At 39.4% G+C, this 72,089-nt stretch overlaps 2 protein-coding genes across 4 annotated transcripts; one reads left to right on the top strand and one right to left on the bottom strand.

The window, feature by feature from the left end:
• LOC109222869 lies at positions 19,663-22,049 on the top strand. The gene is made up of 6 exons (XM_019387166.1): positions 19,663-19,870; positions 19,961-20,145; positions 20,634-20,706; positions 20,982-21,055; positions 21,176-21,220; positions 21,537-22,049. The coding sequence occupies exons 1-6, from the start codon at positions 19,789-19,791 to the stop codon at positions 21,804-21,806; spliced, it is 729 nt and encodes a 242-aa protein (XP_019242711.1). The 5' UTR covers positions 19,663-19,788; the 3' UTR covers positions 21,807-22,049.
• LOC109205334 (putative serine/threonine-protein kinase) lies at positions 41,805-47,523 on the bottom strand. 3 transcript variants are annotated; one of them, XM_019368052.1, is made up of 7 exons: positions 47,225-47,523; positions 46,602-46,764; positions 45,709-45,821; positions 45,316-45,526; positions 44,998-45,232; positions 43,498-43,648; positions 41,805-42,470 (listed from the first exon to the last, which is right to left on the bottom strand). In XM_019368052.1, exons 2-7 carry the CDS (start codon positions 46,672-46,674, stop codon positions 42,153-42,155), a joined length of 1,101 nt encoding a protein of 366 aa, XP_019223597.1. In that variant the 5' UTR covers positions 46,675-46,764; positions 47,225-47,523; the 3' UTR covers positions 41,805-42,152. The 3 variants fall into 3 exon arrangements, with proteins under 3 accessions (XP_019223597.1, XP_019223588.1, XP_019223604.1); XM_019368043.1 differs by having other exon boundaries at positions 46,602-46,641; XM_019368059.1 differs by having other exon boundaries at positions 46,602-46,723; positions 47,225-47,312.

The following is a 72,089-nucleotide window of genomic DNA, read 5'->3' as shown; positions in this document are numbered from 1 at the left end:
AGCTCGAGGTATTCCATTCATCCGGGTGCCGCGAAGATGTATCAGGATTTGAGGCAACACTACTGGTGGAGGAGAATGAAGAAAGATATTGTGAGTTATGTAGCTCGGTGTCTCAACTGTCAGCAGGTCAAATATGAGCATCAAAGGCCTGGTGGTGTACTTCAACGGATGGATATTTCGGAGTGGAAATGGGAGAGGATTACAATGGATTTTGTGAGTGGTATCCCTCGTACCTCGAGGAAGTTTGATTCGATTTGGGTGATTGTGGATCGGCTGACCAAGTCCGCGCACTTCATTCCGGTGTGTACTACCTATTCTTCGGAGCGGTTGGCAGAGATTTTCATCCGGGAGATTGTTAGGTTGCATGGGGTCCCAGTTTCTATCATCTCAGATAGGGGTACTCAGTTTACTTCCCAGTTTTGGAGGACTTTTCAGCGAGAGTTGGGTACACAGGTAGAGTTGAGCACCGCATTTCATCCTCAGACGGACGGGCAGTCCGAGCGTACCATTCAAATATTGGAGGACATGTTGCGTGCATGTGTTATTGATTTTGGAGGTTCTTGGGCTGAGTTCTTGCCACTTGCAGAGTTTGCCTACAACAACAGCTATCAGTCCAGCATTCAAATGGCACCGTATGAGGCTTTATATGGGAGACGGTGTAGATCTCCGGTTGGTTGGTTTGAGCCCGGCGAGGCTAGACTATTGGGGACAGAGTTGGTTCAGGATGCCTTAGAGAAGGTGAAAGTGATCCAGGAGAGACTTCATACAGCTCAGTCGCGTCAGAAGAGTTATGCGGACCGGAAGGTTCGAGACGTATCCTCCATGGTGGGCGAGAAGGTCTTGTTGAAGGTTTCGCCTATGAAGGGCGTTATGAGATTTGGAAAGAAAGGAAAGTTGAGTCCACGGTTCATTGGTCCTTTTGAGATACTTAGGAGAGTTGGGGAGGTGGCCTACATGCTTGCTTTGCCACCCAACTTGTCGGGAGTTCACCCGGTGTTTCACGTTTCTATGCTCCGGAAGTATGTTGGGGACCCGTCCCATGTGTTAGATTTCAGCACGGCTCAGTTGGATGATGACTTGACTTACGATGTGGAGCCAGTGGCTATTTTGGGTTGTCAGGTTCGGAAATTGAGATCAGAGGATATAGCTTCGGTAAAGGTGCAGTGGAGAGGTCGGACCGTTGAGGAAGCTACTTGGGAGACTGAGCAGGAGATGCGGAGAAGATATCCTCACCTATTTGAGACCTCAGGTATATTTCTCGACCCGCTCGAGGACGAGCGTTTGTATAAGTTGGGGAGGATGTGACGACCCAACCCGTCGTCTCATATATTACAGCCCCGTTTCCCCCATTTATTGCTCTTTCATGTTTTATTATCAGCAACGGGTGAGTTAGAGTTGAATTGAACTGGTTAGGATAGAAATGAGACACTTAGTCTCTTTAAGGAAGGTTTGGTTTGAAAAAGTCAACCGAACGTTGATTTATTAGTTAGAAGGCTCGGATGTGAATTCTGGTGATTCGGTTAGCTTTGGGAGGTGATTTGTGGCTTAGCAGTGCGATCGGAAGTAATTTTGGAGGTCCGGAGTAGAATTAGGCTTGAATTGGCAAGTTGGCATTTTGGCGAATTCCGGTGGATAGGTGAGATTTTGATCCGAGGGTCGGAATGGAATTCCGAGAGTTGCAGTAGCTCCATTAAGTGATTTTGGATATGTGTGCAAAATTTCAGGTCATTCGGACGTCGTTTGGTTGGGTTTGTGATCGAATGCGTAAATCGGAAGTTTTTAAGAAACTTAGACTTGAATCCGATGTGAAATGATGATTTTAGTGTTGTTTGATGTGTTTTGATGGTTGGAACAAGTTCGTATGATATTTTGGGGTAGGTTGGTGTTTTTGGTTGAGGTCCCGGGGGCCTCGGGGTGATTCCGGGTGATCAACGGAAGGATTTTTGGACTTTGAGTGTTGTAGAAAATGCACAGCTGTTGAAGGCCACTTTTGGCCTTCGCGTTCGCGGAGGTGCCCATCGCGTTCGCGTAGTTGTGATTTCTGGTTCATCGCGTTCGCGATCGTGGCCTCGCGTTCGCGTAGAAGGGCCTGGGGACCCTGCCTAGTTTGTTCATCGCGTTCGCGATGAGGGAGTCGCGTTCGCGTAAGAGGACGTTCCTGTGCATCGCGTTCGCGTTTGGAGCATCGCGTTTGCGTAGGAGGTTAAGCTGGACCATCGCGTGAGGGTCGACGCGTTCGCATAGGGTATCGTTTGGTCAAAGGAAAATTTTGCCTTCGCGAACGCGGGGTGTTGACCGCGTTCGCGTAGAGGAAAAGCTGAGCGACAGAAGGGTTTAATTATGATATTTCATCCGCGACTCATTCATTGTTTCCTCCATTTTTTAACCACCTCAAGAGCTTTTTGGTGGAAATTGAAGAGAGTTTTGACGGGAATTGATTGGAGGCAAGTCTCGTGACCTAGAAACGCTATTTTATTGAAGAATCAACCTTTAATTCTTGGGAAATTGGGTAAAAAATTTGAAGAACTAGGGCTTGGGTTTTGAAATAAAAATTTGGGATTTGAAGGGGCATTTGAACTCCGATTTTGGTAAAATTGGTATGTGTAGACTCTTGGCGAGACGAGGAATCCAGTAATGTAAATTTTGTAATTTTTCGAGAAGTGGGCCTGGGGCTCGGGTTTTACCAACTTAGTGAATTTTGGTGTTTTTCGAGTCTTTTCGATTGGGTTATGTTTCTTTAGCCTATTGTAATGTATTCGTTCAGGTTTTAATCAGATTCGGCGTGCGAAGAGGTTGATTCGAAAGGCAAAGGCATAGCGAGCTAGACTTGTGGCCGGCTTGAGGTGAGTAATAGATGTAGATGATGACCTGAGGGTTTGAAACCCCGGTATATCACATTGTGACGCTATATTGAGGCGAGACACGTACTGTATGACGAGTACGGGGTCGATTGTGACTGGGGATTGTGACCTAGTCCATTCCGATTGATGTTCGTACTGTGTTCTCGACTAGAAATTGTTTGGTAATCGTCCTACTTGGATTTTATGAATATGTTTGGGGCTTTGTGCCTATCATTTGCATCCTTCAGGGATCCTTATCACTGCTTCCATGATGCTTAGCATATTTCATGATATCAGTCCTGAGCTTGACACTTCCTTGAAATATTTAGTAAATAAATAAAGGTTTACACACTTAGCTCTATAATTCCTAATAATTGAAACTAAAAGTGGACAATTTGACTGTACCCGAGTGGCTTGCATGCATATATATCTGGACTGAGTGTGGATAGGGCTGCACGCCGCAGCGAATGCTACGATGATATTGCGCTTGGGTTGTAGGAGCCCCTCCAGAGTCTGAACCCCCACAGTGAGCGCGGGTACCCAAATGGATCGGGCTGCGCGTCGTAGCGGTCATGTGCATTGCATTGCATTCATGCATTTATACCTATTTGTCTTACTTGCCCTGGTATTGTTGTTGTTCCACCGTTTTATGTGCTGAATCACTGATTATAGCTTTATATTGTAATATTTCGAAATTTCTCACTTTCGGCCATTATATATGTTTATTACTCACTGAGTTGGAAGTACCCACTTTACTCCCTGCACCATGTGTGCAGATTCAGGTGCTCCGGAGACTTAGTGGAGCTGTTTGCTGTTTTCGTGAAGTTTATTTTCAGGAGTTGTTGAGGTAGCTGCCTGACGTCCGCAGGACCCGACTCCTCCCCTTTATTTTATTTATCTTTCCTTATCCTAGACTTCTTTATTACTATGGATATATTACTCTGTTACACCTAGAGGCTCTAGACTCGTGACTCCAGATCTATTGGGGAAATGTTTGGATATTCGTTATTATTTTCCGTACTATTTTATTTAGATTCGGATTGGAACCTTGACATTTGATATTTTAATCGTATTATTTGTTAACGGATTGCGTATTTGGGTTGAGAGTATTTAACTGGTCGGGCTTGCCTAGCATTTGTGTTGGGCGCCATCACGACCGGGATTGGGGTCGTGACATTAGCACTCCATCAAGAGTCAGTAAATGTAAGAGTCCATCGCATGTCTTATTTGTTTAATTTTCTTAAAAATGATATAAGGTAACCGCTTGTAGTACCCATATAAAACATATATAGTTTTGATAGCTACCTCGAATTTAGCAAGCTTGGCGAATTTCATACTGAATCTTTTTCTTCTTCAGACCTATAGGATCTGAAATTTTGAACTGCCAGAACCTAACTTTACACCCGAAGGTCTGAAACTTTAATATCAAAATTCTGGACCGGAAGGTTTAGAAACAAAAATATTATAACAAATCCTCTCATGTTCAAAACATGAAAATGTGTATAACCCTTATATGTGTGTAGCTCAAACTAACGTGTTTGTTTTAAAAAACATTTAAGAAGTTTTTGTCGTTTTTTTAAAAAAAAAATGCTTCCATATTTTTCAGTGAAAGATGTTTTTTAAAAAATTTGCCAAATAATTTTAATTACACCATATTAAAAAAGAGTTTTGCTCGCTTAACACGCAATGTTTTAAGAAGTTGTTGTGTTCGGATGTCTCAAAGAAGACTATCAATAAAAGGTCTGAAATCTTAATATAAAAAACCAAAAAAAAATTAAAACCATTCGTCGAAACAAAATGCCAAGAGTAATTAGGAATTTTTTATTTTTTAAAATATAAAGCACCTCAAACTATTATGTGTTAATATTAAGAGTGAGAGAGGATAATAAATCGGCAAAAATAAAGTGTTATGACAACGAACACTTGCCCCAAGTTGTTTTTGTTATTGAAAAACGAGATGTAACATAAAAAATAAACATGACATGTTGTTATTAACAAATCCTGTTGCAAATTATTCTAAATACAACAAAGAAGAATATAATCATAGGGGTACAAATACTAGATATAAGTTTAAAAAGCTGCTAAAACACTGGTAAATAATTTTTTGCAATGATAATCTAGCTTCTTTGTCCTTTAGTATTTCGCCAATTTCTCTTTCAACAATCTTTAGTATAATTTTATTTTCCATTTTCTCTATCGCTTTATGATTTTACCCCATATATTCATATATTTGAAAAATCTAAAAAAATAAAAAAATTCACCCCATTAAAAGTTTAAAACTATTTGCTTATACCAACATAATCACCAATTAGTAGATAAATGACATATTGTAGCATGGAGGCGGAGACTAAAAATAGATAAATATATTTATAAGAAATTAGACCAATTAGAGAGACATACTGTTCCATAATTTTTCTTGCTATCTAAAATAGGTGCTGACCTATCATTTCACAGAAACACACATAAAGATAGAATTAGCAATTTAAAATTCTTATTGATAATCCAAATAAAGTTTCAATAAAAGATACAATAAGATATTCTATCTACCTAAACAACGAACATAACTCGATAACATGCAAGAAAAGCATCAAAAAAGGATATGAAATTGTCAAGAATTTTTTTTCTTCTATATACACGCTGGCTACAAATCGAGCCTTAGGGACATCAGTTTGGCATTCAAGTCTTATAGAAAATAATCATCTAGCTCCTCTGAATACCTATTTATCACGACCCAAAATCCACTAAGAGTCGTGATGGCGTCGGATACTGCTGTCAGGCAAGCCAACCAAATTACTTAATCAAATTCTCGTTTTTAACAATCTTGAAAACTAAGATTTTCCTTCAATTTTTCATAAATAAAAAGATAATTGCTTCAATTTAAATTAAATAATAAGCAATTAATACAAAATATTTCAAACCATCCCAGAACCCGGTGTCACAAGTGCATGAGCATCTACTGATAGGGAAATAAAATACAACATCCATCCGGAATACAATGGACAGGAAATAAATACAATGTACTGAAGAGGGCTATACTAGCTGAGGGCCGCCTCGAATAATGCAACCCACCTAGCCCCAAATCATCCGTGTTGCCACGCCCAGTGGGCTGCTAGAATAAATATACCTGTGCAACAAAAATGCACAGAAGTGCAGTATGAGTACGTAAACAACGTGTACTCAATGAGTATCCCGTCTAATCTCGAAGAAGTAGAGACGAGATGGTCAACTTCGACACTTACTAGAGGTCAACTGACAATATACTAAAAATGTGAGGAAATCATGGATTTATATAGCAGTTCTAATTCACAAAGCGAGAAGACAGGTAAACACTTTTAACAAATAATAATGGATTTTCAAGGTTTACTTTTCATTATCTTATCAATTTATATCGAGTCATGAAAGGCAATATCAACATTTAAAATTCTCGGGAAACAATATATATGTCATGCGCAAATCATGCCGAGGTCGACGGCCCGCTCCAACAGAAATGTAAATTGTGCACTGCCGAGGGTCTAACGGCACGAACCATAGATGCATCTATTTAATTTGCCGAGGCGTTCGGTCCGTTCCATAAATAAACACACACCCTGCTCGCGAATCATGCATGCGACGCAGGTACACATAGGGATACATGCTCAATCAGTCAATTAAGAACTTATCGGGAATATTTATCCAAATAAAATAATTTCTCTTTTTAACAATTCAGGAAAAATCATGTTTAACTTCCTTTTAAATTCATTTACTAATCCAAGGTGATTTAAGCAATTCAAGCTATCAATGGGTTTATAAATAATCCAGGTATAACATGCTTTTGGGCCCTAACTACCCGGACAATAGCATAATAGTAGCTACGCACAGACTCTCGTCACCTCGTGCGTACATAGCCCCCGCAAATAGGAGCACATAATCAATTATTTCACCTATGGGGACAATTTCCTCTTACAAGGTTAGAAAGGAGACTCGCCTCGCTCCGAAGATCCATAACTGGCAATCCACGCCCTTCCGGGGACTCCAATTGATGCACCATGCTCCAAAACTAGCCAACGGTTACGCAAATCCATTAATATACGCTCAAATATTCATTACAAACTAATTTATTGCAATTCCTAACTCCGATCGAAAAGTTGACCAAAACGCCCTCGGGCCCACGTGCCCGGAATCCGAAATTTTTCGAAGATAAAGATTACCCATAGCTTCGCTAGCTCAAATATATAATTTACTCCTAATTCCATGCTCAAATTCGTGGTAAAAATCTAATTTATCAAGTTTTTAGGTTTTCTTCCAAAAATCCCAAATTTCCCACAATTTTCATGTCTAATTCCATGATATAATCTTGTATTTAACTTGGAAATGAGTAGGAGTAACTTACCTTAACATAGATGACGAAATCCCTCCTTGAAGCTCTCCAAAAATCGCCCCAAGCCATGAAAATATTAGAGAAGATGGCAAAAATCCCGACTTTAAACAACCCTTCTGCCCCAGCACTTTTCGCACCTGCGGTCTATTGACCGCTTCTGCGGTTCCGCAGGTGCGGCCGCTCTACCGCATCTGCGGTCCTTCCAGGCCCCCCTTATTTCCGCTTCTGCGACCCCTCTACCGCAGATGCGGCTCCGTATCTGCGGCTCCTCGACCGCATCTGCGGCCCCCTTCACTTTGGTCCAAACCGCATTTGCGGCTCCCCTGGCCGCACCTGCGGCCCATTTTTCGCAGGTGCGGTTATGACAGCAACCAGCAACCTTAGCCCTTCAAAAATTCCATTTTTTGATCCGTTAACCACCCGGAATCCACCCGGGGCCCCCGGGACCCCAACCAAACATACCAACCAATCCCAAAACACATTACGGACTCGCTCGAGGCCTCAAATCACATCAAACAATGCTAAAATCATGAATCGACCTCCAATCCAAACTTAATGAACTTAAAAAATTCACACTTCTATTTTCGATGTTTAAACCTATCAAATCACGTCCGATTGACCTCAAATTTTGCGCACAAGTCATATTTGACATTACGGACCTACTGCAACTTCCGGAATCGGATTCCGACCCCGATATCAAAAAGTCCACTTCCGGTCAAACTTCTCAAAAACCTTCAAATTTCTATCTTTAGCCAAATGGCTCCAAAACGACCTACGGACCTCCGAATTCACTTCCGATCGCGCTCCCAACTCCAGAATCACCATACGGAGCTATTCACAGACTCGGAATCCCAAACGGACATCGATAACACTGAAATGCACTTCAAGCCAAACTTAAGAAATTTCTTCCAAAATGCTAACTTCCACAATAGGCGCCAAAATGCTCCCGGGTTATCCAAAACCCGAACCGGGCATACGCCCAAGTCCGAAATCATCATACGAACCTGCTGGAACCTTCAGATCCCGATTCCGAGGTCGTTTACTCAAAATTCCAATCCTAGTTCATTCTTTCAACTTTAAGCTTCCGAAATGAGAATTCTCTTTCCAAATCAACTCTGGACTTCCCGAAATTCAATTCCGACCACGCGCACAAGTCATAATACCTGAAATGAAGCTGCTCATGGCCTCAGGCTGCTGAACGGAGTGCTAGAGCTCAAAACGACCGGTCGGGTCGTTACATTCTCTCCCACTTAAACATACGTTCGTCCTCGAACGTGCTGAGAACTACACTGAAGTAGTCTGAAATCACTGTTTAACTTCTCATGCACCTTCCCGTGCTATCACAGCTCAGTTGAGCACATTAGCTCGATCATTTCTGAAGATATTCTCTTTTATTCAAGCAAATAAGCCTTAGAGCCCAATTCCAACATCCGGAATTCTATGCCCGACCTGTTTCCAACATACGATCACCATATCAATGACCACACGTTGTACCCAAACATGATTGCATAACTTAGCTGAATTCACAACTAGCACCCCTTTACTCACAGGACCACAATAACATTCTCTGATCAAATTAATCGAAATTCCACGAATCTGAGGTTCCCATTGCACTTCATGACTTGCATAGGTCTTGCTCTAACTCCTACAATACCGCCACGACGGAATAGATGTGTAGAAATTCGTAATCAACTGCCGAGTCGACCCATCATTGAGTCTATACTTCTGACAAGAAACATTACCATATTCTGAACCAAATCGTGATCTTTGCTCCTTAGCATATTCCATATAGTCAGATTGCACCGATCCTGAATCCAATGATTCCATCTCACCCGGTACGAACCGCTCAGGCAATAAGCCACCCCGGACATAATCAAAAGTCTCACATGATGCCACAACGTGCCAATAGGCTACCAATTAGAATGCGATACCGAAAAGGAAAATGAACTCTGAAAAGGGATTTCAAGTACCCCGCTCGCGAATCCTACATGCGACGCGGGCGCACAGCTAATATGAGATTCCCTCATAGAAATAGGAAACAAAACACATAAAAACAGATACGGGAAACTGTACTGAACATCACATTGTTGTGGCGCACAACCCGATCCGAGCAATCATAACCATGGCGGTGTGCCACCCGATCCACACAACATAACTATGGCGGCGTGCCACCCGATCCACACAACACAACCATGGAGGCGTGCCACCCGATCCACACATGGAACTCACATAAGGAGGTGTATATCGAGCTAAAATTGCTCGTTACAATAAAATACTGAATATCAGTCATAAACACGCTAAGTGTATAATACCATTCCCTAGGGAGACATATAACGCTATAATCCACCAACTCAAGCACAACTGGGGTGCGATATACAAATCTGAATCTCAAGAGCATTTTGGCTCATATAACATCATTTCTACTCGAATCCTCAATGCGTAAGCAATTTCTCAAGCCGCCCCACAACTCACACGGCGCAATGCATCACTACATGAAATATCTGACACGAAACAACACCCTGACTACTCCATAAGGAGCGCATTACTGAAATGAACACAACTGGCCTGACATAGAGCCCAAATTCACATTTAAATCCGTCCACCGACCTCAAGTCGATCCTGATCATATCAAACTAAGCCAATAACTTTTCAAAGGTCCATACTAACTTCCCTTTTCTCTTAACACATAAGACAACTATCACAACAGGAGAAATCCTCCGCAGTCCACAACTCCATAAACTGAGTGCCCTCCAGGCATAAATTCTCAATTTAACGAAATCACTACAACCTTCACACTTGGTTTAAATCTTTAATCGATCAAGTGACTACATGCCACATTTGTACAATCTTCCTGTGGGACACACTACCACCACCTACCATAACAAATAACTGGGTCTTACCTCCAAACCACCGGTCGCACTAACGCTGAAAAGCGATCAAGAATCGTTAACCAGGATGCAAAGCCTTTTTCACGAAACACCGATCTCAGGTGACGCTGAAGACAATACCAACTTACCTTAAACATCGAAACTCCTTTCCTGCTCGTCTGAGCTTGTGACATCCTTGCCCACACCGAACTGTTACCTTGATCTTCACTGCAAATTCCATACCGCTCACTGCACTTAACATGCCAGTATACGATAGAACTCGTTTTTCATCATAGCCTCGGAACCACTATAGGTTNTAGAATACGATACCAGAAAGGAAAATGAACTCTAAAAAGGGATTTCAATTACTCCGCTCGCGAATCCTACATGTGATACGGGCGCATAGGTAATATGAGTTTCCCTCATAGAAATAGGAAATAAAACACATAAAAACAGATACGGGAAACTGTACTGAACATCACACTGTTGCTGCGCGCAACCCGATCCGAGCAATCATAACCTTGGCGGCGTGCCACCCGATCCACACAACATAACTATGGCGGCGTGCCACCCGATCCACACATGGAACTCACATAAGGAGGTGCACATCGAGCTAAAATTGCTCATTACAGCAAGATATCGAATTTGGTCACAAGCACGCTAAGTGCATAATACCATCCCTGAGGGCACATATAGTGATATAAGCTACAAAACTCAAGCACAATTGAGGTGCGACATACAATCTGAATCTCAGGAGCCATTTTGCTCATAATACGTCATTTCCACGCGGATCCTCAACACATAAACAATTTCTCAAGCCGTCTCACAACTCCCACGGCGCGACGTATCACTACATGAAATATCTGACAACGAACTAACACCCTGACTACTCCATAAGGAGCGCATTACTGAAATGGACACAACTAGCCTGACATAAAGCCCATATTCACATTTAAATCTATCCACCGACCTCAAGTCGATCATGATCATATCAAACTAAGCCAATAGCCTTTCAAAGGTCCATACTAATTTCCCTCTTCTCATAACACACAAGAACAACCGCCACAACCGGAGTACTCATCCACAGTCCACAACCCAGTAACTGAGTGCCCTCCAGGCATCAATTCTCAATTTAACGAAATCACTACAACCTTCATACTTGGTTTAAATCTTTAATCGATCAAGTGACTACATGCCACATTTGTACAATCTTCCTGTGGGACACACTCCCACAACCTACCATAACAAATAACTGGGTCTTACCTCCAATCCGCCGGTCGCACTAACGCTGAAAAGCGATCAAGAATCGTTAACTAGGATGCAAAGCCTTTTTCACGAAACACCGATCTCAGGTGACGCTGAAGACAATACCAACTTACCTTAAACATCGAAACTCCTTTCCTGCTCGTCTGAGCTTGTGACATCCTTGCCCACACCGAACTGTTACCTTGATCTTCACTGCAAATTCCATACCACTCACTGCACTTAACATGCCAGTATACGATAGAACTCGTTTTTCATCATAGCTTCGGAACCACTAATAGGTTAACACTTCATCATATAAGAACTTTTCACTTAACTCACTTCAGGAGGAACATAGCAACACACAGGCGAATTCTCATAACCATAGCATATGCAAATCTCTAAGTAGTGGTCCAAGCCACCATAACCCTTCCGGGACCTGCTTACCCATAGCAAGCCATAACATAAGAATGCTTCTGAATTATATCAATTTCAGCAGCTGACAAGCCTCATACGCACCATCGCAACTCACTTGCATATCTCGATGACGCTGAGGAAACCGATTGCTAACACCAATATGCCAATTCAACTATGGCCAATCAATCTACCTTCTCCCAAAATTTATCCTTGATTGCCTTAGAGATAATACTGACTCCATCTGTCACATATCATACTCCATCCGCACTCATCCCGAGTGACCCTGAATCACGAGACCATGCTGTCTCAAATCCCACGAACCAATTCATACCTTCCTTGCGCGCATGTTCACACCCTCAACTGACATGACCATTCTGCTAATCCCTCTACGAACCCGAAGTCCTTTCTCATCTTTCTCTCAAGAGTTACACTGCGAGTCAAAACATCATAGAACATTCTGGGCCCCCACTCGTAAGCTGCTGCAAAAGCTTGATTCTTAACTGCACTTATAGGCTCGAAATCATTAGGCACCATACTTTACCTCTTTTGAATCCATTAGGACCGTTACTGAGAGCCACCCGCTCTGACTTGGTCCCGAATTTAATCAATTCATAAATCTTCTAGCACATGAATACCCCAGCATAGGTGGTGGGACTCTCCCACTTAGCTCGAAGCCACTATTACACAACTCTGGAATTTACCAGGATTCTTAATCTCCTATTGACATGACCTTGCGCAACCAACTGCCGACATGCTCGATACCTTACTATAGAAACCCCCGTTTTATACCCAGAATCATCAACAATGTTCGCACGACCGATCCCTTCGCTGTATAACCAATAGAATTCTTCGCAGAAGCTCGCCAACCACGCGATCGCTAACTTGCTCACAGGGACGAACTACCTGTAGAAATCACTCCTGACATCTTCCAGTGCTGCTATACGGGGTACAATCACTACGACATTAATAACCCATCCTGAGTCCGAGCTCCCTCTCCAGCTGCACAGGTCCATTTACCCCCCGTGGACATCATTTAAATGTGCGGCAACGTCCTTCCAATTTGAAGTTATGCTGCATCCTTCTTCATTTAAGCGGCTCCTTTCCGTTATAATATATCTCCTGTCGCACCGGAACCCCTACTTCAAATTAGATCTGTATACCCCAATAACCAAGCATTAATATTCCCAAATCGCTCCAAACTCTCCTTAAGGTGCGTAATCATCCTACCACCAAGCCCATATGTAACATCCGCCACTCTCCCACTTTGGCGGAACTCATCCCCTTAATCGACTACTCGACCTTCGCTTCATATACCTGGCCGTTTAGAATTTGAACACCGCCTGACACTTCCCACATGTCCTTCCTCGTCCTTTGACATTCAGTGGTTGTCTTAAATAAAAATCTATCTTCGTGGCACTTGAACCCACAATACATCTAACTTTAAACCTTTCCGAAGGTCATCTTTATCGAACCGTCAACATTAGAAATACTGATTCAATCCTGAACCTCCGCACCCTGCGATATCTGACAGTTGTATCTCCAATACTATTTCACAATATCTTGCCCCAAAGGCGAATTGTAGCAGATTATAACACCGACAAACTTAGTACGTTCAATTAGGACAACGACACCCCATCATAGAAGAAAGCTCCACCACGCTTGCAAATACCAAGTCTCATTACTTCCACCAGCCCAAATCTGACCATTCTTAGTCTGATTGCCCTTCCCCTGCCGGGAATAAAATACTGAATTCTCTAGATTATGCACCGAGTAACACTCCCTTCAAGTCATTCACTGCCCCGACACGTGGACAAACATCCTACCCTCATACCACTACTGCGGAACAGTCATTCATAGGCATCATGGCAACTTGTGCCTAGCCCCAAAGCCCTCAGAAGTACCGTTACTGAGCTGAAACCTTAAAATATCATTCCATAAAGCGACGATAATAATCAAATCAACTACACCGGGAGAATCATCTCGCACCACATCCGTAGTACTGTTATGATTCTTCAATTCTCGATTTATAACAAACGCTTTGCGTCGCGCAAGATTGAGTAGGAATGAATTAAAGGCATACGCCTCCAGGGATCAAATCGCACGATAAGGAATCAAGAAGGGAAGTACTCCTAACAGTCTTGCAGCCTCCCGAGGATAAGTACAGACGTCTCCGTACCGATCCGCGAGACTCTACTAGACTTGGTCATGACTCGTGAGACCCTAGGAACCTAGTGCTCTGATACTATGTTGTCACGACCCAAAATCCACTAAGAGTCGTGATGGCGCCGGACACTGCTGTCAGGCAAGCCAACCAAATTACTTAATCAAATTCTCGTTTTTAACAATCTTGAAAACTAAGATTTTCCTTCAATTTTTCATAAATAAAAAGATAATTGCTTCAATTTAAATTAAATAATAAGCAATTAATACAAAATATTCCAAACCATCCCAGAACCCGATGTCAAAAGTGCATGAGCATCTACTGATAAGGAAATAAAATACAACATCCGTCCGAAATACAATGGACAGGAAATAAATACAATATACTGGAGAGGGCTATACTAGCTGCGGGCCGCCTCGAATAATGCAACTCACCTAGCCCCAAATCATCCGCGCTGCCACGCCCAGTGGATTGCTAGAATAAATATACATGTGCAACAAAAATGCACAGAAGTGTAGTATGAGTACGTAAACAACGTGTACTCAATGAGTATCCCGCCTAATCTCGAAGAAGTAGAGACGAGATGGTCAACTTCGACACTTACTAGAGGTCAACTGACAATATACTAAAAATGTGAGGAAATCATGGATTTATATAGCAGTTCTAATTCACAAAGCGAGAAGCCAGGTAAACACCTTTAACAAATAATAATGGATTTTCAAGGTTTACTTTTCATTATCTTATCAATTTATATCGAGCCATGAAAGGCAATATCAACATTTAAAATTTTCGGGAAACAATATATATGTCATGCGCAAATCATGCCGAGGTCGACGGCCCGCTCCAACAGAAATGTAAATTGTGCACTGCCGAGGGTCTAACGGCACGAACCATAGATGCATCTATTTAATCTGCCGAGGCGTTCGGTCCGTTCCATAAATAAACACACACCCTGCTTGCGAATCATGCATGCGATGCAGGTACACATAGGGATACATGCTCAATCAGTCAATTAAGAACTTATCGGGAATATTTATCCAAATAAAATAATTTCTCTTTTTAACAATTCAGGAAAAATGATGTTTAACCTCCTTTTAAATTCATTTACTAATCCAAGGTGATTTAAGCAATTCAAGCTATCAATGGGTTCATAAATAATCCAGGTATAACATGCTTTTGGGCCCTAACTACCCGGACAATAGCATAATAGTAGCTATGCACGGACTCTCGTCACCTCGTGCGTGCGTACGTAGCCCCCGCAAATAGGAGCACATAATTAATTATTTCACCTATGGGGACAAATTCCCTCTTACAAGGTTAGAAAGGAGACTCACCTTGCTCCGAAGATCCATAACCGGCAATCCACGCCCTTCCGGGGACTCCAATTGATGCACCATGCGCCAAAACTAGCCAACGGTTACGCAAATCCATTAATATATGTCAAACATTCATTACAAACTAATTTATAGCAATTCCTAACTCCGATCGAAAAGTTGACCAAAACGCTCTCGGGCCCACGTGCCCGGAATCCGAAATTTTTTGAAGATAAAGATTACCCATAGCTTCGCTAGCTCAAATATATAATTTACTCCTAATTCCATGCTCAAATTCGTGGTAAAAATCTAATTTATCAAGTTTCTAGGTTTTCTTCCAAAAATCTCAATTTTCCCACAATTTTCATGTCTAATTCCATGATATAATCTTGTATTTAACTTGGAAATGAGTAGGAGTAACTTACCTTAATATAGATGACGAAATCCCTCCTTGAAGCTCTCCAAAAATCGCCCCAAGCCATGAAAATATGAGAGAAGATGGCAAAAATCCCGACTTTAAACAACCCTTCTGCCCCAGCACTTTTCGCACCTGCAGTCTATTGACCGCTTCTGCGGTTCCGCAGGTGCGGCCGCTCTACCGCATCTGCGGTCCTTCCAGGCCCCCCTTATTTCCGCTTCTGCGACCCCTCTACCGCAGATGCGGCTCCGCATCTGCAGCTCCTCGACCGCATCTACGGCCCCCTTCACTTTGGTCCAAACCGCATCTGCGGCTCCGCACCTGCGGCCCATTTTTCGCAGGTGCGGTTATGACAGCAACCAGCAACCTTAGCCCTTCAAAAATTCCATTTTTTGATCTGTTAACCACCCGGAATTCACCCGGGGCCCCTGGGACCCCAACCAAACATACCAACCAATCCCAAAATACATTACGGACTCGCTCGAGGCCTCAAATCACATCAAACAACGCTAAAATCATGAATCGACCTCCAATCCAAACTTAATGAACTTCAAAAATTCACACTTCTATTTTCGATGTTTAAACCTATCAAATCACGTCCGATTGACCTCAAATTTTGCACACAAGCCATATTTGACGTTACGGATCTACTCCAGCTTTCGGAATCGGATTCCGACCCCGATATCAAAAAGTCCACTTCCTGTCAAACCTCTCAAAAACCTTCATATTTCTATCTTTAGCCAAATGGCTCCAAAACGACCTACGGACTTCCGAATTCACTTCCGATCGCGCTCCCAACTCCAGAATCACCATACGGAGCTATTCCCAAACTCGAAATCCCAAACGGACAACGATAACACTGAAATGCACTTCAAGCCAAACTTAAGAAATTTCTTCCAAAATGCTAACTTTCACAATAGGCGCCAAAACGCTCCCGGGTTATCCAAAACCCGAACCGGGCATACGCCCAAGTCCAAAATCATCATACGAACCTGCTGGAACCTTCGGATCCTGATTCCGAGGTCGTTTACTCAAAATTCCATTCCTAGTTCATTCTTTCAACTTTAAGCTTCCACAATGAGAATTCTCTTTCCAAATCAACTCTGGACTTCCCGAAATTCAATTCCGACTGCGCGTACAAGTCATAATACCTGAAATGAAGCTGCTCATGAACTCAGACTGCTGAACGATGCGCTAGGGCTCAAAACGACCGGTCGGATCGTTACACTATTTTTCATAGCACAACTACCTTGTTACCCAATATATTACCACCTTTTTTGTAGTCATGAACAAATAATTTCAACACGTATCTGTTTGGACATTAAAGAACATAATTAGTTTGTTTTCAAGACACAATAAATTATTAACGACAAATCTAAAGTAAAACGCAAAAAGACAAAATAAAATCAAAACAAATTAGATATACTTTAAAAGTAGAAGATTTGAGGAACGATGAAGTACCTACACGTGAAGGCGAATTGGAATATGAACAGAGGGGGAAACCCTCAAGAAAGACTGAACGCAATCATGCAACTAACTCAGCAACTTAAAAAACAATTCCCCTAGACCTAAAAGGAGTTGAAAAGTTATGGAAATTTTGACCTAATATAATTAGGACGTTGTGTTTAATCAATAGATGTATAGCATTAATTGCTGCCCATACAATTAATTACCATATCAACTTATACCTAAATTTCGATCTTTTTTTTCCTCTGCATAAAGAGCCCTTAACTTAAGTATTGGAGTACTCAAAACTTTTACCTAAAATATCTAGAGATTTAATCGGTTAAAACTGATATTAAGATTTCTTTTACAAATCTGTTAAATTACATAGATCAAATAAGGAAAAAAGTAATACATAAAATTTAGTTTATTTCGAATTCTGAAATATTAGAAAAATAATTATTCCTAATAATAGGAAAATAATTAAATGTCTATTTATTCTAGTGTGAGATATATTTTTAAAGGGTAAAAAAGGCGAACGACATTTCGCTATAGGCTTTCACGCTTTTAATATAACTAGTCTCTACGTTCGTGCGATGCACGAATAATTTATGTCAAATATTATGAAAAGCATACAAAAAATAATAAACTTTCAATCGCATAATATTCTAAAACTAATTGCAACTGAATATGTACGAAATGCAATATGTACAAAGTTTAATAATCTGTTCCTAAGAACAAAAAAAAACATAATATATAATACAAACCAACAAATTAATAATATTTTGGCACAATAAAAGGACAAAAAAGAACTAATATTAATTTGTAAAATCACTTATAGAATGCAACAATACCTAATATTAATTTTCTGATTCCATAATTTTCTTTTATTTAATTAAGCCTTAATGGTTCGGATGTATAAAAATCATATTTACTCAAGATATATTAGTAACAAAAAAAAAATCAAAGATAGAAAGTCATTTAGTAATTCATACCTTCTTTCGCATTATTTTTCCTGTTGTGTTGCACGTTATCCTACATTAATTATTACGAAAGTTATATTTAATCAAAATATAAATTCTTAACTATATAAATATTCAAAAGAAAATTGTTACCGCTAGAAAATAATTTTACTTAACTCCAATACCGACCAGTGCAATCTTTAAATTCAACTCCAATTCTAATTAATCCAATCTCTAGTTAAAAAGCACGCGTATTTTCTGTGTTTCATCCACAATAATACTTGCTCGTGCAAATCTAAAACTCCACCATACTTGAAGTTTCATGAATACAAAAAAATAGCTTCAAGTTGATCTACCGTCAAATTGAATCATTAAAGATAAGGTAACAACAAAAAACTATAGAAGACAGGTTGATTGAAAGGAAGACGAGAAAATAAATTGGTTAAAAAAAATTATCACCTTAACCAGTCATTTCCTTTATGCTAAAGAACCTTTTCTACAAAATTCAAGAAGGCGGTTCACTTAATATATATGGTGGTGTTCACTGCAAATAAAATAACAACAGGAAGTTAAGTAAGTATATATTAAAGACTTAAAATGCATACGGTATAAAAGGAGAACATAATTCGACATAAAATCTGGATACATCATACAAGATATGCAGAATTAAGGAAAAAATAGAATCTAATAAAAATATTAGAGATAATTGATATCCACTAATAACAAAGGTCAGGCTTTTAAAATCTTGTGGCGTGGTCTATATATATTGAGCTTGTTAAGTAAAGCCGTCATTATGTAAAAACATATTTTAGATGGATGAAATGTGTTTGATTGTGTACCAAAAGGATTCAAAACTTGTAATGGAGAATTTCTTTTAATTCCGTGTAACTTCTCCTTTTGAGAGACTCTTCGAACAAGAGTCAGAATCAATATTCTCGTAATCAACGAACATATTCAATTTGATTTCAAACTCCTAGCAATAGGTAGAATAAAAAAAAATACTATAATACAATTTTGTCCAAATTGAATTTTTTCGTTGATTAGGACAGTATCCTTTAAAAGTGAAATTATTCTTTTCCAAACATAATAGATGACCAATAGGATCAACTTTGTAGGGTCGACATATGTGTAATTTATTTTGGAAAAGGATTCCATCATTAGGTTATTTACAATTAAATCCTTAAATTATACAAATACTTAAGGGCATAAAAATCGGTCAATATTTCAAGGATATTTTAGCCGTTAACATTTAGCAGATATTATTCATGCTTTTATAATAATATAGATATATATAGATAGATAGATAGATAGATAGATAGATAGATATAGATATAGATAGATAGATAGATAGATATAGAATATAGATAATATGATATAGATATAGATATAGATAAATGTAATTATAAGTTAAAGGAATTTTAGTAAACTTACATGTTATTTTACAGTATCATATATTCAACCAAACAATAAAAATATTATTAAACTATAACAACGACAGTCTATCCAAACATTATATAAAAGAAATAGTATAAATGTTAAAATTCTCAATACCAAAAAAAAAAAAAAAAAAAAAAGATGTGAAAATTCTCCAACACAGAGGATTATTTGTATCAAGATTATGGTCCCTCCGGCATAACTTGTAAACACATAATTTTTTATTCTTCTGCTCAGCATAACTTTGTGAAAGTTATGAACGGTCCAACATAATTTGTGAACATGTAATTTTTCATTTTTTCCGCCCATCATAACTTTGTGAAAGGTTGGAAAGATGTTACTGCAATACTCCAAATTGACATGCATTGTTCTTGTGAAGATTGCACCAAAAAAGTTCTCAAATGTGTTCCCGATTTGTATGGTATCCGATAATTTTAGAATTTAAGAATTTTGCTTCTTTCTTGATTTGATTATGGACTTTTCTTTTCCTAATTTCTGTTGAATAGGGCTTAATTCATGGTTGAAGATAGAGCAAATTGCAACTGTGTACAAGATTACAATTGCTGGAAAATTGGATCCGTCGGAACTCCGACAGAAAATAGGGAAGAAACTGAAGATGATTGTAAACATCTTATCACATAATATTGACAAAGAGGAAATTGATATCGAACAGAAGCATCATTGCAAGAAGGTACGCTACACACAACTGAACTGAAATCTTTTCTCTATTTTTGTGCGCATTTTAGTATTTATCTATTTCTCCCTGTTAACTGAATCGATTTGGAATTAGATTTTTCATAGCTTTATTAATACTATGTACTATCATGGTTGTTATTAATATTATCGATAGATTAGCAATTTGTTAAAGTTTACGCTACAGTAGAATTGAAATATCTAGTATGTTCTGTTCCAGCATTTTATCCAAATGCGGAAGGCATTTTATCTGTTTCTCTCTTTTTGAATTGAAACGATTATGATAATTGCATATAGTACATAGATAGTTTATTTCTACTATCTTAAATGTTATTATTGCCGATTGATTCTGATATTCTTTATATCTGCGCATTTTAATCAAATGCGGAATGCATTACATCTGTTTTCCCGTGAATTGAATGATTTTGTTATGTATAATATTGTCGATTGTTTCTCAATTTATTCATATACTGAATTTCCAAACAGCTTCCACTGAAGACTGCATTAACCCGAACCGGAGGTAACAAGAAGATTCACAAAAGTATTACCCGAACCGGAGGTAACATTGTTAACAAAATTCAACTTGCTAAACGTGTTTATCATGTATGTAATCTCGAAATTTTAGATTCAAATCATAGATTTAACCAATGAATCTAATATTTGTGTTGATAAGCTAACAAAATAATCCTACTCCAGGGACTAGCATTGCAACTTGTTCGAAGCTACATACACAGTATCCTCATTTTTATATGTAAAATTGATTTGATGAATTTCCCCTAAGGATTTAAAGTAGAATCATCCAAGTTTATTTAACATGGTGGGTTATTTATGCAGTGATCTCTCATGGAATCAATGCTGGGGACATGAAAAAATTCAAATGCAATGGCTTGATGATGCACACGAATAAGGTGATCTGAAAAAACAACAACTCGTGTTATTATCCATAAAGGGCTACTCTAAGTTTGATTGACATTCTTTTATTTCCAGAGTTTCTGATGTTGTATAATATTGTGTTTCTTCTTTTACAGCAAGATACAAAAGAGTACCAACAGACGGAGATGTTCCTAAGAAAGGTACTTCAAAACTAAAATATAGCTTCAACTTGCTACTGTATCCTGCTCTACTCGGGTTTTCAAGATCAAAGAAAACCAGCCCTTCAACACAATAGGGGCAAATCTGTATGCCTCTCGTTGTCTAATGGTGTCGTCTACTATTAGTAATGAAGTCCAAGCGGATGGCACCACAACAGGGGCATTCCCCACAATAGGAACTTTAACATAAGTAGGGACTTCAACACGAAAACATGTGCCATGTATTCGATTATGCACAGCTGCGGATTTGAAGTTGCAGGAGAATATGTTTGACCCTTTAGTCTTTCTCATGGTACAGCCCGTCCCTGGCATGTCGGAGGAGGAGTATACAATAGTGACCCGCAAAGTCGCACAACATGATAATATTGGGTTACTTCCTAGGATCCCCTTTGATCCTAGAGGGAGGGACTTCTGGACAACCATAGGATGTCCATTCACCGGTCTATTTCTATGCGGGTACACAGTCTATGACCTTACATCCATAGCAGATAAAGGGATAGTATCGGTCAATTTGATGTCATCAACCATCAAAGAGGCCGGCTCTCCTCTCAAGGACGTGGGGAAATGAATTAAACAGGGTTTTAGAATAAACCATCGCTTGTGATAGATTCATTCTATATGTTGCTAGTGTTTGGATTGTTGTAAAGGACTATCTTCTTACTAGAGCATATTTTCTTTCCCTAAATTAGGCAATGCTTTCTAAGGGGAACTATAAGTTTTAGATACAGTACATTAGACAAATTTTGAATTCTTCCTGCAGATTCTCTATTTTTCTTTCTTTCATTGTATTTTCCTTCTTTAATATTTCAAGTTTCACTTTCCGTTTAATCTCAGTAGATCTTAAATCCCATATGTCTTACTAAAATGCAGAATCAGTATGTAAAGATGGAAACAAAATTGTATTTATTTTGGTTAAAAATTTATTGTGAGATAGTCAAACTATCCTTAACTTGGGTGTCCTCAATATTTGAGTATCATGGTAATTATTCATTCTTCTATTCATTATTTGTATATTTTTTGTTGTTTCTTCAAGGTTAGTATTCAAGTTGTTACCAGTGTCTAGGTGAGAGATAACAGTACATGTATTGGCTACAGTTCTTGCTGAACTGAAAATAAAGTATGATAGCTTATGAAAATGAGGTGATGAAATTGTAGAATTGAAACTTAATTTAAGTTGAATATATGGAAGATAATTGAGGACTTCTACGAGGCAAAGTTTCTTTTTTTATTGAGATAGTCATATAGAATCAACATTCATCTATTTTAGGAGCTTAAACTTTTATTTTATAATTCAACCATATTTTTAACGTAAAATTTATATAATTTTTCTAAGAGTATATTCTTCAAGGTGGCGTGCACGTGTAACTCGTGAAAAACATCATTCGCCTTTTTATCTTTAAAAATATATTTTGAAATATTTTGAAATATTTACTAACGGGATAGTAACTTAACTGACCTCAATACATTATTAAAAGGGAAAAGGGTCAAAATTGCCCTTCTACTATGCTTTATTGGTTACTTGTGCCACCCGTTACACTTTTCGGCCATTCTCGTCCCTGCCGTTAGTGAAGTTTGAAAAACTATCCCTAACCCTAACGTTTTGACACTCTGGCAGCTGACCACATCAATTTTATCCAAGTTAGCTGCCATGGCAGCGGTCTTACCAAATTAAAATCCCTGAACACCCATTTCTTTCACGTCTCCCATCCGTGATCCGTGACCCGTTTGCCCACTAAATAAATAAGATAGAACCGTCCAAATTAAGAAAGCGGGTCATTTGGTCTACATCTGTTCGATAGAAACGAGAGGGAAGAGTGTGGAAGGTTCCAAAGAAAATTCTCATTTTTCAGTGTTGAATGCTGCCCAAGGTAAGATTTTTCCCCAAAAACTGAACTTTTCTACTAGCTTCATATGCTTGTTGTTTACAAATGAAGCTTTTTTGTATTAGGGTTCGCATTTCTTTTATGTTAAAGTTAGGGTTTTTAGACTATGCTTCATGGTTTAGGGTTTTTCTTGTCTCAGATATGTGATTTGTCGTTTAGGATTTTTCTTTGATTGTATTTTTGTCGTTTTTGTGTTTGAATGTGACTTTTACCTTTATACCCTAATTATTTGTCTGATTCTATTGGTCGGTTAGGGTATATTGGTAGAATTGATGATATTTGGTACTTATTTTAGAAGAACTTTCTCTTGTTTAGGATTTCAAGTATGTGTGGTCCCTTTTATTTTTTAAAGAAGGGTCGGTTAGGGTTCTTTAACTAAAAAAGGATTTGAGCTATTTGTTAATAGCTAACTTGTTGTTATTTAGTCCCCTGTTTCACCTGCATTTACTTTGAAGATGATGCTCATGTGGGTCTCTTACATATATGTTTTGTCCTTATTTTATTGAGATGGGACTCTAAGTTTGATACTTTATTATGTGGTCATGTCCCACGTATGCATGCTTGTGTCCGTTTCTTTATCATAGTACCTCATTCAATTTTGTTTCTTTATTCATCTACCTCTGCACCTTTTCCTTATTTCCTTTATTTATCAAACTATTTTATTTATTCAAGCTTTCCCTTACACGTTTATGTATTATTTATGTATCTCTTGTCTTTGTTACTTCTTTATGCATTTACTATGATTGCCTGTAATAACTTTATTCATGATTACTATGCAACCTTTTATAGATGGTGCTAGTTGAGTTAGTTTTTCATCATGGTGGGGAATGGACTAGTAAGTCGCGTCCGATGTATAAAGAGAAGTATGTGCACATCAATAAAGGTTTTGACTCTGACTTGCTCTCTTATGCTGATTTAGTTGATGAATTTAATACCAAGTTTGGATATATATGGGTGCAGCAATTAATAGTAAAGGGTCCTGCTGGTAGATATTATGAAATAGATGAGGATGTTGGGATTAGGACTCTATTGGACTTTGTTTGTGAAAAGTGTAATGTTATTAATTTGTTTGCTATAGAAGAGTGTAAACCAGCAATTGATGTACCTAATATAGTCACTCACACTGAGTCACACACAGTAGAAGTTGAAGCAATGATTCCGATTCTCCTGAATTAAGTTCTGATGAATTGCAACAACTTTTTTTTACAAAAGAGGAGGGACATCAATGATAAGTTAACTGTAAAGAGTCAGATAGGTTAATGACATTTAAAGATATACCTGAAGCTAGGAAAATGATCAACATGTATTCTCTTGCAAATGGATATGATTTGCAGCAAGTTAAAAAAGACCCAACAAGGCTTAGGTACATTTGTGTTGGTGACTGCCCCTTTGTTTGCCATATATCTAAGGATTCTTCAGGGGGTGGGGTTAAATTCAAGACTTTAGAGCCTGAGCACACATGTGAACCTGCATTTGAAAATCAAAGAGTTAATGCAAATACAATAGCTGCTTACTTTAAAAAAAAAATTTGCAAGATAACCCCAAAATTAAGGTTAGAGAGATGGGGGCAAGCTTGAAAACTGCATTTAATGTAAATGTTAGTGAATCTAAGTGCAAAAGGGCAAAGAAAATAATTTTGGAGAAACTTGAAGGTAGTTTTACAGATAAATATAATAAGTTTGTTGCCTATGCCAATGAATTGAAACTTAGCAATCCTGGGAGTGATGTGATAATTAACTTATCAAAAGATGCTCTTGAAGAAAGAAAAAGGAGGTTTTTAAGGACGTGTCACGACCCAAAACCCGGACCTAGTCATGATGGCGCCTCTCGTAAAGACAAGGCCAACCGACATATTCCCAATTCAGTTTTAAGCAATTGAAATAATAGAACTAAGTCTTTAACATGATAAAATCCCAAAATAAGCAGTGAACAGTACAATTTGCAGAATAAAACCCAACAAAGTCCGACATCGGGGTGTCACCAGTCATGAGCGTCTACAACCGAATAAAGACAAGGAAAGTCTTCATAGTCTAATACAGAACTAAAACAGGGAAAATAAGATAAGGGAAGAAGCTCTGGGCTGCGAACACCGGCAGCTACCTAGAGAATCTCCGAATCCGCCTTAGTTGGAAAGATCAACACTCGCTAGCGGGACCTGAAGCGCCTGAATCTGCACACGGGGTGCAGGGAGTAAAGCGAGTACTCCAACTCAGTGAGTAATAATCATAAATAAAGACTGAGAAATAAGAAATCCACGTAAGGCATATTACAGGTTTTAAGGAAGTAGTAAAAGCCAGTAAAAATAGTGAAGCAATAAAGATGGGTAAAGTCACTAAGTTCAGTTTAAACGTCATAAAATGGCATTTTCAACAATTAAGCAAGTACATGACAGGCAAATAGGAAAAGATACACATATAAAGGATCACCCCTCGGGCACAATGTCAACAAATCCGCCCCTCGGGCAATATCACAGAACAACACCAGCCCCTCGGGCTATATCTCACATCACAATGGGTACCCGCACTCAGTGGGGGTGTGCAGACTCCTGGAGGGGCCCCTTACGGCCCAAGCGCAATATCAAGCCATCTCGTGGCATCATCACTAGGATCTCGGACTCATATCAACGAACCACCTCGTGGCGTACAAATCTCAAGCCCTCGACCTCATAATCATAATCAGGTGTTTCCTCAAAACATAGGCCCTCGGCCTTACTCAATCAGAATCTCCAAAAAGAAGCCATTCGGGCAACAGTAAAACATGACGCTCAGCGCAAAATGTCATTTAAAATATCATTTCAAGTGTTAAAGCAGAGTAAACATGGCTGAGTTATGAAAATAGTAGAATATAGCATGACTGAGTACAAGTATAAAGTCAAAACATTGAGGAAATATCAGTAAAAATCCCCTAACGGTTCAAATAGTTGGCGCGAGGCCCAAATATGGTATTCAGCCCAAAACATGATGATAGCAAATAGTTTTCAGTCAAATACGCGGTAAAATAGTCATTCGGGACGGACTAAGTCACAATCCCCAATAGTGCACGACCCCACGCTCGTCATCTAGCGTGTGCGTCACCTCAATATAGCACAACGATGTGCAATCCGGGGTTTCATACCCTCAGGACATCATTTACAATCATTACTCACCTCAATCCAGTCCAAACTCTAGCCCGCGATGCCTTTTTCCCCTCGAATCGGCCTCCACTCGCGTCGAATCTATCCAAAATCAGAATCACGACGTCAAAATATGCTAAAGGAACGAAGGCCAAGCGAAAATAATCAATTTATAACATAAATCCCGAAATTACCAAAACCCGACCCTCGGGCCCACTTCTTGGAATTCGATAAAATTCACATCAATATATTCCTCATCTCCCCACGAGTTCATACATATCAAAAGTTCTAAAATCCGACCACAAATGGTCCTTCAAATCCTCAATCAAAGGACTAGGTTTTCAAGCCCTAGTTTCCCCAAATTTTAACCCATAAATTCCATCAATTACAGATCTAATCCGTGAGATAATACCATAGGAACGAGTTTTTAGGTCCAAAATCCTTACCTCAATGAAGTCCCCTTGAAATCCTTCTTCAAATCGCCCAAAAAGCTCCAAAAACCGACTTGGAAATAGTGGAATAGCTCAAAAATCGCGAAGGAAAAATTTATATGTTCTGCCCCAGCTAAACCGTTTCTGCGGTCCCAAACTCGCACTTGCGGATCCGCACCTGCGGTCCCAGGTGCACTTCTGCGCAAACCACTTAAACGACCACTTTCCACTTCTGCGACACCTTACCCACACCTGCGCCATCGCAGGTGCGGCTCCTCAGCCGCTTCTGCGGCTCCAGCCTTCCCAGGCCCTTTCCGCTTCTGCGGCCTTCTTCTTCGCATCTACGGCATCGCATCTGCGGTCCCCAATCTGCAAGTGCGGAAACAACAGAAGTAGAAAATCTGCAGCTTCACCAAAACTCCAAAACTCTCTGTCAACCATCCGAAATCACCACGAAGTCCCCGGGACCTCAACCAAAAACAAAAACATATCCCATAACCTTATTCAAACTTATACCAATCTTCAAAACACCTCAAACAACATCGAATCAACCAAAACACATCGGATCCAAGCCTAAGTTTCTAAAATCTTCTAAATTACGCTTTTGATCAAAAACTCAACCAAATCACGTCCGAATAACCTGAAATTTTGCGCACAGATCCCAAATGACATAACGGAAACACTGCAACTCCCGGAATTCCATTCTGACCCCTAAATCAAAATCTCACATATCAACCGGAAAACACCAAAAATCCAATTTTGCCAATTCAAGCCTAAATCTACTCCAGACCTCCAAAATACATTCCGATCACACTCCTGAGTCCCAAATCACCTCCCGAAGCTATCTGAACCATCGAAACTCACATCCAAGCCCTCTAACGCGTAAGTCAACATCCGGTTGACTTTTCCAACTTAAGCTTCCTCAAAAGAGACTAAGTGTCTCAAACCTTCTCAAAACCTTTCCGAACCCGAGCCAACCAACCCAATCACATATAGAACTGATACACAAAGCAATAAAAAGCAGAAATGGGAAAAACGAAACGGTAACTCATGAGACGACTGGTCGGGTCGTCACAGGATGTATATTTGTTTTCAAGTAATGAAGTCTGGTTTAAGAGTGGTTTGAGACCTTTCATTGGATTTGATGGAACATTTTTTATAGGGAAGGCTAAAGGTCAGCTGTTGGTGGCTGTTGGTCAAGATTCTGCTAATTATTTTTATCCATTGGCTTGGGCAATAGTTGACAAAGAAATTTACTTACTTGGAAGTGGTTCTTAGGTCACCTACAGACTTCACAAGACCTCAAAGTGGGTGAAGGGATCCCATTTATATCAGATATGCAGAATGTATGTATTGTTTATTTGTGTTTATTTTCACTGTTATTTTCAACTATTTTGTTAGTTTCTTTGTAATGTTATTTGATGATATTTACTGATATTTTTAGGGGTTTATTGACTCAATCCAAACTGTTCTTCCAGATTCACACTTTAAATTTTGTGTAAGACATATAGAAGCAAATTGGTGTAAGAGATGGGGCTCTGGTGAGTTCCAAAAAATACCTTTGGTGGGCTGCATGGAGTACTTATGAAGGGGACTTCAAAGATCAGATCAAGAATATGAGTCAAGTAGATGATGATGGAAAGGAAGCTGTTGAGGATTTGTTGAAGTATCCACCAAAATGTTGGAGCAGGGCATTCTTTGATACTGTTTGCAAGAACCAGTATGTAGACAACAACTTGACTGAGTCACTCAATGCATGGATCTTGCAAGCAAGGCGCAAGCCAATCATTAAGATGCTGGAGGATATTAGAATCAAGGTGATGAATATGATTAATGAACGTGAAGCTGGGGTGATGACATGGGGAAATGAGTACAGTCCTAAAACCATGGAGTTGTACAACCAATTCATGAGGATTGCATTGAAGTGTCATGTTAATGGCAGTGCAGACAATGGATATGAGGTGACTGAAAGTAGTGACAAGCACATTGTGTATCTGAGGTAAAGAAATGCACCTGCAGGGCATGGGATCTTTGTGGCATTCCATGTCCTCATGCAATATGTGCATTATTGCACAAGAAAGTGGACCCTCTAAGTCAGGTTCATTGGTACCTTACCAAAGAGACTTATCTCCAAACTTATTCACATAAGTTACAACCCGTAAGAGGAAAAAAGTTCTGAAAAATTGACCATTCACAATACATGGCTCCACTTCCTTTGGTAAAGATGACTGGGAGACCTAAGGTTAAGAGAACAAGATAAAAAAATGAGGAAATTAATAGGCTAGGACAATGGTCTTAGTCAAGGAAAGGGAGGGTAATGACATGTAACAATTGTGGAAAACCTGGACACAATGCTAGAGGGTGTGCAAAGGTAATCAATATCATAACTTTTTTTATCATTCTTTCTGTTTCAACATCTAATCAAAACCTTCTGTCTTACTAACAACATTCTGAAGGAAAGCAGCCTATTGGAGGAAAGAAGAAGGGGAAGCAAACAAAGAGGAAGAGAACTTTACTTGATGAATCTGTTGATGAACAGCCTAGATCTACCTCTCCTGCACCAGTGCCACAAGAAGCCACTGATGAGGAAATTACTTTGTCAGCCCCTCAGCCAAGTTAGCCTACTCAAACAAGTAAATCTAGTAATGTGTTGTTTATGCCAACCCCTTCAGTGCAAAGGAAAGAACCAAGTTGCAGTGCCTTTCCAGACTTCGACTACCCAGACTTTGACCCTGAGCCTCAGCCTGAGCCTGAAATAGCTATAAGTCCAACAAGTATCTCTGAGGCAAAGACTAGGCTACAATTGAGGCAACTACAAAGTACAACAATTGGAACAAGGGCAATCGGATTTGTTGGTGATTCCAGTGGTGTGAGTGAGACATCAAACCTACCATTCTCACTAAAGAAGCTGCAATGAAAAGGAAAAAATGCTCTTACTGGTAACCAGCTTAACAAGCAAAGATTGGCCAAGTTGAAAGCAAAGAAGGGTAATAGGAAGAAGCAGACTTAAAGAAATCTGGTGTTCTGGAATGTGGATCTACTAAACTCTATTATGGTTATATTTTTGGTTGTGATGTAATTACTATTAGCTAAGTAAACTTGTTAAACTTGTGTGGCTATTTAGGTAGTGACCTGTTCACTCGGATGTCATGTTATCACCTAGTTGTGTATGTTCTTGGGGTGATAATGTGACATCCTTTTGTTTGTGGTTTAATGTAGTTTGAATGTTTAGTTGAGGAAACATGATTCATGTTGTCACTTGTTTGTATAAGTTTTTGGAGTGATAATGTGACATCCCCTTGTGATGAATGAAATGGGAGTTTATGAATTTAAATGTTCCTTTCATTGTTATTCATTGTCCAACCCCTTAAATACATACAATTTGTGAAAATGTCCAGATTTTGTTTAAAATTGTTTTGTGAAACTGTCCAGATTTTAGATCAAAATGTTTTTGTGAAACTGTCCAGATTTTGAACTAACTGGTGTTGTGAAACTATCCAGATTTGGACCAAAATGGTGTTGTGAAACTGTCCAGATTTTGGACCAAAATGGTGTTGTGATTTTGTCCATACTTTTTGACATAACTGCTATGTTCATCAACCCATAACATCAAGTAATNNACTTTGCACTGAGACTAAAGCTCTGTCTCCTANACTTGACATAAGGCTAAGCTCTGCCTTCCATTTGCATGGGACTAAGTCCTGTCCCGAAGNCTTGCATGAGACTAAGCTCTGTCTCCATACTCGCATGAGGCTGATCATTGCCTCCATACCTGCATGAGTCTAAGCCCTGACTCCACATTTGCATAAGGCTGATCCTTGCCCCCCCGTTTGCATAAGGCTCCCTGCCTCCCCACTTGCACGGTCCCTCTTTGCACCAATATTGCTCTACTTTCTACTATTATCTACCTGTTTTTTAATCAGGCTAAGCTCTGCCCTCTACTTCACAAGATTAAACCTTGTCTCGTTACTTCATATTATTGCATATCATGGGCTGAAATATCGCCAACCTGTCCAAAGGTGTCATAGTCCAAAGGCACCATCCTCATAGCCGAAAGACACCATGCCATGGCCTGAGGATCTCTCAAATTTGCATATCATTATTCAAAGGCGTCATGGTTTGGAAGCACCATTTTCATGGCCCGAGAACATCATTTCATGGCCTGCGAATCCCTCACTAAGCAATTCATGTCCCAGGACGTCATGGTCCTAGGACGTCATCTTTAACCGTCCGAAGACAACCTTCATTGTCCAAAGGGAATCTGCATCATGAAATGATGCATCATTAAATTTTTGCAAATACATTTGTAGCATCTTTTATTTGCAGGTAATCAGCAAACAACCTCTATCCTAGCAGGAGCGATCTCGCTCCAGTTCCCTCCAACCGTCCCGAACCTTAACCACTTACCGTAGTCGCTTCCACATCTCGTGTCCGTTCTTGCAATAATCTCATCGGCATACTCCGCAGGTGAATCCAGAACTACACATGGCCTGATTCCTGTAAAACCAAGGATATGTAGGCAACTCGAAAACTGGAGCTCGGCCTCTATCTTCCAAAACTTCCCATCCGGGCAAAATTGGCCATCATTTCTTTACCCGAAAACTCTTTCATCCTTCCCGGGTAAAGAGGGGCAGCTGTTGATACCCAATTTTTTCCTATATAGTTTAAATATGCATAAATACCTTCCAAATAGCATATATATGCATATAAAAGCATGCACAAGGCTTTTATTATTTTTCCCATAATTTAAGGGTTTTAATTGATTTATTTTCTCCCCTTTTATTCATAAAATCCCTAATAATTATTTCCAAAATTATTGTTATGATAATTCATTTATTTAATTTCTATATTTATGCCAAAATATGGATAATATAATTTTCATGCATTTTTATAATTACGTTTGGTACTTTTAAGCTAAATTGCATATAATTGCATTGTTAGCCCTTTTTATGATATAATTTTATTTTATATGCGTAAAATTGGTCCCTATATTTTTAAAATGTTAACTATGTATTTTAAATCATTTTGGCACCTTGAATGATTTTCCAGAAATTACTTATTATTTATTAAAATTAAAATTAAAATAGAAAAAAACTAGCTATTTAAATAATAGCCAAATTTGGCTTTCAATCCTAGCCAAATCGGACCCCAATCCCAGCCCAATTTTCTATTTAATAACCCAATAAACCCCGACCAAGACCCAATTACCCACTACCCGACCCAAGCCATCTTAAATCCTGGTCGTTGATATTTTAGATCAACGGCCCTCGTTCTTCCTTTCCTTTTTAATTCTAACAGAGACCCTAACCCTAATCATTTCTCTAATTCTGCCGCCCTCAAACTCTCTCGTCTCCTCTCTTCTCTCTCAACCTAACCCTAATCACTTTTCAAACGCCGCCTCCTTCTCCGGTCATCTCCGGCAACTATCTCTCAAACCCCAAGCCTCCAATGGGTCTCTCATCACCTTGATCACCATCTTTAAGGCCTTCAAGGATCTTGGGCCATGTCGATGTGGACCTAGGGTTTTTGTTTCTATTACTTATGGCTTCTTCGGTGTGATTATGGGCAAAATCACACCTTATATGTCACGATCGGTAAATTTTACAACAGGTTCTTTCGAGTTCTATTTGGGTTTCCTTTGAAAACCTAGCTTTCGTTTGAATCTCTTAAGATCTATGTTATTCTTTTACGCTTTAAGTCTGTTCTTCCTATGACTTGCACTATTCTTGAACTTCTTATGAAAGATCCTCAATTTTTGAACCATTTACTTTCTTTAAAAAAAAACTAGGGTTTTCTCGGAGTTCTTTCTACACCCGTTTTGACCGATTTTCTTTATGATTAAAACTCTTTCCTTGCTTATTTTGACCAATCTTAGGTTCTTACTGTTTTTTAACTCGACTCTGTCAAAAGCCCTAATTTCTAAGGTTTTCTTTGCTTTGGTTCTGTGTGTTAGCCTGTTTACTTGACTCTTGTCAATCTTCTGTGGGTACCATGCTTCGAGTGTGTTTACTGAATCCTTAGCCTACTTATGACACTTCTGTACGACTGTGCTCATTTTGCTTGTTCATCTCTTGCTTCTCTCTGTCAACATGGCTAACCTTGCCGTTTGCTACGTCTGTTTGATCTTCTCTATTTATATGCTGAAATACAGAATCACGACTCCCTCTTGATTGATTTTGATTTCCTTAATTATTGGTGATTGAAAGATTTTCTTTTAAAGCCCTAAAAGTTTTACCCCATCTGTTTAAGCTGATTAATTTCATTACCATATTTGTTATGATACTTCATTACTACCGAGTTCTGTCCTTAATTAAGTTTTTATGAATTTTGTCCTATTCGACTACTCTATGCTTACTGAATCTTGACTCTTTCCTTATTTATTCATGCACTGATTTTTCTTCTTGCCTTATATGATACTGAATCCTCCCATTTGATTTGATTCCCTTAACTCAAGGGAGTACTTCCTCGATTCTCTAATTGATTGATTCTGAGTTCCTAAATTATTATGCTACCATGATTCTTATCTTATTTCACTACCTACTTTCAACTATAAATACCCTAAGTCTTTCATTAACAACATACGAACATTGGTTTTCAGAACTACCTCTCATACTAAAAATCTCTGCTTTCTTTTTCTCTTGTGCTATTTGCTACTATTAGCCGGCTGCAAGCCAAGGCTAATCATCTTTGCTCTTTGGTTCTTTCATTCTGCTTACCTCTATCTTCACTGGCATGTCCTAGTTTTGATTTAGAGCGCTAACAACAATATGCTTCTCTTGTTGTTTCAGTTTCTTTTATTTCTAGCTTGCTTTTACTTTTGGTTCTGTTGTGAAGTTTGTAGTTAGGTTATATTATCATCATGCTAGTATGAATCCCCTCCCTTTTAATCAATGTATTCCCTTATGTGTTTCAAAGCATGCCTTAACAATTGTCTTTTACTTACTGTGTACTTACTATCTCGTGAATCCCAAATCCCTATTGCCCTCTATGCGTTTATGTTTCTCTTGACTGGTTTGTGATTATGTCAGTGTCCACTATCTCTGAGCATGTCTAAACTAGTCCTAATACCCTTGCTGCGATTATGTGCTTGCAGTCAAATGTCTATGTATCCCCAACCCTTTAACCCTTGGGTGACTACTGAATTCATTTAGATCCTGTGTAATCCTATCATGAAGTCCTTGACTTTGTTTACCACTCCCACCTCTTTTCAAACAACTTCTGTTGCTCTACTAGTTGCTTTCAAAACAGTCTCTAATAAACCTTTTCAACTTGTGTCCTGCACTCTCACTTTACTCTTAGTCAATAAGTTTTGCCCTCTCTAGTATGTGTACTGCCTTGGGATCCTCTTGAGATCCCTCTGAACTCTGGCATACTGAGGCTGGCCTTTCCATACTGCACTAGTTCCATTCTTGGTTACTAAGTCTAGGTGTAAACATTGCCCAGGGTCCTTGAGACCCTTAGGGAACTTTGATGCACCTAGACTCTGATTTGTCTTTGGAATTGAGGCTTATGAGACCATTGGAGGCTTTGGGGAACTTGGGCCTAATTGCAGGCTCCCTATAGAATAGCTTCTTGATTTTCTATTTTATTTATGTAATTCATTCATCGGCTTGTAATAATTTGTAAACAGATACTTGGGGGTATTTAGTAAATAGGGTGGGTAGATGTATATTTTATGGGGTAATATGGGTAGAAATCCTGCTCTTAGGATCTTCTTTTGAATCTGATTGCTTGTGTAAGTAGAAAACATGCTCATAGGCTTGCTCTTTTGAATCTGATTGCTTTTGCCTAATAGAAATCATGCCTATAGGGTTTCACTTTTAATTTCGTTTGCATCGAATAGAAACCCAGCCTATAGGATTTCACTCCTAATGTCATTTTGTATCAAGTAGAAATCATGTTCCTAAGGTTCTGCACTTTTGCTAGAAATCATGTTTATAGGCTCTAGACAATCAAGTCTTAAATCAATTCAAGTATAGATGCCATGCCTATAGGATTCGACTCCAACTCAGTTCTAATAAGTCTTCCTGTATGTTTCTAAAAAGCAATAATATGCCTAGATTTCATGCCTATAGGGATCTATACTCGTAATTCCGTCTGGTAATTTAATTTAGCCTAATAAGTCAATGTCATTATGCCTAGTTCATTTCCAAAGCTGGTTTTATTAAGCGATAACCTTTCCTGAAACAAGTTCTTTCAAAATGGCATTAATCTCATTAGATACCATGTTTATAGGTATTAAAGGGATTCTATTTCGAAAACTTGTTTGCTTCTGCATTAATATAAACACAGTATACTGCGTATAGGCAAGCCTTAGGGCATGCTCAAAAACTGCATTTCCTGAAGTTGTGTCTGTCGTTTAACGTTTCTAACTCTAATAACATTTAAAAGAATCCCTAGGCAACTGCTAGGTTATAACTTCTGGGCATAAAAGTTTGGTCTATTTCTGCACAGTCACTTAGAGATCCTGCTTTAGGACTTTGATTAATAAAGACCTTAACTATGTTTGAGTCGTGTTGCTTGTATGTTTACTTGAGGAGGAAACTTGAGCCTTTTTATCTGCTCCCATTATGTGAAAGTCCTACATGTTTTGACTGTCGCCTTAGAGTTTTGCCTTTCTAAACCTTAGGGGTATGTCTAGAACTACCTAATAGGTAGAGGTCCTAACTCCCTCCTGGACCACTGAGAAGGGAAGGGTAGCAGTACGCAATAGGAATCAGTGACCAAACACTCGCTTTGCATGACCAATAAGGGGATGGGAAGGGTAGGCATGGGATATGATGACTACGCGTTAATGTCACGTGTAGCTCCTCATTGAGGAGTGTCTACCGGATATTGCGTGGGGTGATCCTATAGGATAAACAACCTAGGACCCCTTCTTGCTCAAATCCTCTCCTTATTCAAACCTTTGTTTTATAAATTGTTCAAATCTTTATTTCGCTATTTGAATTGTTTAATGTGCTTTACGAATAACTTATTTGATCCAACTACTTGTATGGACTAATTTGTGAATATAAGTTCGCCGGGACCCACAGTTGTGGACCAAGAGGGGTGCCTAACACCTTCCCCTCGAGGTTACTTCGAGCCCTTACCCTAATCTCTGATAATGCAAACCAACTCAAGAGTTAATCACTCTAGGTGCCCTAACGCGCCATAATCCGTTAGGTGGCGACTCTTCAAATACCCAATTCCCAAAAGGAAAGGAGTCATTACACCCCGTGAGTGTCGAAACCCGGACCTCTCCCCGTCAAAAAGGGAGGAAAAAGGGAGCGCGGCAATCACTGTTCAACGAGATTTCATCTTCCTATTCAAAATAACCTCAAGAACGATTCTGTCGAAGACAAAAAAAAACAGAGAAGAAACTAAGATCATTATTATTAGACTATAATTTAGAGCAAACGGATAATAATTTAGATCTTTTGTTACACAATCACCAACTTTAGGCTTCGAACATTTAAAAAATCGCCTTCTAGGGTTTAATGGAGTCATTGAAGTGAAGTGGTTTGCAAAGATGCCACAACGACACCAAATTTTGGGACGAACAGCTTCCTTGCGACATTGAAGACTCAGGAAAAGGATTGGGGTCGTCTGATCCCTAATTCGTGGGAGACGGGAAAGAAATGGATGTTCGGGAGTTTTAATTTGGTGGGACTGCTGACATGGCAGCTGACTTGGATAAAATTGATGTGTTCAGCTGCCACAGTGTCAAAACGTTTGCGTTAGGGGTATTTTTTTCAAACTTCATTAACGGCAGGGACGAGAATGGCCAAAAAGTGTAACGGGTGGCATAAGCAACTAGTAAACAATAGTAGAGGGGTAATTTTGACCCTTTGCCCTTATTAAAGTTCATGCTTATTGTTTCACTGTGGCCACCAATGTTCAAACAAATTGACAATTTCTCCTCTATCATAACACCAGCAGTGTCACGTAGCATGCCTCTTCGTCGAAGGATGTCATGTAGCTTGTGAAAAACATGTTTATCCATCCATAACATTTCCCGACATACATCATTGTCAGCACTGAACAGTTCGCTCAAGATCCCGAAACCTTAAGGAGTTGAACTACGAGAAGGCTACCTACTATTCTGTTGGAACTGAAGACTAGTTGGGCCACATATGTTTAAGTGATGGGCCACGTTAGTCATTTGTATTTAGGCCTAGTGATTAAATTAAGAGAAATTTCATAAAGCACTATCTTTTAGTGGTAATTAGCTATTTATAGATATCATTTGTTATATTACGGATTGTAGATACATTTTCTATTGTTATAAGATGTATTAGATGTATTTAAGCTACTGTATTCATGAACACAGTAGCAAAAATAGGCGTGAATCAGGGAAGTCTAGCTAATCAGTTGTTGTATTCGAGTGTATTCGACTGTATTCATGGCGTGAACCATGGGATTACAGCTGGACAGACTATTGTATTCGACTATATTCACGGCGTGAAACAGGGAATTACACTGTTTTTAAACGGAAAGTGAATCAATTAACATAATAGACTCCTAATATAACTCAACAAACTCAATTATAACACATAAATTTTGTATTTCAAGTTATAAAAAAGACTCTCAACCGAAAAATACCCCAAAAACACAGAAATCTTCGGAGAAATTATATAATACATCTGACTACATAAATTATATTAATTAAAAAAATATATGAATACATTCATGGCGTATAGCGAGACAGTGAATACAATGAAATACATAGAATACAGCGGGATACATTGAAACACAATATAAAAAAAAGACAGTGAATACAATGAAATACATGAAATACAACAAGATACATTGAATTACAATGAGAAAAAGGACAATGAATACAATGAAATACATGAAAATACAGCATAAAAACCAAGAACCAGCAACTCTTTTCATCGTAAAACCATAAACCCAGCAGATCTTCGTCCCTCATATTGTCTTCCTCTGGCTCAAAATTCAGTGTCTCCAAGTTTTAATTTTGACTCTGATTCTTCATCTATTTACTAAATAATAATGAAGATGAATCCTCATATGGCTCGAAATCTACTGCGTCCTCTCTCTTTTTCTCTCTGTTTATGTGTTTTGAACCTCGCTTCCCTTATGTGAATCAGACTCAAAGTAAAAAAAATTGATGATAAAGTTGGAATTTTGAAGGAAAATCAGAGCACAATTGAGGCTACAAAGTCTCCAGCTAATGTGAATCAGACTGAAAATTCAGCACAAAAGTCCTCTTTTGGGGACAAAATTGCAAATGGGAATGGAGAAAAGGGAATTATAGAGAAGGAAGTGAAGAAAAATTTCACTTCTTCTTTGGTGAAGAAGCAGAGAAATGGGACAAATTTGGATGTGTCAGTGAAGAAATGAGATGAAGATTTGGTTAAGTCTTTGTTGAATTGTGATTTCTTTGATGGGAATTGGGTTACAGATGAGTCTTATTCTTTGTACAAATTCGGTTCTTGTTCTCTTATTGATGAGCAATTCAATTATGTTGTCAATAGTAGGCCTGATAGTTTGAAGATCTGAAGGGTCGTCTGAAAGTACAGGAGGGAGGAGAAAGCGTGGGGTTTTTGACTAATGGTAGGTGATGTGGGTAAGAGGAATTTTGAGATTGAGCATCGTGTTTTCAGAGAATGGCATGTATTAAAGTAGAGAGAGAAAGAAAATAGTGTAACTGAATAGCGTATTTAGTGGCTTAGGGTTAGGAGGTAACCAAAATTGATATTTTGCTATAAACATTAAAAGGTATCTATAGAATATAATTTTTTAAAATGGTATTTATTTAAAATAAATAAGGTGTTAACCTTTGCTATAGGAGGTAAAATTTCCTTAAATTAATGTATCTGGCCCAAGTTGTATATATTAGTGCTTTGTGTATTGTATAGACTTAGATTTTCATTTACACAATTAATAAAATCCTTCAGCAATATTTTCCTATTTTGTTACATTGCCTAATGGTTACAAGGTCAAAGTCACATGTACTGGGACTTTAACCTTAACTCCTGAAATTTCTTTGAAAAATGTGCTTCTTGTTACTTCTTTTTAATATAATCTAGTTTCACTTGCTCAACTAATTCTGCAAATTAATTGTTTGGCTCTGTTTTCTTCTATTGCTTGTGTTTTGCGGGGCCCTTCTCGGAAGAGGCCAGTGGATCTTGATAGTCTTCAGAATGGGCACTACATTCTCAACCATAGTACACTCACTTCCGCTTGTAATTCTCTCTTCAATACTTCATTTGTAAATACCATTACTGCCAATTCACAGGAATGCAGAATTTTGTGAATTTCAGAAATCAGTCTACTTTTGTAACTTAAAATAAACCTTAGCATCCAAGAATGTAACACTGTAAACAGCACTATGCAAAAGACACAAAATAAGTTGTCCATGCATAAAACTCGAGCATGAAAGAGCATGAGATGTATTCTTAGAGTAGAGTTGTACCTCGTATATTGTGCCAAAACTGCCTCGCCCTATTTTATTAGTTTGATGGAAGTTGTTGGTTGCTATTCTTAACTCACTAAATGAAAAATTCTTTGTGCTTGCAATGGCGCGGCCTGCCAAAAAATAAAAGATATGTATGGTATATGAAAATGCAGAATAGAGGCTAATTATCTTATTTGTTGTGCATAAAATGACGTAATAAGAAATTATTTAAGGCAACTAATTAGGACCAAGAATACAATATAAGGCATCAAATCTTCCTGTGAGAGTTAGAATCAGAATTTTTATGTGGCTTCCCGAGAAACAGGGGCGGCTCAATGAAATCGGAGGCCTAAAGCCAAAACTTAGGAAGATGTGAGGAAATAACATTAGTAATATGATAACGGTTGGACAAATAGACATGATTAATTTAGATAACCAAGAAAAAATTGTACGGTCTTAACAATTTTTCTTTCAAGGTTTTAAGTTTTCTTTTGAGTATTCCACAATACAACATTGTCTAATATTTTAAAATGTGAGTTAAATTATGCAAATATTCACATCAAGTAATAAAATATTTGATAACTAAAGCCAATGTAGTGTATTGAAACAAAATGTTAATATTTTGTTAATTTAAAAAAAATCTTACAAATATAAATAATTATAACTATGAATTTTTTTAGGGGCTTTTGACTCTTAGGGGCCTAAAGCAAAAGCTTTAGCGGCTTTACCCTAGAGCCACCCATGCCGAGAAAACAGACAAAATGGAACTTGCCATCCTCTAAAGAATGCGATCACTAATGAATCTTCACACTACTCCATAAATAACACAAATGTAACACACTTGACCAATTATCTAATAGATAAGACACCTGTAACACACTTGGATAATTGGCTCTTCTCCTTAACTAAATCGAACATATTTTAGCAAGCCAATTAGCAGGTACATTCAGAACTCTATTCTCGATCCTTACATTGAACCTTTCAATTTATTGCCTTGGGTGTCTTTCGTACTTCAGGATGGACCGTCTTGGATTTACTTAAGACAATCTCTAGTGAAGACAATCAAAGCAATCCAGCAGACAATTCTTTTGCATTGGCGACGCTTATGCCTAAGTCAAAAATCGTCTAGAACCAAATGTGCAATGCATCTAAAAAGTATTAAAGATAATTTATGATACAGTTGTGAGCATTTTGTATCATTTCCTCATCACTTCACCCTCAACACATCTGACATATGCACGCATACCACAATATTGATTCGACTTTCATAGGCCTTGAAAACTTGCAAATCCACTCAATCTACTCATTTCTTATTTTAGTACGATATTTGTTGTACTTCTTTCTTCCCTTTACATTCAAGCAAGGGGAATATTTTTTTTAATACATAAATCATGACATTTTGTGACTAGGCAAGCAGATGATTATAGGGTCCTCAGAGTGTCAGTGACACAATGTCAAGCGCATAAAGTTGCAAACAAGTCCTCCAAACAACCAAATAAATTCATAAAACAAGAAGAAAAAAAATCCATCAGCTACCATCCCAATTTTAAATAGGCACTAACCACCTGTATCTCTTGTATCATGATGAACAAGATCACCGCCCTTTTTTCGGGCACCAAAAAAGCAACAACTCATGTCAATTTGCGTTTTGCGGGACAAATATTTTAATCAATTGATAGTGACTCCGGATAAGTAAATTACATGTTAACCTTCACCATGGATATCCTGAAAACAAAGAAAAGACTTTTTTTTCCACAAAAAAGTTTTTCTCCTTCAGCTTGTTAAACGTATTATCAAAGAAAAACATTTTATGCTCAAATGGAAAATTCATGCCCCAACAAAATGTACTACACAAATTCTACAAAATTTAAGAAATGATAAAACATTGATTCAGTAAAAGTAAATATGGTATAGTTCCAGCGAAGGTAGAAAACACAAGATTATTTCTTTTCATCTGTCCAAGCCTTAATAGACAGCGTTTGGTGCTGGTGGAAGGTAATACGTACACGACACCCGTGGAGTTAGCCGAGGTACGCACAAGCTGGCCCGACATGGTTATTTGAAAAAGAACGGAGTGGGTACAAATATTGTTTTCATTTTGCATTAAGAACAAACTAAAATTGCACGAGGTTGAAAGCGCTATTCTTTGGCTACGGCTGAATTAAGGTTTGCCTACATATTTTCTATAATAAATAAATAAACAAAGCAAAAAGTCAAAAAGGCAAGGAATTTGATAGCTCGACGCCTCAAATTTACTAAAGATTTAGCTCCATCCCTACAAACTCACTCTTTGGATACAGCTGAATTAAGGTCGCTCACATATATTCTTTTCAACAAAAAAAAAAGAGCAAAAAAGTCAAAAGGCAAATGAATTTGATAGCTTCTTGATGCGTCAAACTTACTAAAGATTTAGCTCCATATAACGAATGGCATGATGATCATAACTGTGTAATGAAGAATCCAGAAAAGGGTTAATTGATTATAAGGTGGAAACATCTGCCAAGCATACAATTAAACTCTATCCTTAAGTCTTTCCACTTATCTTTTTTAATTTATACGATCTAGGTGAAAATTAACACAATGATTAAGACATTCAATTGTATAGCCAAAAAGGAAAACATGCAAGAAACACCTCGTCTGGGAGTAGCAGTATTATGTATTCTTATCATGCTAAAGCTCTAATAAACAGTCCAAGTTATCTTTCTATGGTTGACTTGCACTAATTTTATACGGAAAATGAGCTAATATATAAATTTGTTTTTCTAATAATGTGTACTTGTGTAACAAAGTAATAATGTGTACTTGTGTAACAAAGTGGAAGGTTGGAAGCTGACCCCCATCAAATATGAACTTGTTAGTAACAACAACAAAGAGGAGAAACCCGAGTTGCAGCATCTTATAACGTGGTGGATTAATTCTTGAAACTGAATTTAACTTAGCGACAACCAGAGGCGGACCCAGAATTTGAAAGTGGCGGGGACACCACTGTCGGATAAAAATTTTAGCAAATGCTAGAGTTGAAATCAAACCCAGGCTCGTTACATTCTTGAGGTAATCTCAAACAAGTGCAAGTCACTAATGATGATTATCTAGGGGTCACTTGAGTGATTGTGAGGGGTACAGAACTCTGTTGGCTTGTACTGCACTCAGACGACTTCAATTTTGATAGCATGCTTGCATCAGAATCTTGGAAGAAACCAGGTGGTGTAAGTTCTTTCTCATTTAGCTGGATATTTCTTGAAAGCATCTCAATAACCTGGCTCATCATCGGTCTTCTGTTTGCATTTGCTTGGGTGCAAAAGAGAGCTACCTTGATGTACCTTACAACTTCTTTTTCTGGGAAATCATCCAGTTCTTCATCCACCAAGTCCAATAGTTTTGCGTCTTGATAGAGCTGCCAGGCCTGATGCAGTAAATTGTACTTCTATCATTTGATCACTCAACACTCGGAATGGAGAAAAAAGGGGAAAGGAGAAAATTCCATTTACAAATAGCTTAGAGGCTGCAGGTTGCTAACTAAATAGCCATAAATTTGTGAGATTCAGCTTAACCAAACTGAATAAATCAATCCATTTTGGAATTTATCTTACTGTTGCTACATCTTCGATTTGAATAACTGGCTTGTCAATAAGTTTGGAAACAACAATTGCATCATAAAACTAGCTAATGAAAGGGAGATTCGAAAGCAAAGTTTAGCAAACAGACATCATTTGACTTCTTTGAAAAAATATTTGAGCAAAGAATCCCCTTTACCCTCCTACTTCTGCCCTAACCAACATAATTCTAGAAAGGGAAAACTCACAATTTCTGAATAATGACAAATTGATAATACTAACATCCATTTAGAAATTTGGATCTACTTACCCCAGATAATTATGAATTTCTGGTAGTGAAACTCCTATAGAGAATAAGGTACTAGCTTTTTTTTGCCTAATGAATACCTTATTGGATCAGCTCATGCTTCGAGTAGCCTTTCTGATGACACACTCAGAAAAGAAAAAGAAGTCTCAAAATCTCCGTTGCTTTCCTTTTACTCGCACTGTTGTCTTTAATATATCTTTTTTTCTCCATTCAAAGAAACATTTCTTATCAACTTCTTATCAGTTAGATTCTATAATTATTAATACTCGTATAACTCTGCGACAAGTAAAAAAGCTTAATCATATAATAACTAGAGATGGATTCACTTATGTTCTTTTATTTATTTATTTATTTGTTTTAACAGACCTCTACTCAATTTGACTTCATATAGTGCATTCATCTCCAAATGTCCTTGCGGTGTTCAGTGATTTTCATTAGCATGAACCAGAATATATGGTTATTAGTTGGAAATACAAGATGAATCATGCAACAGATTCTAGATGCCTACACCCAGGAAATGAATGCCATACTTTTAAATAAATAAAGGAACTTAGAAAAATCTGACCCACCAATCCGAGAAGTGACTTCTTATCCCCTCGCCAAATACTACTGCTGCTGCTCCTGCCACTAATTGTTTCCAGTATTAGGACCCCAAAACTGTAAACATCGGCCTTCATTGTTAATTGTCCGCCTAATACATATTCGGGTGCCAGGTAGCCACTGCTTGGAAGAGCGAAAAGGTCTAGAAGTCAGAAACTCGCCTCCAACAAATATATTGGAGATCTATAATCTTAAAACAGATCTTCATTCTTCAGGAAATTGAAAATGCTTGAATCCATATATTCATACAACTGTTTACAAATGATTCTAAAGAGCTAGAAAAGAAATAATCAGTTTATGTTTTTATTAAGGCATCCTTTTCTGCATTTGTCAACTATATATAAATCATATTTTTTGTTTGCATGCCTTATCGCTTTCTTTAGAATAGCAGTAGTTAAATGTGTCAAACACATCCTATTAAGGCTATTTTCAAACTTTATACTAGGGAAAGCATATACAAACTTTTAAAATACATAAAGGAATGGTTTTATTTGACTTATGAAAGAAAGTTTAAAATTTATCATCAGAAGGACTATGACTTTCTTGCTTTTCAATGTTATGACCCTATTTGATATAACCACCTCTAAATGTTTAATTGGATATAAAGACACTTTCTTTTATAAGTTCATGAGACAACAGCATAAATTTTCAACAATCTAATAAGGCGGATATATTACAACAATGTATATATGTTCCACTGAATTCTTTTTAGGACTGCAGGACAGAAAAAAGAAAGATGCATCGACTTCTCATTTAACCATATAGTAATAATGAACTATATGTGTACTATGAGATATAAGAGTAAATGCCAAGCACAAAGTAGTTAAGTATTTAATGCACACGTTTTTACCAACATTTTTTTTACTTTATGAAACTAATCATCTGTAGTGATGAATCAAACTAACTATACCTCAATCTCAAGCAAATTTATAATGACTCCTCCATATTCATATGGTTCTAATTCATGCTCATTCACTCAGTGAATTGATCATTAGGCATAGTAGGGGCACATATTGCTTCCAAGCCTAAGCAACCTAGTTTTTTCAGTTTTTGGTTCTATCTATAGAAGTGTTTCATAGTCTCATAGACTAAAGTTCTCAAGAAGCACATACTTGACTCTCATAGACTAAAGTTCTCAAGAAGCACATACTTGACTCTTCACCCAAGACAAACAGCCACCACAAAAAAGTAGCTATCACAAAACCGATAAAAGAAAAAAGATGGACAAAGGACCCTAGTTATATGAATGGCACCTGTAAAAGCTTCATTTCTACCTTTTTACTTCATGGCATTCATTTCCAGCATTGTTTTTCCACCCCTTTTTAATTTACTTAGAGTTAAAGAAACCCACAGCATCTCATGATATCTTTACAACTAATTACACCCTAAAACAAACGAAGCCATAAGGTCCTACTTTCAGCCACGCAAAACATAGAGGGGTTCGACTAAAAATTCAGAGGAAGACATACGTTGTTCCCGCTATTTTCGTGCTGATATGGGTGATATTATCTGGGAAAAGCTTGGCAAGCCCAAAATCTCCAATTTTTGGTGTATAATCCTTGTCAAGTAGAATATTACTAGCTTTTATGTCCCTGTGCACGATATGTGGCACTAGTTCTTCATGTAGATATGCAAGACCTTGAGCGGTACCCAAGCAAATAGCAGCCCTTTTGTCCCATTCCAACTTAATGCTAATCCTGGAACCTGCAAAGAGAAATGCCACTATCAGTAGCCCGTTCCATAACTCTGACGTTAATCTTTTACTTCACCAGAAGCTCTGCAATTACCAAACAGTGCTTGATCAAGGCTTCTATTTACTAAATATTCATAGACCAAAATCCGGTTATTTCCATCAGCACAACATCCAATTATCTCAACTAGATTTGGATGTCTGACATTTGATATGGTCTCAATTTCAGTCAAAAACTCCCGCAAACCCTGCTTTGATTCCGCTGCAAGTGTCTTCACAGCGATTTCTTTTCCACTTTTTAGAGTTCCCTACAAATTGCACAGGAGTTGATAACCAGCAACAAGAACCATATCAATGTAATTAAAGACAACGAAATTGGTTAGTATTTACTAAAGTCTTAACCTCAGAAGCAAAGACAATTGCCGTATTACACAATTATTTTTAAAGAGGGAGTCAATCATGAAAATCAAATAACAGAATAGAGCTGTACCTTGTATACTGTGCCAAAACCGCCTCGCCCTATTTTATTAGTTTGATGGAAGTTGTTGGTTGCTATTCTTAATTCACTAAATGAAAAATTCTTTGTGCTTGCAACTGCGCGGCCTGCCAAAAATAAAAGATATGTATGGTATATGAAAATGCAGAATAGAGGCTAACTATCTTATTTGTCGTGCATAAAATGAGGTAATAAGAAATTATTTAAGCCGTCTAATTAGGACCAAGAATACAATGTAAGGCATCAAATCTTCCTGTGAGAGTTAGAATCAGAATTTTTATGTGGCTTCCCGAGAAAACAGACAAAATGGAACTTGCCATCCTCTAAAGAATGTGATCACTAATGAATCTTCACACTACTCCATAAAGTGAACTTGTTTATCATAATAAATAGCACAAATGTAACACACTTGACCAATTATCTGATAGATAAGACACTTGTAACACACTTGGATAATTGGCTCTTCTCCCTAACAAAATCGAACATATTTTAGCAAGTCATAGAGTCTTTTTTTTATTCGACTTTCATAAGCCTTGAAAACTTGCATATCCACTCAATCTACTCATTTCTGATTTTGGTATGATATTTGCTGTAGTTCTTAAGTTTCTCATTCCAGTGTCTTTTTTTTTTTTCTTTGATTGGTATGTTTCTCATTCCAGTGTCCTTTTTTCTTACTCTATCAACACTTTTACCTTCTTTCAAATTTGTTTAATACATGAATCAAGTTAACCTGTGAAGTTTTGTGACTAGGAAGTTCATAATAGGGTCAGCCAGAGTGTCATGCGAAGCGCATAAAGTTGCAAACAAGTCCTCCAAACAACCAAATAAATTGACAAAACCAGAAAACAACTCATCAGCTACTATCCCAATTTTAAATAGGCACTAACCTCGTGTATCTCTAGTATCATGATGAACAAGATCACCACCCTTTTTCCGGGCACCAAAAAAGCAACAACTCATGTCAGTTTGCGTTTTGCTGGACAAATATTCTAATCAATTGATAGTGCCCCTAGATGAGTAAATTACATGTTAGCCTTCACCGCGGATACCCTGTAAGCACAAATATTCTTTTCATTTTGCATTAAGAACTCACTAAAATTGCAGGAGGTTTAAAGCGCTATTCTTTGGCTACAGTTGAATTAAGGTTTGCCTACATATTTTCTATAATAAATAAATAAACCAAAAAAGTCAAAAAAGTCTAAGGAATTTGATAGCTCGATGCCTTAAATTTACTAAAAATTTAGTATTTTAGCTCCATCCCTACAAATTCACTCTTTGGATACAGCTGAATTAAGGTCGCTTTACATATATTCTTTTCAAAGAAAAAAAAATGAGCAAAAAAGTCAAAAGGCAAATGAATTTGATAGCTTGACTCGTTAAACTTCCTATAGTTTTAGCTGCATCACTAAAAGAAACAAGATGGTAAAATAATCAATTCCATAAAAGGTAAAATAAGAAACCTAAGAATAATAATCAATAGTAATAATCATTATTCATAATTATTGCGTACCTTAAAATTGGAAGAACAGAGGGAAAGAAGAATATGAAAAATTATAGCATATGGTGGAAAATAAAGGAGAATCTTGTGAAAGAAAAGTAGAGAATTAACAGAAAGAGTAGTAGGAGAAGGAGCTTTGTTGGAATAGGTGGTGGTCCGGCGGCGAAGAAGAAGAAGAAGAGTCATAGTTAGGCTGTGTGAATGATTTTTTTATCAGCGCGTTCTCACGTTAAAGGAAAATTTTGAGACTGACACTCTGAAGCTCGAAAGCGACTCTCTCTGCTTTCTGCTTTTTGCCCACTCATCTTTCGAACAGCATTTAGAGCGTGTTTGGCTAAGCTTATATAACGGTCAAATCGGTTTATATGCGCCTTTGAGTTTATCTACGCATTTGGTAAATATTCAAAGTGCTTATAAATCAAGTGCTTATAAACTAAAATCAGTCATAAGTTGGTCATCCCAACTTATGGCTTTTCAGCTTATAAGCACTTTTAGTTTAACTAGTTTATCCTTAATATAATATTTTCTAATTCACAAAATACTTTTTCCAAAATAAATTTCTTTTCAAAGAAAAAAAATTCACTTTTTTTTGGAATTTTATTTGGACATAGGAATTGTAAAATTCCAATAAAAAGTGAACTTTTTCAAGTTAAAATGGTATTTGAAAATTATTTGAGTTGTGTTTGTATAATTTTGGGTTGTTTTTGAAGCTTTGTAAGTGATCTGCGTGAATTTTTTTGAAAAATAGCTTTTTGGGGCTTTTCAAATTTTTAAAAAATTTCAAAATTCAATTGAAAATTTTATGGCCAAACACTAATTTCGAAAAAAAATAAATTTTTTTTCGAAAAAATATGAAAATTTTCTTATGTCCAAACGGGCTCTTAATCTCTATTAAAATTAATATTATATTCTTTGTATCATATAGTTTAGAGATCTTGTGGATTTTTCAAATTGTGCGTTTGAAAGATTATAACTCTTGTTATTGGACGATTATGATACTTTCCGCAAATTTAAGTTAATGTGCTTTAGGCATTTCTATCCCCATTTTACCCCTTCCTCCAAAGTTGGAATAATTAAACAACTGAAAAACTTCTAAGCTCTTCTTTAAAAAAAAAATTAAAAAAAAAAATTGTAGATGACAATATCTTCCAACATACACACAAACAAAAAAAAAAAAAAAGAAGAGAGAAAACAATGGCTTGAAATTACAGTAATCCTGTACCATTTTAAAATAGAAACACAATTTGTTATATAATTGAGCATTCTAGTTAGGGTTGTTAAAATTAGTCAAACTATACTTCGATCAACCTCATCAAATTTGATCACTATTAAGACTAGGTAACAATAAGCTAAACTCAAATTAACCCGTCAATATCTTGACTTTAAATAGCTAAAATAGTTCAATTTGATTATCAACCTGTTACTTGATGACAAAATTAAAATTACTGTAGAAATAGTACAATTCTTCAGTTTAAGTAAAGGATGAAAGAAATGGATATAGAATACCTTAAACATAGAAAACAACAAGGACCTCATCATTTAAGGGCAAAAATCACTTTTACCTTGCGGTTAGAATTATTTATATTTGATAGCTGCAAAAATATATAAAATTTTGAAAGCAGCTATATAATGTGATCGATCTCATTATTTAACACTCAATTGATTCATTAGTTTTGGGCCGATTTTGACTTTGACATTCACAAGATGACACAAGAACTCCTTAAAAAATTCAATGCATCTGTTTAATTGAGACCGCTTCATTTATTTTATTAGTGGTTAGTTAAAGTCTCAAAATTAGGATTTCATCATCTTTAAACATATAGATAGTGATGTACTTATTTTCCATACGAAATGGTTGACCATTCTAGAATGTCAAAGTAAAACTTCCAAAATCAAAGGAGATAGTCAAAACATTAGCCTATTGTAATAAAATCATATAATGGACCAACATCAACTTATAGTTCTTCTTAATTTTATGTAAATGTTTTATATTTATCATACTGTCTGAATTTTTTAACCAAGTTACACAAGCCTCAAGTGCGATTAGTCACTAGTATTATAAATAGGGGCAAAGTTTGATTTTAGAATTTGAAGTTAGCATGAGCTTGCAAGTATAAATACTTTTTATACAATTCATATCGTATAGTTTAATCTGTTACATCTGATAACTTATCGTTGTTATAGCCTTTTAAGCAACTTAAACGTATAAATATTTGTACACTGTCATTGTATATAACCAAAATCCATTTTCACAACACTATTAAATTATCTTTAATTATTTCTCAAGGAATGAAAGGACTAGCATAATATATACATGTTGGGGTTTTAAGTATATTAAATACTTAAAAGAGGGTAAATGGGAAATGGAGGGAAATGAAATTTTTAAGTGAAATTATAAGTTTCCCCCCTTGACAAAGGGACATTGTCCCATATTGAAGAGCAAGAGGTTTTGATAAGTATATAAGCAATTACTCTTCTTCTAGCTCTTAAAGAGTTGAGAAGAAGGCAAGCCTCGCGTCGTCGTCGCTCGCTCGGCTCGGCTTCGGCTTCGGTCAAATGATCGATTGATTGAATTATTTTGTTGGACCAAAATAAATCAATTTTCAGTTGTCTAACTGAAAATTAAATTTCCCTCTTCAATTTTCCCTGTTTATTGTTGAGTAAATAGCCATTTATGTTATGGTATTTATGCTATGGCCGTTTTGCATAAACAGCCATTCTGAAGAGTTGCACCTCTTCAGTTTTCAGCCCAACATTGGCTATAAATACAAGTCCATTCTCTCAGAATTTCCATACGATTTTCTCAGTTTATCCTCCATCTTCTGCATTGTTTCAACTTCAAAGACAGCAACAATAAGTATGATTTGCTGCCGAACTTTGTGTTCGCTGAAACACTGGGGTTTGAAGTACCACTACACCAGTGTGTAATTCGTTCTATCCTGGGAGAAAATAATCCATAACCTTGAGTACTAGGAGGGGATTAAATTCCTTAAGGAAACACTGTGAATTCAGTGGGCTCGGATTAACTATTGTTTATTTACATTTTCTGTTTATATGTTATTCTGTTTTTTCCAGAATTAGTTTACAAATACAGATTACTAACAAGCTTAAGGAATTTAATTTGTATTCTGTATTTTTGTTATATTTACTATTTTGGAGTTTAAAACCTTTGTGGTTTTTACTCCGTTGAAGATTAAAATCTACGTGATTTTAACGTTTGTTTGTGTCATTCTTTTACAGAAATGACTAATGATAACGGGAACCAGGCTGTTCCAATGGTGACTGCAAATGCATCAACAAGCCGAACACCGGCATTGGCACCGGCGGAGAAACCCGAAAAAATTTTCGGGTTAGATTTCAGGTGGTGGCAGCAGAAAATGTTCTTCTACTTGACTACTTTAAGTTTGCAAAAGTTCATCAAGGAAGATGTTCCCGTTCTGCCGATGAAACTCCAGAGAATGAACTTCTTCTCGTGATTGAGGCGTGGAAGCATTCTCATTTTCTGTGCAAGAATTATGTTCTTAGCGGACTGGAGGACGATTTGTATAATGTCTACAATGGCGTAGAGACGCCAAAAGAATTGTGGACTGCCCTTGAAAAGAAATACAAAACTGAAGATGTCGGGTTGAAGAAATTCGTTGCCGCCAAGTTTTTGGACTACAAAATGGTAGATAGCAAGCATGTTATTACCCAAGTCCAGGAATTGCAAGTGATTATCCACGACCTCCTTGTTGAAGGTATAAATCAAATTAATACTGATGTTGAAAGTAGTAATCTTAGTATTTTTACTAACAGAATTTTCATTGAAGGTCTTGTCATCAATGAAGCATTCCAAGTAGCGGCGATGATTGAGAAGTTGCCTCCTTTGTGGAAGGACTTCAAAAACTACTTGAAACACAAACGCAAGGAGATGTCCCTTGAAGATCTCATTGTTCGGTTGAGAACCGAAGAGGACGACAAAGCTGATGAAAAGAGAGGCCGTGGAAACTAAACAATAATGGGAGCAAACATTATTGAAGATACTTCTCAAAATAAGAGAAAGAGAAAGCGGGCTTCTGGACCGAAAAGCAACCCAAGCAAGAAGCGGTTCAACGGAAATACAACTGTGGGAAAGCTGGGCACAAATTTACGGAATGTCGCGCTCCGAAGATAGACAAGAAGAAGGATCAAGCAAACATGGTTGAAAAGCATGAAGATGTTGATGACTTGTGTGCCATGCTTTCTGAATGCAACCTGGTGAGAAATCCTAAGGAGTGGTGGATTGATTCGGGAGCCACTCGCCATGTTTGTGCTCTTTTGCAACATATGCTCATGTTGGACCCGAAGAGACTCTTTCTATGGGAAATGCTGCAACCGCTAAGATTGAAGGATGTGGGAAGATCTTTTTGAAGATGACTTCTGGCAAGGTGGTGACTTTGAACAACGTCCTTCGTGTTCCTAAGATTAGGAAGAATTTAGTCTCTGCTGGACTTCTTGTTAAGAACGGTTTTAAATGTGTTTTTGTTTCCGATAAGATTGTAATAAGTAAGAACGAAATGTTTGTAGGAAAAGGTTACCACACTGAGGCCTTTTCAAGCTCAATGTAATGGTTGTTGAGAATAATAATAAAAGTTCAGCTTCGTCGTACTTACTTGAGTCAAATGAATTATGGCATATATGCTTGGATCATGTCAATTATAAAACCTTGCGAGAAATGATTAACTTGGAAGTATTGCCTAAATTTGAATGCGACAAATCAAAATGTCAAATATATGTGGAATCTAAGTATGATAAACATCCTTATAAGTCAGTTGAAAGGAATTCAAATCCTTTAGACTTAATTCACACAGATATTTGCGACATGAAGTCAATACCATCTCGCGGTGGAAAGAAGTATTTCATAACTTTTATTGACGATAGTACTCGATATTGCTATGTTTACTTACTTAATAGTAAAGATGAAGCAATAGACGCATTCAAGCAATACAAAAATGAAGTTGAAACGCAACTTAACAAGAAAATCAAAATGATAAGAAGTGATAGGGGTGGTGAATATAAATCTCCTTTTGAACAAATATGTTTAGAATATGGAATTATTCATCAAACAATGGCCCCTTACACGCCCCAATCCAATGGGAGCAGAAAGAAAGAATCGTTCATTAAAGGAGATGATGAATGCATTATTAATAAGTTCTGGTTTGCCACAGAACTTGTGGGGGGAAAGCCATTCTTACGGCTAACCGAATACTAAATCGAGTACCCCATAGCAAAACACAATCCATTCCATATGAAAAATAGAAAGGAAGGAAGCCCAACTTGAATTATTTTAAAGTGTGGGGGTGTTTGGCAAAAGTGCAAGTTCCTAAACACAAAAGGGTAAAAATAGGACCGAAAAACGTTGATTTTGTTTTCATAGGATATGCGACCAATAGTAAAGCATATCGATTTCTGGTTCATAAATTAGAAAATCCCGACATTCATAATAATACGGTTATAGAATCAGATAATGCTGAGTTCTTTGAAAATATATATCTGTATAAAAAGGAATATGAGTCGATTGGTGAAGGATCTAAACGACCTCGGGAAGAAACAAAAGAAAGTACATTTAATCAGGAGGATCCAAGACGTAGTAAACGTCAAAGAACGTCTACTTCATTTGGACCAGATTTTGTGACTTTCTTATTGGAAAATGAGCCTCGAACATTTAAAGAAGCTATGTCTTCTTCGGAATCGTTGTTTTGGAAAGAGGCAGTCAATAGTGAAATAGAATCCATATTGAACAACCATACATGGGAATTGGTTGATCTTCCTCCTGGAAATAAACCGTTGGGTTCTAAATGGATCTTTAAGAGGAAAATAAAAGATGATGGCACTATTGATAAATTTAAGGAAAGACTTATAGTCAAAGGGTATAGACAACGAGAAGGTCTTGACTACTTTGATACATACTCTCCAGTTACAAGAATTACGTCCATACGAACGTTAGTAGCGTTAGCTGCAGTTTATGGTCTTGAAATTCATCAAATGGATGTTAAGACAGCCTTCTTGAATGGAGATTTGGAGGAAGAAATCTACATGGAACAACCTGAATGGTTTGTGGTTCCAGGTAAAGAAAAGAAGGTATGTAGACTTGTTAAGTCCTTTTACGGACTAAAACAAGCACCCAAACAATGGCATGCGAAATTTGACCAAACAATATTGTCAAATGGTTTTAATATAAATGAATGTGATAAATGTGTGTACATTAAAAATGTTCCAAATTACATAGTCATTGTTTGCCTATATGTGGATGATATGCTGATAATGAGTAATGATATTGCCAACATAAATGTTACTAAGCGTATGCTAACTAGCAAGTTTGATATGAAGGACTTGGGAGTTGCTGATTTAATTCTGGGGATTAAGATCCATAAGACTCCTCAAGGCATGGCATTGTCACAATCTCATTATATTAAGACAGTACTTGAAAAATTCAAGCACTTAGGGTTTAAAGTTGCAAAGACTCCAATTGACGTGAATCTAGCATTAGCAAAGAACAAAGGCCAAAGCATATCATAATTGGATTATGCTCGTGTGCTGGGATGCTTAATGTACATCATGAATTATACACGACAAGATATAGCATGTGCTATTGATCGCAGCCAACTCTGCACTACTAAAAAGTAGCAAGAGAGGGTCGCAATAGCTTTTACCCGATTTTGGGTCGGGATCGAATTCACAGAGAGCTAGGATTAGAATCGAGTATCTATCTAGTTTAGGATTGCGTATGTGTTCTTAATTGGTATTCTATTCATTTTTGGTTTTTCTTTATATTCTACTATGATAAACTACAAATTATAATTGCAACTAAATTAGACTAAGAGTAAATTGCTACAAATTGTATCTAATGGTTTAAAAGGCACTAGGGTAGTGACTTTCACCTAGGTAGCTAATTGACGGGTAATTGCATCTAAGGCACGATTGACATGATTGGGGAAATATGTTATAACCGTTACTCGATACTACCCACTCTACACCTCTCGGTAGAAAGAGTGGTTTTGCCCAATTGACTCTCTCAAGACCAATTAGGTATGCATATTTGCCCAAGCAACTAGTGTTCAAGTCGGGTAATTACTCTTTCGAGGTTTAACCCTTTAATTGGGACTATCAAATCTCTTAAGTCCATCCCAATTTCTTGTTGAGTCAATTTTGGAGATTAAGGCTCTCTTTCTCAAGAAGAGCCCAAGTCAACTTAGCACAAACTAGTGTTTGCAACCATTAATTCATAAATTAAACCATAAAATTGACCCAAATAACAAACACCCATGGTCAATCTAACCTTAAATCACAACACCCATCAATTACCCACACTAGGGTTGAGCCACAACCCTAGCTAATGGGTCTAGCTACTCATGCTTGAAGAGAAATCAGAGAAATAGATGAAGAGAAAGACATATTAATTAATTACTAAAGTAATTACAAAGTTTCAATGATTAAAACCACGTAAAGATGCCAAAAATGGCAAAGAAATATCGTATCACGAGCGCAGCTACAGTATTGTAATATCTGATACCCTAAAAATGGAAAAATATTCTATTTATACTCAGTTGGAAAAACTGGACAAAATTGCCGATGCGGGGTCAGTGCGGACCGCGCAAAATGGTGTGCGGCCGCACTAGGCTCTTGACTCTGAAAAATCAACTCTCTGAACCCAGGCTCCGCGGACCGCACAGAATGGACTGTAGCCGCGGAGGCATCTAGCGCGGTCCGCACAAACACGACCGCGCACCGCACAGGCTTGATCCTTGGCACTTGACATCTCTCTAAAGTTTGCTTCCGCGGACCGCATAAAATGGTAGTGTGGTCGCGGTGTCTTCAGTGCGGGCCGCACAATATCTACTGCGGCCGCACTGCTTTGATGTCTTAGAATCCAGGTCTCTGAATCTCCCTAGTGCGGACCGCACAAAGTGTAGTGCGGCCGCACTAGGCCTGTTTGTCCTGAGTTGTCTTGTCTTTGGTACTTGTGCAGGTTTCACTCCTTTTGAGCCGATCTTTGACATCTCGTCACTATGTTGATCAAACCTGCAATCAAGCACAACTTATGAGCCTTTTTGGGACTATTTTGTAGGAATTTATAATCAAAGCGTAAGCAAGAAGAAGCATGAAACACGTCAAAATCCCTAGTTATCAACTCCCCCAAACTTAAGCTTTTGCTTGTCCTCAAGCAAACAGAATAAGACCCACCCTTCAAGGGAAAATCCAAGAAATTTTCAGCTTTCTTAAAGTAACCTCAACTGACATCAATTGGTACTAATAATTGCCCTCGACACACATGAGTCAGTAACAACATTTAACCTTTGAAAACCATGGATCAAGTGCGACACAAGAGCATCAAGAGTTGGCTCAACACATCAAAGAACTCTTTTCAATTACTTTGGTCATTGTGGAACCCAAACTCACACATCCTCAACTCTCCCTAAGCAAACCTCACCTTTAGAATATTGGCACACAAAACGAGGTATTGGGAATTCACTCATCTCTCTCAAGGAAAGGTCACAAGTCCGGCTCTAAGTACCATATGCTTGCCCCTTATGTAAGTATCCACTAATGTAAGCTTCATTTGACTTAAGATCATATAGGGCTTGTGTGGAGTCACTGCGAAGGTCTTTTGGTTTAGGTAGGTACAAGTTTTTGTTCAAGTGGGTTCCATCTTCCCTTAAGCACTTCTTTTGATTCATTTGGCACAATTTCACTTGACTCTTTGAGTCATTTCACTTCTTTCTAAGGGGTTAGAGAGACACATTGTCACTATTTCTTATGCATTTCAAACCTTTTCTCCTTTTTCAAGTTTCCACACATTTCATTCTTTGCTTTTCTTGAATCCCTTTTTATTTTTTTCACATTGAACATTCTTTTTGACTTTTTGCTTTTCTTTCTTTTTCATTGCCTTTCCTTTTCTTCATTTTTGTGCCTTTTTGCCACTTTGTTGCAATCCTCGTCTCTCCCCCCAAACTTATACTTTTGCCATGTGCTAACGGAAAGATCGGGTGCCAAGAGAGGGTATCTTTTAGAACGGGTATAGGCTTGTATCATGGTTCTTGAAAGAAAAAGGTCTAAGGCTCAAAAGGGTTAACTAGGGATCATATCACTGGTAGGCTATGGAATTGTTCAAACTATCATTTGGATCAAGGAGAGCCTATAATCATGTCTTAAATCAAAATTCACCTAGGATTTTGCCTCAACAAACATTCAGGGCAAGTTCTAGACCAATGGCTCGGGACTTGGACTTGCAATTCAATTACTCACCACACAAGCTAAGGGATTGCTAAAGACATAGAGTCGGGGGCCCACAACGACCTTAGATACGATTTGAGCACACAATGGTCCCGAAAAACCACTTGATGATTATCGGCCAACGCAAGAGTCTCAAGGTCACAACTTTCACCATCCTAAACACAACAATTTGTTTTTGACCATAAGAGCAAAGGCAAATGTGCTAGTCCCAAGTGAAGCTTTGCTTGAGGTACCCTTAACTACAAACTACTAAAAACAAAAAGAAAAAGAAAAACGGACTCAAACCCTTAAGAAGGTTGTCACGCCACCCATCATTGGGAAGAGCCACCCGGTTCACACAACATTCCACCTTTGGAAAGAATCGTGGCATTAAGAAAACCAAAGGTTTATTGAAAACTCCGAAAATAAGAAGCTACGAATCACAAATAAGAAGGTTAAAACGAAAAATGTTGTGGAAAACAGAATAAATATATACAAGAGGGGATTTGAATATACAACGGGGATGAATATATACAATATGATGTAACTTTATATACAGACCAAAAGTGAACTAAAAGTGCGATAATATCAAATTATATACAGAACAAATGTGAAAAGTCAAGAAAGCATAAAAATATCAATATATACAGTCATCCAAAATGTAGGGCTCACCCCCTCAAATGAAAGCTGGCATTGTCCCCAATGCCAACTAGTCTAAATAAGCACCAAATATAGAAAAAGGGATATAGAGGACTCCCTAAGCCGTGTCTGTCTGCATAGGATAATGGGTGGTCCTTGGGTCCTGTGTGTGCTCGGGAACCTCAGACTGGTTCCCGGTGGTCTGCTCTGCTGCTACTAGGACCTGGGCCAGGACCTGGACAGGCTCTGTGGAGGCCTCCGATGGGTCCGCCAACTGGATGATGGCACCATCTGCTCTAGGGATCGTCCTCCTCCTCTTCGGAGGCCTCTGGGTCTGCTCCAGCTGTGGATGACCTGCTAGGACTGGATCATCAAGCAACAAGTCCAAAGGCAGCTGGTCTGCCTTCAATCTATCAACATCTGCCTGCAGCTCCTTCACGGACTCCTTGGAGGCCCATGTCTTCCGCAACTTCCTGTGCTCCTTAGCAAGCTCCTTGAGAGCCTTGCTATGTAAATCCACTGCCTTTGTGTGCGCAACCTGAGTGTCGAGGATCTTCTTCTAGTTCTCAAGTATCTCTTTGAGCGCATCCTCGATCGACTGGGGTACCTGTGGGGCTGGGGGAGATGACTGAGCTGCTACAGTAGTAGTCAATGTGGATAGCTTGGACGAGGCAGTCTGTATCTAGTTGTTTATACATAGCAGGGCCTGGCTCAGTCGATGAGTAGTGATGGGATGGGCCTGGCTAGATGGGATCTCCGGGCCTGCTGGTGTGGAAGGGCCCGGAGGAATGGCTAAAAATGTGGAAGGTCTGGGAGGCATATCAGCAGAAATGGAGGTAGGCTCAGCAGGGACCTCTACCACAACTGGCTCTTCAGACTGGCCAGTTGGGGAAGAAGTAGGGGCTTTGTAGTTCTTGTCCTTGGGGTTGTCATTCCCCTTCAAGCTATACCAGGAGAACGGGGCTGTCGCCTTGACCTTGACGTCGTAGGGCTTCTTGTCCACCTCCAAGTCCTGAAAGTACATAGTGAGGGTGCTCGTGAAAGGGTAGTTCCGGTCATGCTCTGCTCCCACTAATGAGATAATGTGGGACATCACATTCCCCACATTTATGGGGTATCCTGCCATAATCGAAGCAACCAAAATAGCCCGGTGGAGAGGAAGGGTCTGGTCATGTGTAGTAGGATCCAACCGGCTGCAAACAAATGTCTCCCAACCCTTCGCCTCAAAGTTCAAGGTCCTCCGCAATATTTTGACCCAGCAGTCAACCAATCAGGAATGGTACCTGGGATTGCCAGGTACTGAGCTAACCATGGACGGACCTCCTCGCCTATCTCCAACTTCGCCATGTACAAAGCTTCATCCTCCTCATTGAAACCCAAGTATTCGTTGAGGTATTTCCCATCAAACAACACTGTCTTGTTGTGAACCTTGGTCACTTTGGAGCCCTTTTTGATGTGGGCTACATTGCAATAGAACTCCTTGACCATGTGTTTGTTGGCGTCCATACAGTCATCTAAAAAGTACTCCCAACCCACTCTAGTTCTATACTGTCTCTGCACGTCAGGGTTGTGGGGTAATAGATCTCTATCAATGAAACTCCGCTCCGGTATCAACTTTCTCACCGGCCACCACTCCCTAAACTTGTGGTATGCCACCTGGCTCACAAACCTATCCTCCCAAACATCCAGCTTTCTAGTTCGGGCAATGCCTCCCACCTGAGGCTCACCACCTTCAGCTATCTCCTCATCTCCCTGTACCTCCTCCTCGCCTCTTCTGCACCCTCCCGGGATAATGAAGCTGTGGGGGAGGTGGAGCATTCACCACTGCCTGCTGCTGAGCCCTCAGACGACTCAGTGGGAACATGCTCTGGTGCTGGGGCAGTTGGTGATGGTAGAGGGGTATCTCTTAGCCTGAATCTCTCCGGCCAGCCTTCAACATATTCTGGCACGGAGTCTGAAGAAATGTCCCTTGATGGTTGGTACTCACTCCCCGAGGAATGGGAAGCAGCTCTGTCTGCAGCTTTTATTAGCTTCCTGGTCTTTTTTATGTTTTCTCGAGCTTGGGGAGTGTGTGTGATCATTTTCTTTCCTTTGCCCTCCCGGGAGGATTCACCTTTCCCGGGTTGTTTTGATCCTTTTCCTCCTTGTTGTTTAACCATTGTCTGCAAACACATTCAATTTATTTGTTAGTATGAGTGGGTTCACATAGAACAATGTTGCAGACAAGTGCAAATATTGCAGGAGTTGCCTAGTGCGGACCGCACAAAATGGTAGTGCGGCCGCACTGCGGCCATTGCGGACTGCATAAAACTGACGGCGGTCCGCACAGGGGTGGGGTTAGACTACCCATCTCTGTATTTGGCAGTGCGGACCGCACAAACCGCGGCCGCACTGCCCAAAGTTCGGATGTTCAGCTTCCATCATCGCGGTCTGCACAAAGTGGTATTGCGGACCGCATTGGGGCACCGCGGACCGCACAGAGTTGACCGCGCTACGTGCCCAATTTGGCACTGAGTTAGGGTTCATTAGATTTTGCTTTTAAGTCAATTTTTTCCCTAATTATGTCCCTAAATGTTTTTCCAGTCTATTATACTCGCAAGTCGAGATGAATCATCATTTAACTAACTTAACCTAACAATTTAAGTAATTACGGGAGAAGGAGAATATAATCTAAGAAAAATGAAAATTAACTGAAATTATACAATTAACAGTGAAAATGAGTGATGTACCAGATATTGAGGTGAATTGCATCTAATCAATGCAAGCAAGAATTACGATCAAGGTGAGGATGAACAGTGTTTAATAGTCTGAGGTTCGATTTTGTGAAAAGGGTAAAAGGAGGTCCTCAGGGTCTATTTATAGAAAACCCCCTGGGGCCCATTCTCACCTACCAGTGCGGACCGCACAAAATGGACCGCGGTCCGCACTGGGCCATTATGTTCAAGTCCAGCTCAGTAACCCACCGCGGTCCGCACAAAATGGACCACGACCGCAGTGGTCCACCGTGGACCGCACCAAATCAACCGCGATCGCGGTAGCAAACTTCAGAGAGCAATTTTTGTCACCCTTTACCAGTGCGAACCGCACAAAAGGGTAGTGCGGCCGCACTGGAAACTTCAGAGACCTGTGCAATTTGTCAATTATGTCCTGCACTGCATCAACTCAACCCTGTAACATCTCACAACCAGTTAGCCTAAAATCAATCTATACTACAAAGAAAATCAAAGAAAACAAAAAGAGAAGCACATGGGTGCCTCCCAAGAAGCGCCTGACGCATGTTACCATCCAATCATTTGAGATGAACAACAGCTACCACATGGCTATCATCAAACTTCCCAAGATAATGCTTGACACGGTGCCCGTTCACTCTAAAGACTTCACCATTTTTGTTTTTCAAATCAAGAGCACCAAAGGGGGTCACCAAAACAACTTCAAACGGTCCACTCCATTTTGATTTAAGCTTTCCCAGAAACAGACGTAACCGAGAATTAAACAAGAGAACCAAATCACCAACTTTGAACTCCTTTCCACGAGCATATTTATCATGAAGGTACTTCATCTTGTCCTTATACAAGGACGAACTAGAGTAGGCATGGAACCGGAATTAATCAAGTTCATTGAGTTGCTCAACCGAAGATTAGCGCTACATCCCAATCAAGATTCAACTTCTTCAAGGCCCACGTGGCCTTATGCTCCAACTCCACTGGTAAATGACATGCTTTCCCAAACACCAACCGGTACGGCGACATACCAATTGGGGTCTTGTAAGCGGTCCGGTAAGCCCATAGAGCATCATCTAACTTTTTAGACCAATCTGTCCTATTGGCATTGACGATTTTGGACAAAATGCTCTTGATCTCCCTGTTAGACACTTCAACCTGGCCACTTGCTTGAGGATGATAAGGTGTAGAGACTTTGTGGTTGACACCATACTTGGAAAGCAAGGTATCAAAAGCTCTATTACAAAAATGCGATCCTCCATCACTAATAATTGCCCGAGGTGTACCAAACCTTGTGAAAATGCTCTTCTTCAGAAATGCCACCACACTCCTAGCTTCATTATCGGGCAAGGCCACAGCCTCAACCCATTTTGACACATAATCAACCGCTACAAGAATGTAAGTGTTCCACACGAGCTTACAAAAGGGCCCATAAAATTGATACCCCATACATCAAAGACATCAACTTCAAGAATGGTGTTTAGAGGCATCTCATCTTTCTTGGAAATCCCACCCGCTCGTTGACATTGATCACATCTTTTTACTAGATCACTTGCATCTTTGAACAAGGTTGGCCAATAAAAACCACAACTCAGAACTTTTGAAGCTGTCCTCGCCCCTCCATGATGGCCACCATAGGGAGAGGAATGACAAGCCTCTAGAATGCTCAATTGCTCCTCCTCAGGTACACACCTCCGGATGAGTCCGTCGGTGCAAATCTTGAACAAGTATGGCTCGTCCCAATAGAAGTCCAAACTATCCCGTTTGAGCTTCTTTCTTTGGTTAGAAGAGAGCTCACACGGGATGATGCCAGTCACAAGGAAATTAGCAATGTCCGCAAACCATGGCATATCACACATCGACACAGAATGTAGTTGCTCATCGGGGAATGTATCGTTGATCTCTAGGCCATCACACGGCCTACCTTCCTCCTCCAAGCGGGACAAATGATCCGCCACTTGGTTTTCACTACCTTTTCGGTCCACTATCTCCAAATCAAACTCTTGAAGAAGTAACACCCATCGCATCAACCTTGCCTTGGAGTCTTTCTTTGTCATCAAATACCTAAGGGCGGCATGATCGGTGTGCACTATGACTTTGGCTCCCATAAGATATGGCCGAAATTTTTCCATGGCGAACACAATAGCCAATAATTCCTTCTCCGTCACCGTGTAGTTCCTTTGAGCCTCATTCATAGTCTTGCTTGCATAGTACACTGGATGAAACATTTCGTTCACTCTTTGATCCAAAACTGCCCCAACTGCAACATCACTCGCGTCGCACATGAGATCAAAAGGCAAGCTCCAATTGGGTGCGGTAATGATCGGGGTAGTGGTCAACTTAAGCTTGAGAAGCTCAAATGCTTCCATACATCTCTCATCGAACACAAACTTGGTATCCTTTTCTAGCAACTTGCAAAGAGGATTCACTACCTTCGTGAAGTCCTTGATAAACCGCCGGTAGAACCCCGCATGCCCAAGAAAACTCCTCACCCCTTTGACAGAAGTGGGGGGAGGGAGCCTTGCAATCACCTCAATCTTGGCTTTGTCTACTTCAATCCCATGCTTAGAAATTTTGTGGCCTAACACTATGCCCTCTTTAACCATGAAGTGGCATTTTTCCCAATTAAGAACGAGATTTGTGTCTTCACATCGGGCCAAGACTCTATCCAAATTTCTCAAACACTCTTCAAATGAATCACCAACCTCACTAAAATCATCCACAAAGACCTCCAAAATATCTTCCACCATGTCAGTGAAAATAGCTATCATGCATCGTTGGAATGTCGCCGGAGCATTGCACAACCCGAACGGCATCCGAGAGAAAGCAAATGTACCATATGGGCAGGTGAATGTGGTCTTCTCTTGGTCCTCCGGAGCAATTAAGATTTGATTATACCCGATTATCCATCCAAAAAGCAATAAAAGGCTCGCCCCAAGGCGATCAAGCATTTGGTCGAGGAATGGCAACGGGAAACGATCCTTGCGGGTCACTTTATTTAGTTTCTGGTAGTCCATGCAAACCCTCCATCGGTAATGGTCCGAGTGGGAATAAGTTCATTGTTGTCATTTGTCACCACAGTCATCCCACCTTTCTTCGGCACACATTGCACTGGAGAAGTCCATGAGCTGTCGGAGATTGGATACACCACACCTGCATCTAGCCACTTGATCACTTCTTTCTTCACCACCTCTTGCATTGCCTCATTGAGCCTCCTTTGATGTTCCAAGGAGGGCCTTGCATCATCCTCCAAAATAATCTTGTGCATGCAAAATGCAAGGCTTATTCCCCGAATATCGGCTAGAGTCCATCCAATTGCGCTTTTTCGCCTTTGAAGCACCTCCAAAGTGGCCTCAACCTGCATGTTAGTAAGGCAAGAAGAAAGAAAAACTGGTAAAGTTGAATTAGAGCCTAAGAATTCATACCTGAGGTGTGGAGGTAATGGCTTCAACTCCAACACCGGGGGTTCCTCGATCGAAGGCTTTGTTGCAGGCGTCTTTCTATTTTCAAGATCCAAAGAAAGTTTCCTAGGCTCATAAGAATAAGAGCCTATTCCATGTAACACAGTCATGCACTCCACCCGGCCCGCATCATCATTGACATCCAAATTCAACAATACGGCCTCCAAAGGTTCTTCTACATTGATCAATGCACTAGTATCATCAATTATCACAGCCGTGGCTAAATCCACAAATAAGGACACTTCGGTACAATTTGGCTGCTTTATTGACTTGCACACATGAAACACTACCTTTTCATCACCTACCCTGAAAGTAAGTTCCCCTGCTTCCACATCCACTAGAGCCTTCCCCGTAGCAAGGAAAGGTCTCCCTAATATGATCGGGATCTCATAATCTACCTCACAATCCAATATCACAAAGTCAGCTGGCAAGATGAATTTTTCCACCCGGACGAGCACATCATCAACAATACCCAATGGCCGCTTCATAGATCGGTCTGCCATTTGCAATCGCATGGAAGTTGGCCTCGGGGGCCCAATACCCAAAGTCTTGAAAACTGAGAAGGGCATTAAGTTGATGCTTGCCCCAAGATCATATAAAGCTTTGGCAAAGTCTGCACTACCAATAGTGTAGGGGATAGTGAAAGCACCAGTATCCTCTAATTTCGGGGCCATTTAATGTACTATAGCACTAACTTGGTAGGTCATCTTGATAGTCTCACAGTCCATTGATCTTTTCTTTGTAACCAAATCCTTCATGAGTTTAGCATAACCAGGCATTTGCTCCAAAGCCTCCACCAAAGGCACGTTGATGGATAAGCTCTTCATCATGTCAATGAACTTTTTGAATTGATTCTCACTTTTCTGCTTGGCTAGCCTTTGAGGATAGGGGGGAGGTGGCCTAGGCAAAGGTGCCTTGGCTTTTGGCACAACCGGCTCCGGCATGTCAATTACGTGTTCCCTAGACGGGTTCACGGCCTCTTGAGTTTCCACCTCGGTTTCATTAATGTCAATCCTCACTTCATTTTTCACATTGTCATCAACCACATCTTCAACTACCAAAGGACCCGCATCTTCTTGCAACTCAACATCATTATCAACAACTTGCTTTTGTTTCGAGGCATTCATATCACCACCTCTCCCACTTCTTGTTGTAACCGCCATGACATGATTGTTCCCACCCTTTGGGTTCACTACCGTATCACTTGGTAGAGCACCTTCGGGCGAGTATTCAATGATTGAGAGATTTGACCTAGTTGCACCTCCAAATTCCTAATTGAAGTATTGTGAGAAGCCAATTGTGCATCAGAATCCGCATTCTTTTTCATCATTTGTTCGAACATCATTTCAATTCTACCCATATCATTGTTGGAAGAACTAGCTCCTTGAGAATGGAAAGGGGGTGGATTGTTCGGTTGTTGGTACATTGGAGGCCTTTGAAAGCCTTGCCCCCGGTTTCCTTGGCTCCCATTGTTCAATCCACCATGATTGTTATTGTTGCCCCAATTGTTGTTATTACTATTCCAATGCCCTTGGTTGCCTTGATTGTTATTCAGATTGCCCTAGTTGTTGTTTTGATTATTGTTCCCCCAATTACCATTATTTTGTTGTTGATTGCCCCAATTGCCCTGGGGTCGCCACTGTTGTTGGTTGGAAGAGTTGCCCTGTTGGCCTTGAAAATTGTTTACATATTGTACCTCTTCATTTTGCTCATCATAGCCATCATTTTGAAACCCATCACAATCATCATCAAATTGCTCAGAATTCCCTTGGGTTTGTTACCTTCTTTGCCCTTCTCTTGTTGACAAGCATATTCACACCCTCCATGGCATTTACTTGGCGAGCATTTTGGACTTGTTGCAATTGTGCCTTAGCCAATTGGTTCATAGTAGTTGTCAACTCCGCTATAGCCTGTCCAATTCCTTATGCAAATGAATAACCGTAGGGTCACCTTGAGGAACATTGGCTCTACTTTGCCATGTGGAGGACGTGTCCGCCATCTCATCAAGAATCGCACACGCTTCGTCATAAGGCAACTTCATGAAATTACCCCCAGTCAATTGATTGACTATGCATTGATTTGTGGTATTGATGCCCCGATAGAAGGTTAGTTGTATCATCGCCTCCGTCATATCATTATTGGGGCATTCCTTCACCATCGTTCTAAACCGCTCCCAAATCTCATGCAAAGGTTCCGTGGGTTCTTGCTTGAAGGCCAATATCTCATCTCGAAGTGCCGCCATGTGCCCGGGTGAGAAGAATTTAGTAATAAACTTATCCGCCAACTCATCCCAAGTACTGATGGAATGGTTGCGGAGTCTCTCTAGCCAATCCAATGCTTTCCCCCGAAGTGAGAAGGGGAAAAGCCTCAACCTAAGAGCACCCTCGGACACATTCGTCTGCTTGCTACCCCAACATAATCCACGAACCCCTTGAGATGTTTGTAGGCATTTTGATCCGCAACGCCCGTGAAATACCCACGCTGCTCAAGTAAAGTCAACATCACATTGGTTATCTAAAAATTGCCCGCCCGGATTCTGGGAGGGACAATAGCACTTGCATAGCCTTGGTTCGGTAGCACCCGAGGAACCACTCTTGGAGGTGGTGGAGGAGGGTCTGGAACATTGTCATTTGCATTGGCCTGGCGGCCTCGTCGTGGTCCGGAAGGTACAAGAGGCACCTCATCCTCTCCAATTTCATCAACCTCCTCCCCCGAAAGCACATTTCCAAGAGGGTTATTTGCATTTAAAGCCATTTTGGTACCTGTAGTATTGACACACACAAATTAGTAACAAAGAAGGAAAGAAGAACAACACACAAAACTAACTAAATAGATCGCCAAAACCATTAGCTCCCCGGCAACGGCATCGCAGCCAACTCCGCACTACTAATAAGTAGCAAGAGAGGGTCGCAATAGCTTTTACCCGATTTTGGGTCGGGATCGAATCCACAGAGAGCTAGGATTGGAATCGAGCATCTATCTAGTTTAGGATTGCGTATGTGTTCTTAATTGGTCTTCTATTCATTTTTGTTTTTCTTTATATTCTACTATGATCAAACTACAATTTATAATTGCAGCTGAATTAGACTAAGAGTAAATTGCTACAAGTTGTATCTAATGGTTTAAAAGGCACTAGGGTAGTGACTTTCACCTAGGTGGCTAATTGACGGGTAATTGCATCTAAGGCACGATTGACATGATTGGGGAAATATGTTATAACCGTTGCTCGATACTACCCACTCTACACCTGTCGGTAGAAAGAGTGGTTTTGCCCAATTGACTCTTTCAAGACGGTATGCATATTTGCCCAAGCAACTAGGGTTCAAGTCGGGTAATTACTCTCTCGAGGTTTAACCCTTTAATTGGGACTATCAAATCTCTTGAGTCCATCCCAATTCCTTGTTGAGTCAATTTTGGAGACTTAGGTTCTCTTTCTCAAGAAGAGCCTAAGTCAACTTAGCACAAACTAGTGTTTGCAACCATTAATTCATAAATTAAACCATAAAATTGACCCAAATAACAAACATCCATGGTCAATCTAACCTTAAATCGCAACACCCATCAATTACCCACACTAGGGTTGAGCCACAACCCTAGCTAATGGGTCTAGCTACTCATGCTTGAAGATAAAATCAGAGAAATATATTAAGAGAAAGACATATTAATTAATTACTAAAGTAAATACAAAGTTTCAATGATTAAAACCACGTAAAGACGCCAAAAATGGCTAAGAAATATCGTGTCACGAGCGCAGCTACAGTATTGTAATATCTGATGCCCTAAAAATGGAAAAATGTTCTATTTATACTTAGCTGGGAAAACTGGACAAATTGCCCCGCGGGGTCAGTGCGGACCGCACAAAATGGTGTGCGGCCGCACTAGGCTCTTGACTCTGAAAAATCAACTCTCTGAACCCAGGCTCCGCGGATCGCACAGAATGGACTGCGGCCGTGGAGGCATCTAGCGCGGTCCGCACAAACACGACCGCGGACCGCACAGGCTTGAACCTTGGCACTTGACATCTCTCTGAAGTTTGCTTCAGTGGACCGCATAAAATGGTAGTGCGGTCGCGGTATCTTCAGTGCGGGCCGCACAATATCTACTGTGGCCGCACTGCTTTGATGCCTTAAAATCCAGGTCTCTGAATCTCCCTAGTGCGGACCGCACAAAGTGTAGTGCAGCCGCACTAGGCCTGTTTGTCCTGAGTTGTCTTGTCTTTGGTACTTGTGCAGGTTTCACTCCTTTTGAGCCGATCTTTGATATCTCGTCAGTTATTTTATCAAACCTGCAATCAACCACAACTTATGAGCCTTTTTGGGACTATTTTGTAAGAATTTATAATCAAAGCGTAAGCAAGAAGGAGCATGAAACACGTCAAAATCGCTAGTTATCAACTCCCCCAAACTTAAGCTTTTGCTTGTCCTCAAGCAAACAAAATAAGACCCACCCCTTAAGGAAAAATCCAAGAAATTTTCAGCTTTCCTAAAGTAACCTCAACTAGCATCAATTGGGACTAACAATTGCCCTCGACACACATGAGTCATTAACAATATTTAACCTTTGAAAAACCATGGATCAAGTGCGACACAAGAGCATCAAGAGTTGGCTCAACACATCAAAGAACTCTTTTCAATTACTTCGGTCATTGTGGAATCCAAACTCACACATCCTCAACTCTCCCTAAGCAAACCTCACCTTTAGAATATTGGCACACAAAACGAGGTTATTGGGAATTCACTCATCTCTCTCAAGGAAAGGTCACAAGTCCGGCTCTAAGTACCATATGCTTGCCCCTTATGTAAGTATCCACTAATGTAAGCTTCATTTGACTTAAGATCATATAGGGCTTGTGTGGAGTCACTATGAAGGTCTTTTGGTTTAGGGTAGGACTAAATTTTGTTCAAGTGGTTNGTACTCGTAGACTACTAGTAGTAGCGTACTACCCTCCCCCCCCCCCCCGGGACACTAAGAAGGGACGGGTAGCAGTACGCAATAGGAATCAGTGACCAAACACTCGCTTTGCATGACCAATAAGGGGATGGGAAAGGTAGGCATGGGATATGATGACTACGCGTTAATGTCACATGTAGCCCCTCATTGAGGAGTGTCTACCGGATATTGCGTGGGGTGATCCTATAGGATAAACAACCTAGGACCCCTCCTTGCCCAAATCCTCTCCTTATTCAAACCTTTGTATTATAATTTGTTCAAATCTTTATTTCGCTATTTGAATTGTTCAATGTGCTTTACGAACAACTTATTTGATTCAAATACTTGTACGGACTAATTTGTGAATATAAGTTCGGCAGGGACCCACAGTTGTGGACCAAGAGGGGTGCCTAATACCTTCCCCTCGAGGTTACTTCGAGCCCTTGCCCTAATCTCTAGTAATGCAAACCAACTCAAGAGTTAATCACTCTAGGTGCCCTAACGCACCATAATCCATTAGGTGGCGACTCTTCAAATACCCAATTCCCAAAAGGAAAGGAGTCATTACACCCCGTGAGTGTCGAAACCCGGACCTCTGCCCGTCAAAAAGGGAGCGCGACAGCATGGCGACTTTGCTGGGGATATTTTTTAGGCTCTTACCATAACGAACTTATGAATTAGTCCAAGCATGCTTTATCCCGTACCCTTCTCCCTTATTTGCATTTAACTGTTTATTTTAAGCATTTATGATTCCTTTATTACACTGAAAACTGACTCGTCTCCTTGTTTTTCTTTCTCTGTAACTGTCTTTTCAATTATTTAAATGATGTATTTATTTTTCCTACGTGAAAATACTTTCCTACATGTTATTAACTGCTGCATAAATCATGCTCCACATCATATTCCACTCCTGCGTATCAAATCCTATAGCAACGCTTTAATGAGTGGTTGCGCTCTTCCTATTTACTACCCTTAAATTCGGAAAGGCTTATTTGAGGTAAAACCAATCGATCAACGGTGCAGTCGACGGTTCCGTGCCTTCCCTCTTAAGTTGTCTGCTTGAGGGTACCGGTCTAAAACCCCATAGAAACCTTACTCTATTTAAATTGTGCATGCATCATGGTCAAACCTAGTCGGGTCAGTTATGTTGTCCATATAAAGATCATTTAAGATAAGCCTTATCCGATGTCCATCGGGTTTTCCATAATCCCAACGGACGCAACCACGTTCTGTGTATTAATTTTGGAGAACTAAATGCCGATATGCTAATCATAAATATATAAATAGTCGAATCTGGTGGGGGTAAGGCCTAACCCTTTGTTTTGCAGAAAATGAGGCACGAGGTCCCCAGATTCGGTATGGTTAGCAATATCCCTCCATTGTTGCTAGATTGGTGCGAAGATCTCTCTTCAAGTGACAAGAAGCATGTCAAAAAGTACCTGGGCAACTTGCCATCCCTGCTAGATATTGAACCAAACAACAAATTAATCGAGGCTGCTACCCTATTCTGGGATACTGAAATAGCGGTATTTTGTTTCGGTGACATAGAAGTAACACCGCTTATAGAGGAAATAGGAGGGCTTGCAGGGTTAGCTTGGGAAAGTCCTGGGATTTCAGTGCCAGAACACCGTACAGGAAGGGGATTTTTGAAGATGATGGGGCTGAAAAAGAATGTCGACCTAGTTTGCCTGAAGGACTCCTACATACCTTTCGAATATCTCTATGAGAGGTATGGCCATAGCAACTCTTTCCTCACTTACCATGATGAAATCGCCCTCACTTCACTAGGTCACATCCACAGCAGAGTGTTCGTGTTCATCGTGTGCTTTCTGGGGATGATAGTGTTCCCAATGAAAAAGGGAAGAATCCACACTAGGTTGGCCATGGTCGCCAGAACTCTGATGGAGGGGATTAATGGATAGACCTATACCATAGTCCCCATGGTCATAGCTGATATCTACAAGGCCTTGGAACGCTGTCAAAGAGGGGTCAAGCATTTCGAAGGTTGTAACTTATTGCTGCAATTATGGTTATTGGATCATCTCCAAAAGGGTCTCTATCGCCAAGAATTTCCGCGAAGGGCTTGGAATGACCACATTGCTTTCCATCACCCTAAGCAGATGACCTACATTCCAGATAGATTTGCTCAGCCGGAAAGTGCTAGCGAATGGGTAGAATTCTTCGACAATCTGACTGAGGGACAGGTACAGTGGATGGTTGAGTGGTTTCCAACGGACAATTTTATTATCAGGTCTAGGGATGCTCCGCATTTGGTGTTGATCGGGTTGAGAGGGATATATCCATATGTCCCTATGCGAGTTATGAGGCAAGCGGGTAGAAAACAGGTTGTACCAAGGGTCGTCAAGATGAGTCACTTCAGGGCAGACTTTCAAGACGACGATGTCCCTTACAAGTGCCAAGCTCAACATATGTGGCACTGCAGAATCATTGTGGAGAAGAATACCATTAAGCCGGACAGATATCATGTAGGGTGCGAGCCTCTGTACCCAGCCTAGCTAGGGGACAATCTGAAAGGAACGGTGACACCAGGGACCGGTCGAGGAAACAAAATCATAGACGAGGAAGCTGAAACCCAAGTCAAGTACAACAGGCTGCACAAAAGGGTTCACGACTCTGAAAATGAGCACCGGGAAATACATGAGAAGAACGTAAGGTTGATTGAGGAATGGAAAGAAATGGAGGTCACCTCCAATAGGAAACTGGAATACCTGGAGCGAGGAATCGTGGATCTAGAAGGCAAAGTCATAAAGAGGATCGAAAACTGCCAGAATGCTAAGGGAGCTGAGGGAGGACATCTGGCCCGAGCCTCCTTGCTGCTTGGACTGCGCGAGCTGGGGGATCTATATGACGGAGTCCGGAAGATCGAATCTGGGGAAGGTCCTTCTGGGACCAAATAGATTGGGACTATTTGCTTTCCTTAAAATGTAATAAGGCCAAGTGCCAGTAGCGACTTGTTTTATTATTATGTTAGTGTCGTTTTTAGGTTCATCTACTTTTATGTTATGAAATGAGGCATTTATTGGCATTTGAATTTCTCCAAATTTATTTGTCGCTAGGCCTACCTCGGGCACAATGAGGCTCCCAAATTAGGATACGAGTTTATATTTCGCAATATGTGTTTAACTACTGCAAACATTTCAAGATCCTTACTAACTTGTTATCTTTTCGTTTTTGTTTATTATTATTATTCCCATCCCCATAGGTTGTTTCATCCATACTGGCCTCGTCAGCATACCATACCAGATCTAGAGGCCCTCCACCTCCTCCTCCTCCAAGCAACACAAAAAGCAGAGGAAAAGCAAAGATGGACGACTTAAGTGGAATACGAAAGGAAAACATTGAGAACGCAGAGACCTTTGACGGCCGCAGTACTCCGGCCCCGAATGACCTGGTTTTGAGACTTGAACAAAAGATACTGGAACTGCAAGGAGAACTTGAGCAGGTCCGCAATTTGGCAAACTTGTCAGTTGTCACTCACCCTCAACGTCCCTGATGTCCACCAACAGAATGCAAAGAACCCAACACCTCCTCAAAACACACAGAACCAACAGCCGCAAAATCCTACCATACCAAATCAATACGCCACTCCATCATAAAATATCAATCCATTGCCGATACCAACTCCACCACAACAGCATCAGCAAATCCCGTACCCACCAACCACCGCTTACCACACTCCCCAAAATACACCACCACTCATTCCTGATCCACAAAACTCCACCAATGACCATCACTACACCTAGGTCTCTGGCACCCATCAGAGAAATCCCATATACGCGTAAACCGTACCACATTCTACCCAACCGCTCTCCTGTGCATCGGAACCCTCCGAAAAAGACCTGCTCATCAAGAACATGGCCGAAGAACCCAAGAAGT

The sequence above is a fragment of the Nicotiana attenuata genome, chromosome 2 (assembly GCF_001879085.1).
Source record: "Nicotiana attenuata strain UT chromosome 2, NIATTr2, whole genome shotgun sequence".
In the NCBI taxonomy this organism is placed as follows: domain Eukaryota; kingdom Viridiplantae; phylum Streptophyta; class Magnoliopsida; order Solanales; family Solanaceae; genus Nicotiana; species Nicotiana attenuata.
This window is presented reverse-complemented; position numbering and strand designations above follow the sequence as displayed.

Coding starts and splice junctions, on each gene's coding strand:
- LOC109205334 (XM_019368043.1), bottom strand. CDS start 47,398: ATGACTCTTCTTCTTCTTCTTCGCCGCCGGACCACCACCTATTCCAAC. Junction 45,233..45,315: donor CCTTGATCAAGCACTGTTTG/GTAATTGCAGAG, acceptor TTCTCTTTGCAG/GTTCCAGGATTAGCATTAAG. Junction 42,471..43,497: donor AGAAGTCACTTCTCGGATTG/GTGGGTCAGATT, acceptor TTACTGCATCAG/GCCTGGCAGCTCTATCAAGA.
- LOC109222869 (XM_019387166.1), top strand. CDS start 19,789: ATGTTACTGCAATACTCCAAATTGACATGCATTGTTCTTGTGAAGATT. Junction 20,146..20,633: donor AGAAGCATCATTGCAAGAAG/GTACGCTACACA, acceptor ATTTCCAAACAG/CTTCCACTGAAGACTGCATT. Junction 21,056..21,175: donor TGATGATGCACACGAATAAG/GTGATCTGAAAA, acceptor CTTCTTTTACAG/CAAGATACAAAAGAGTACCA.